The following is a 72,089-nucleotide window of genomic DNA, read 5'->3' as shown; positions in this document are numbered from 1 at the left end:
GGCGATCAGTTCTTCCATTAAAGTGCATAGAAGTTCTGCAAACGACAATTAAAACAATGATCACTGTCATACAAAATCCCATCACTCTAAAAATCTAATATTATAAAAAGAAGAGAATAAAGGAGAGGTGACCTGTTGTCATATTGCCCTAAATAAATGGATCCTATAAACTTGTATTGCAAAGAGCTACAACAGAATCAAACTATTGTATGGCACTAAAGATAAGGAAGCAGAATCTGCATAGATAAGTCATGATCAGCTTCCTTCTGTCTTCTCCTGCAATGGCAATGCAATTGGTAACTCCGACCTGTACTCTTGCAGTGCCGCTCAATACAGCCGAGTTTTCATAAATGTTTTCCAATATTTTATCAACCACAAATACTATCGTATGAAATCTCTATTCATGTGATTAGGCCATTTTGGGCGATTGTGTACATTTATGACCAAGAAAACTCAGCATGGAGCGTTCCAGCACTAAAAAATGAGTAGGCGAAATTCATGTAGTTTTCATACTTTATAAAAAAGGATTAATGCTTTTAGGTAATCATGATGCGATGATGATGGGTCTATGGCAGCATGGGCACAGAGGAAGTGGTTGACTGTTAAATATCTTTATACCTATTATTGTATCATGGTATTGTGCTTTTACCATACTGATAATAATAATTTAATTAACTTGATATCTTTTATGATTTTATTTCAAAAGAAAAACATTGAAAAGATCATAAATTTTCTTTAAGTGACGCTCATATAGCTTTGTAGAAGAAAGCAATGGAAGCTTTGGGCTAATGCCAATCGACCATTTGCAACAGAGTGAGCAAAATACCCTTCAGGGCATCCCACCAATGTAGGGGGGCAGAATTATACCTGCACTGCCTAACCAACCATATTGCTGCACCACTGTATGTCCGCTTTAATTGGCGCTCATGATTTCAAGGTGTCACCATGGCTGATAAAAATTATTATTATGTTTAGTGTCTGTCCTTATGTTACAAAAACTTAATAGCTGATCCCAATGGCGTCTGGGGATCCATCACATTTACGGCACCTCAGCATAAAATGACTTTGTTGATGTATCTGTTTACAAGGACAAAGGCCAGCGATGGATATTTTTTCCCCCGTTCTTCTTCTCCGAACTAAACATCCTGCTTTATTGGGACATTTTTCATTTTAGACGTTGCAGAAATACCAAATCAGAGCCGAGCCTACCTCGGGTGTCCCTGAAAGCGGGAAATAGGATCTCATAAATTAATGGGGAATGGATATCAGCAAAGTGTGCTAAAGCATTGGCTCACACCGCACACAACAGGTAAAAACAAAGCCGCATTTAGATAGATTTTGTCTCTTCTATAGCTTATTTGTTGTTATATTACTGAACAACGAAAGACTGCAAAACAGTTACTTATGGTTATTTTAATAAATGTTTTTTTTTTATTAAAAAAGGAATGTTTATTAATAATAATAATAATAATAATAATAATTTAGGTTTCTAAAATAAAATAAAAAATTGAATTTTTATTATGATTGCTAAACAACACAATCTGTAAATATTATTTTCTGGTATTGTATTGTATTGTACGTAAAAATTGTATGCCCTGCTTTCCGTGTGTATGTTGTACTGGAATTTGCATTGATTATACTCAGGCTACACAGGATGATTTAAAGAAACTTTGACACATTCAGGGCAAAGTGACAGGTTCTCTTGAAAGAACATTCCATACCTATCTTTACCTTCCCTATGCTCCTACTGTGCTTTATTGCTCCGTCAGAGCTGGGAGTCCCAATCCGAGTCACACGTTATGCAATTAATTGATTGATTAAAAGAAAATGTTAAATTCATCAGAATTATTATTTTCCAATTTTGGGAAATTGAGAGGCAAAGCATTATATTTTGTCAATTAGTGCCATTATTAAAATAAAAGCCACATTATGAAGGTTATTTGTAAATGTACCCACAATTAACATTTTGATTCACATGTTTTCTATTTGATTCCAATGTGAAAAGGAGTTCATACTGGGTTGTAAAAGTTGTGTGAATCGTGGGTAAAAACCAATTAAATACATGTGTCACAAATCAATATTTAATTTATGCTGGTGAAAATGATCACAATGCTGATCACATATTGAACAAGTGGATGGTACAATAAAAAAAAATATGTCAAAGTAATTACAATTTTGCCATAAAAAAATAAATAATATCATCACAGTTAAGAGAATTAGCATGTTTTGCAAAGCATTGGCTATGTAATCACATGACAGTGTATGGGTTTGGTGATTGGCTGGTAAGACCCCCGACATTGCATCCTTAGAGCAGGTCACATGTTTCTCAAATCCGTAAGCACTGGGTGCACTGGGCATTTACCGAGGGCACTGACAGCACAATCTTTTAGTGGGGCAGTGCAGCTAAGATAAGTATTTCTGGGAAGGGAGGTATGACCTTGTCATTTTGCCATTTGGAACTTGTGATCTTTTTTCTAGAATGGGGTAAATAACCAGAACTTTGCTCTTTCTGCTGTTTAGAGATCTGGAGGAAGGAAGGGCTGCTTAAAAGCACCCATCACATGACCAGGGACACACACTGGGAGTTGCAAAGTGTGCCACTGCATGGGGGCCCTGGACCCCCATCAGCCAACAGCAGCACCGAGACAGACCCTAAGCCATTTCCGTGAGTGGTCCCAAGTCAAATATGCACTGGGCCCCCTGGCCACTGCATCTGTCTTTTAGCAATGAGTTGTTTTAGTTTACAGCTTTGCATCATGTTAGTGCAGCAGATGGCAGGAATGGGTTCAGGGATAATTGGGTGGTTCATAGCAAAACTTGTCCCAGGTGTTGTTTTCACGTTTCACTTAAGGGTAAAGCGGAAGTAAACTGAACAAAAAAAACTCACATTTACCTTCGCAGACCCATCGATCTATTTGGAGATTTCAAGGACTGGGTCCTGCGTCATCTCGGTATCCTCCTTCATCCCAGCACGGAAGAAACACCAAGTGCCGCCATCTTCTTCAGCCTTCTACCTCCCTCTAATACATCACCCAATCTCGCAATGCACAGGTTTGAGATCGGGTGACGTAGATGGAGGAAAAAGTGTTGTCTACCCTTTTATCTTATGTAAAAATTTTTATTAGGTCCCCTTTAAATTCAGGTGGGCGATTGTCAACTAAGCAGTTACCCTTGGATGCCCATTTTCAACAGCTAGGAGTATTTATGAGGGTTTGCTAAAGAAATTAAAAGTCTATGAAAGTGGTTTAGGTGGTTTCAAAAACTGCACCGCAACCGTACCACTTGTACAAAAGGTTGAGTGCTTTGGACAGTTGAAGACTAATTAATGCATTGCAATCCTGGACTAGCACCATAGACATTTTTAAACTAAATTAAAATAACAAAAGACATGAAAAAATGGATCTGATTTATTAAAGTTCTCTAATTCTGGAGAAGATAGATTATCATAGAAGAAGCTGGGTGACCCATCAAACTTGGAATGGATTTAGTCCAGGATTGAAAACATTTGCAAAGTAATAGAAAATTACTTTTAAGAAAAAATTTCAAAGTTTGTTGGATTACCCAGGTTTACCCATGATAGTCTATCTTATTCAGTCTTGGAGAGCTTTAATAAATCAGGCCCATTGAGTCTTTCGGTTATTTATTAGCACTGGGCTAAAAGCAATAGCGGTCTGTTCCATTACAACACTTTGTTCTGCTTTCAGCAGCCTAATACAGTTGGATCACTGAAAGTTGAGTTCTGATTTGCTAGAGCCGCTCTTCTTCTTTTCATGTTATAATTGTTGTCATTGTTCTCACTGTTTTGATTTACAGAGCCAGCCTGAGAATGAATGCCAAGCCTGGGCACAAGAGGTCAGCCCAGACTGAAGAGCTGCCATGTTTATTGTCATTCAGGCAGAAATTCACATTTTCATGTTATTGTTTCCTTTTCTGCAGAATTTGTGAGCTTTTAGAATGATGAATACATTTCTTGGGGTTTCATTCGCTCGCACTGCCAGTCAACAATACAGACCGTTGAGTTTACAAATTCTGTTTGAAAAGTACAGCATACGTGGTCACTCATCCAGAAGAAACTGCAAGTAACAAGTTCCAACAAACTGATCAAACACCGGAGGGATCTAAATGACTTCAGCAAAATGTAAATGTACCTTGCACTGACATTATTTGTAAAGAAGGCCTGGTTTTAAAGTAAACTTATTATTTAGTCTGTTTAGGGAAAATTACAGGTTCTCTTGACAGCCTACATCTACTACTAAGATCTTCTCATACACCCCGTGTCAAGTCACTGACCAGACGCCAGTTAGACCATGTGACCCTCCGCATATGGTGGGCATGGTTGTTAAAGGGTACTTATGCAGGAACCAGACCACATTTGGTGGGATCTTGTGGTCCAGTGTGCACAACTGGCATCAGGCTGGAAGCGTCCACTTCATTTCCCTTCCAAATGGCAACAAGGAAAAATGGGAGACGCATTCTACATGTCTCATTGCTAGTCATGCATGGTAGAGGAAGGGGGGAGTTACTGTCTTTCAGAAGGACAATATTAAGCATTGCCTCCATTCCTTATACAAAGAATTCACAAAATAGGTAATACCCAGAAATAGAAGATAATGAGGAGCAGACTCAAACTATATCTAAATCTGAAACTTCTGTGCATGGAGTAGTAAAGAATGAAAAACCCTGTTATTTAATTTATTTCATGTTGTCTTTGTCCATTTCTCTTTATTTATTATCCAGGACTCAATATAGGAAGTGAGAAGGAATTCCTTTATTTTGTCAGTTTACATTGCAAGCTTTCCCCTCACCAGCTGTACAGTTTAAGATGTCTCCTAATTTTCTGTTCTATCAACAATAGACAAAATACCAGTGCATCCTCCTTGCGGACACAGACAGAAGTTAAAACTTGGCAAAGGTTCTATGTATTCCTCACATTTTTAAAAACTAGAAAAAGATATACTCTAAGTAGAAGAGAGATCAGGTAGAATCACAGTTGTTACTACTAGGTCTGTACATTGCTGTGGCATGAAGATCCCCACATGTTGGTGGCCAGTAAAAGTGGTGACCCATGGGAGAAGACTGCTAATCCCTAAGCAGCATGGTGCCTCAGAGGTAAGTGCTCTGGCCTTTGCAGCGCTGGGTCCCAGGTTCAAATCTTGGCCAAGGCACTATCTGATTGGAGTTTGATGCTTCTTCCTGTGTTTGCTGTAGGTTTCATCCCAAAAACATGAAGGTAGGTTAACTGCCTACTCCCTTAGACTGTATTAAAGACATATGACATTAGATTGTGAGCCCCTTTGAGGGACAGCTAGTGACATGACTATGTGCAGTGCTGCATAATATGATGCTGCTATATAAATACTGTGTAATAATAATAATGCACTGGTTGTGGGAAAAATATCTCCTTATATTGGTGGTCATTGAAAAAAGGATTTCCTTGCATTAATGGTTAGTGAAGGTGTGTCAGTGAGAGAAGGAAAGCTTTACATTGGTCTTCAGTGGGAAGGATTCCATTACATTGGTGGTTAGTGAGAGATAAAACCCCTTCTATTAATGATCATTGGGAGAAGGACCTCATTGCATTGGATATCAGTGGAAAAAGAGACCTAATACACTGGCAGTCATTAGGAGAAGGACCCTTATGCATTTGTTTTTAGTGGAAGACGAATCCTATTACATTGGTGTTTAATAAGAGAAGGAACCTAATACCTTGGTGGTCAGTGGGAAAAGGATTGCCCTATGGTGTGTTCATTGGGGAAAAGTTCCCCTTATATTGGTGCTTATTGGGACAAGGACCTCATTGCATTGGTCTTTAGTGGAAGAAGAATCCTAATACATTGGTGACCAATGGGAGAAGGAACCTAAAACCTTTGTTGTCAGTGGTAAAAGTATCACCCTATATTGGTGGTCATTGAGAGAAGCATTTCATTGCATTGGTCTTTAGTGGAAGAAGAATCCTATTACATTGGTGGTGAATCGGAGAAGGAATCTAATACCTTGGCTGTCAGTGGGAAAAAAATCCCCCTATATTGGTGGACATTGGCAAAATGCATTGGTCTTCAGTGGAATTCTATCACAATGGTAGTCACTGGGAGAAGGAATCACTTAATGCAAGTTTCATTCTGTTACATACCCTGTTTGCATTTAAAGAAATAAAATTCATGATACATTTAGGTTGAAGGCTAAATGACGAGAATCAAATCAATTAAGATCAATTATCAATAAAACAGCACTAAATGTATGTTTTAATGCAAGTACATGAATGTTACCTGGTATTCATGTACAGCACAGCCCAGGAGGAATGAAGGGGATGAAATGAGCCTTTTATTTCAGGAGTTAGCAAACTGATAGGACCGAGACAAAAAAAATGAACTCATCCGTCTGCTACTTCTTTTTTTACTGTCCAATCACAAGCTGGGGAAGAGAGAAGTCCTGTAAGTGTTACTGAACTGCAGCAGACAAAAACCAGCTCTACAGACCGACCAGACAAGGCTGTGCTGTGACTGAGCTGCGTAAATCATTGTTTGCCTGGAGTTCACCTTGAATTAAAAACAAAGCTGCCGTAATTTGTGTATTCAATAGCTCATAAAAACATAAAACATCCTAATTATACCAAAACCTCAATCTATGCAAATGGCAGAATACATTGTAGTAAATAGGCTGGAAAGATATATGTATATTTTTAGGGCTAATAGGCAAACTGCTGTAAAATAATAAGGCATGCTGAGTCAGGTATTGCCATTGGGAACAAATGCTAATGCAGAATTAAAAAAAGGAAAATTCAGCAGATGAAGGTTTTTTCAAACTGCTTTGTGGGCAACATTATAAATTCACAGATTCTTGAAATAACACATCTAGGGCTCTATTTATAAAGAATGGAATCTGATATTTCCTCAAACTGTTGGAGGAATAATTACTGCCATTGAAACACATAAACCAGGAAGATTCTCCACCAGGGAATGTTTGAGGGAATGTTGGATTTTTATTAGAAGGGCCCTTAATCTCCCTAGCGGTTAATTTCTGTCCGGTTTTATATGTCTAAAGAATAAATAATATAATCATACTATTATGTTATACTTTAAAATAAATGTTCATGCTTTTACACATATAAATCCACTGTGTTGCATTCAATACAGGTATTTTGTATTGAATGCAAAACAAATGGATTTGATTCCCTCCAACCCCCGCCCCGAACGGAACAACCGTATGCACCAACGTCACCAGGAAGTCCCGGTGACTCATCAGGTGCAAAGAACGCCGGCCGGATGAAGAGAAAAGATGCGAAGGACGGTGGAGGACGCTGGCGGTTTAGGTAAGTAGGGATTTACTATCATTTTCCATAGGTTTAGCTACCCCAAGTGTGACTCTGGGTTACAGCTTACAGTTTTTTTTTTCTACCCCGAGTCACACTTGGGGTTACTGCTGGGGGGGGGTTAAAGGATGCTTTCAAGCTGTATGTGGTGTTAATACATTTTAACCAGATCCCTAAATAACAAATCTCATGCACTGTAATATTAGCACAAATTGGATGCAGCTATGCAGGGGATTTGTTACCCACCAATTAGAGTGTGGTTAATATCGTCAGTTGTTGGGTCATCATTCAAAGCATGCATACGGACCTGTGTCATGATTCAGGCAATGGTTCCGATTTATTCAAGCTCTCCAAGACTGAAGAGAGGATCATGGGAGAACCTGGTTGATCCAGCAAACCTGGAATAGATTTTTTAAAATTATTAGTTAATATTTAGCAAATGTTTTTAATCCTGGGCCAGATTCATTTTGAGTTTGCTGGATCACCCAGGTTCTCCCATGACAGTCTACCTTATCCAGTCTTGGATAAATGAATCAGGCTCAATATATCATGATTTGCATTAATGTGTATTGCTGGCATTCCATAAATTGTGCATTGCAATGTCCATTGGCAATATGCAGCAATGCACTTTGCATTGAAATTTAAATGGAAAGTGCATCGGGGGAACAATGAAGGTCTATTTGGATGTCTTTTTGGTGAAATTATACATATGGGTAAACTTCAGCTGGGATTTTTCACTTTCCATCACCAACCCCTAATAGATAGTTAAAGGCAAACTTCTCTCATAGTTTCCTTTAACACAGTGCTGTTCCCAATACTGTGCAGAGACCCCCAGCCAGCCATTGCGTTGATCTACAGCAGTGTTTCTCAACCTTTTTATCATGGGGGAACCCTTAAGATAACTTTCAGGTCCTAGAAAACCCCTCCTATAATTAATTATATTCACAGCTCACAGTATAATAGTGTGGTGGTCAGTGGGAAGAATTCCTCTTAAATTGCTGGCCATTGGGAATAATGCCACCCGTACAGATAGCCAAAAAGATCATTGGCGTCACTTAAACTGACCTGAGAGCTGCAAACTGCTCATTGCTCAAGGAACCCCTAACAACCTCTGGAGGAACCCTGGTTGCGAAACACTGATCTAAATCATTCACCGTCCACCAAGAATATAACATATTCCTCATTGACACCCCAATCACAGGTGTGATATTGCTTTCTGCCAAAAAAACACTGCAAAAGCCTAATTCATCCTAAATGTGTTGTGCACAAAGCCACCCAGCCGGTGCGACTTTTTTTTTTTTAATTCGATTTTGTTTGGCGAATTTACACCGGCCATTCTCGCTTACAATTTTGGTAAGCGAGAACGGACAAATTCACCACAGGATCGAGTTTTAAAAATTCGCTCATCCTTAGTTAGGAATAGAGTTGAGTTAAGACAGTGAAAATGATAAGGAAAGATACTAATTTAAAGCAGAACTTTATCAACATTATGAAATCAATAAAAAAATACAATAAAAAATGAACAGTCTTGCTGCATTTTGCATGTTCTATATATTTTTCCTGCAGTATTTTCATTCTGCCAGTAGATGTCCTCTGTTTTATCAGTATTATTTAACGCCCTTGCTTTAAGGTTATCCTGGACCTTACCAATTCTGGGAATGGACATTAAGCAAAGAAGCGGCACACTGATTACCTTATATCTTTGTCACTATGTTTTTACCTCTTATCAGTGTGTTTCTTTTTTGAACATGAACTGAATGCTTCAACCATCGCACTTCAGCACTGCTTTACAGGGGATAAAAGGTAATATCAGGTAAATTCCTAGTACTTAGACTGCCAGAAAATACATTTATTGATGCCTGTGCTAGAGAATTTGCATGGAGGCTAGAGACTGCCTGGAGATCTGGTTGCCCAGGGCTGTAACACATTTGTGCACAGACCTTTAGAAATGTGTGTCTGTTGTTTGCAGTGAGTGTTGGTTTAGGCTGGCGGTGAGTAAAACCTTTTCTTTGGGCAAGATGTTACATGTACTATCTCACCCACAGCAGCCCAATAGAGAATGAATGGAGGTGGCAGTGAGCGGTTCCGTGATTGCTGCAGTCAAATGTGCAAGCATTGCTTTTTTAAATGGTAATTGAAAAAATGCTAGTTCATGTATATTCCATTAGATGGCAGTGTGTCCTCATGTAACATGTATAACAAACTCTTGTGGTTTGAAACACATTACATGTGGACACAGCGCCACCTACCTGGCCAACAATAATCTACAAAAGGTTGTTTAAGAGCAAGTGTCCTATGAAGAAAAGAGCAGACCGATTGCTTCCTGTGCTTGCCCATGCTTCTGTGCTTATCTGTTAGAAAAGATTTGAGTATGTGCATGCTCATACTCCTAAACACACCTCTGTGCCCAGGTGTCCGTACATGGCTTTGCATTTATCAGCTGATGTAAGAGGGTTTATTTAGATTTATTGTGTTGCCTTCTAAGTTCTTCTTACATCACCCGATTTCGACTGCGCAGGTCTGAGATTGGGTAACGTTCCCTCTTGAAAATGGAAAAAGAGCCACAGCTTTTTTCTTCCACCATCTAGCCTTTGATGGGAATATTTATGACCACAAGTATTGCTGTTTAATACATTGTAACATTTACTGATCAACATTTGTGTCTTTTATATCTGCTTAAAGTTCAGCGTTTGAAGTGACATTAACATGTTGAGATTTTGGATTTAGATCCGCTTTAAGGATTGTTCCCCTTTAACAGCTCAAAGGGTTTTCTTTCTTGCTGGAGGACTTCTTTAATCCTTCTACTTTGCACTTCACTCGACTTAATCCTTCATAACAGCAATTTTCAAGCCATCCCCTCTCGATTTTTCCAGGTAGATGAGAGGGATAGCGTTATAAATAGCGGGGTTTAAAAAAGAATTCCTGCCTTTGTAAATGTTCTCATTAAGAGATGATGAATCGGCAGTGCTAAAAAGTTTTTCTCCCAAGCATAGAATACGTTTCTGAAAATGTCTTGCATGGGAATCGTTCAGTGTCTGCCGTTCAGCTGACAAAATAAAATGCGGCAGTTAATTAACAACATTAAGCATTATTTTATATTTTAGCATTTTCATCGGGGAAGAGATTTTCTTTTTTTATTTCTTGATAAAATATTTTTCATTTTAGGATTTTCAACTTATCACAATGTGGGAAAGGATATCTCTGACGTGGGTTTGGAAGTAAAAAAGTTTACGAATTCCTCTATCATTCTATTTGCAAGGCCACATCCCTAATACAAGCTATACTTGGAACAAAAACACACAATAGTGGGACTTCTAAAGCCAATTAAAATCCAAAAAAAATTAAAAAAAACTTTATTCAAGTACAAAATAGTAACAATGATAGTAGCAGCTGCATAAAAAACGTTGTATACATCCATGTATGCGTCCGATCTCCTGTGTGGACACCAACAAGAGTGATGTTAAATCAGTCAACGCGTTTCGCGGCAAATGTGACCACTTCTTCAGGACATGTCAAGATGATGAAAATGCTCACGATTGTCCATACAGCTTTCCGCACATGATGTAAAAACAAGCAATGGAATGCAGCAAGTAACACAGGCGGCTCCATAATCCTATCAAATTCCCATGTTTTCAACAAATGAAAAGCTAGTAACCCAGATAGGAAAACTATCATCATTGCATGTAAGACGCCTTCTGTTATTAATTACATTATATCAGAGTTATAGTTCCATATCTCGCATACGAAGAAAAGCCACATGTGCGGAATTTACATCATATGCGGAAAGCTGTATGACAATTATGAGCATTTTCATCGTTGTAGATCGATGAAAGAGCAGTCACATTTGCCGTGAAACGCGTCGACTGATTTACCACCGCCCTGTTGGTGGAGATTGAATGCACTATGTATACCAAAATTTTTATGCAGCTGCTACTATCATTTTTGCTATTTTGTACTAGAAAAGGTTTTATTGGTTTATACTGGATTCTAATTGGCCTTAAAGTCCCACTATTGGGTGTTTTGTTTGAAGAATATCTTGGGTTTGGAAGGTCAGAAGATCCAGAGCTCTGATTGGTGCCCTTCATCCAATGCTTGATAAGCCACTTACTGGGGAAGGTCTGTGCCGAACCTACACTGGGTACATGTCTGCTCCAAGTTGGCAACTTGTTGTGTAGTGAAGTAAGAAAATAAAACTGTCAGGAACCTGGACTTTCAAGAATAAGTTATCAATGTTAAAGTGGAACTAAAGTTGCACTTATCACAGAAAGGGACAGGTTCCTTCTACAATATGCATTGTTCCCTGCCTGATCCCGGGGAACTGGCAAACACATTGAGCTGCAGATGCACAGCTCAGTGTTGGTTTCCAGTATAGGTTTTCCCCGGGTTTCATACAAGATATTGACTGAAGAATTGTTCTTAAGTTGAATTTGTATTTAAGTTGGAACAGGTACATTATTTTAAAAAATTCAGTAAGGACAGATGTTTGTCTCAACATATTATTAGGCAGTGTGGTGTCAGTTACTGTTTAAAATCCTCACTGTGAGTTAATCACGAACAAAGCAAAAAAACGACTTTATGGAGCCTAGATGTTCAATAACTTCGGGAGCAAGCTGCGCTTTGATATGCAAGAAGAAACAACTGCAGAGTTTGTCTTAAAATTATCATTAAAGAGTTACAAAAGCTTGCAGAACATCAAAAGACTTCTGCAAGTCATGCAAACTGCCCCTCCCCCCTCAAGCATCTGTCCTGCACAGGGACAAGCAGGGAAGCCTCATTCCTATCTAGGAGTCTTTATGTCTGATATCCTTAACCTGGGGACTACCGGTATACCTGGTAAAACATGGCTTAAGATCGTATTGGGAGAGATGGAGACGCCCTGCAACAGAATAGAGACAGGTGAGCATACCGGGATTTGGTTTAGCTTTATCCTTCTTTTTTTCTAACTTGCGCATTAGTCTTTAGCTTTGCAATCACTAGGGGGATTGAAATGCTAAAGATGAAAAAAATCTCTAAAAGTACCAAAGAATTTTATAATGCTAGTTGCAATTTTTAACGCAAAAAAGATATTAGCCCAACTGTTTATCAAACCCTTATTTTTTTTTTTTACACTTTTAGCTCATCAAAATGATAGGATCACCAATTTTTTATACTACTTTTGAAACTACTTTTTTTTTTCTTAACTGAAATGTCATTTGCAAAATAAATCAATCTTTAAACGTTCTATTAGTATATGTCCCATTAGATGGCACTTTGACCTCATGTGAAGTGTACAACAAACTCTTGTCCTCTAAATACACTTTGTAACACTTTACATGAGGCTACAGCACCACCTACTGGTGGCCAACGATAACTCACAAAAGGTCATTTAGGAGCAAGTATCATGTGAAGGAAAGAGCACACAGATTGGTTCAGGTGCTCACTCATGCTCCTGTGCTTGTCTGTTGGAAAACATTTAAGTAGTTGCATGCTCATAGTGCTATGCATACATTCGTGCTCATCACCATGCACAATTGGTTCCACATTTGTTCATGCATTTATGAGCTGATGCAAAAGGGTCTATTTACATTTATTTTCATGCCTGCTGGTCTTCAGTCCTGAATGCCCCTGACCTTGTGGCTACTCAGGTTGTACCCAGATGTTGTTCAGTGGATCACCCCCTTTATATTTTTGTATGGACTCTCTGTAACTATAGATGGCCTTGACTTGTCTTGGACCTGCATTGCCTATGTCAGGGGTCTGCAACCTGCGGCTCCGGAGCCGCACGGGGCTCTTCAGCCTCCTTGTTGTGGCTCCCTTCGGCTGCCGCGGGGAGATCTCTAATGGGGGATCCCCTTCCTCCCAAGACACTGCGGAGGAGGGGTATTCCCTATCTGGTGTTCTAATGAAAAAAATCTACCAGTGAAATAAATCTACCACGGGGCGTGTTTAAATGGGTGTGTACAATGACATCTCCCTCCTTTGAACCCCAATTCCTCTGGAATGGGGAGATGTACAAAACCAAAAATAGAGGTGCAAGTGGGGGACACCTGTGGCTAACACCTCCTAAAAACTCCACCCATCAAAAAACCCCTACCCTGTTACACATTGTTGGAGGCTTCTAGCACCTAAACCCCAATTTATCTGGAAACGGGGGTACAGGTGAAAAAAAATTGAGGTGCAAGTACGGGACACCTGTGGCTAACACCTCCTAAAAATTCATAAAAACTCTGCCTATCAAAAAAATCCACCCTGTTACACATTGCTGGAAGCTTCTAGCATCTGAACCCCAATTTCTCTGGAACGGGGGGGAGGCGGTACAGGTGACCAAAATAGAGGTGCAAGTGGGGGACACTTATGGCTAACACCACCTACAATTGAATCGCTAAGGCATCGTCAGAAAATAAAGAACTCTGCCCATCAAAATAATCTACCCTGTTACACATTGCTGGAGGCTTCTAGCATCTGAACCCCAATTACTCAAGATTGGGGGCTACAGGTCAACAAAATTAAAGCTGCAAATGAGGGACACCTGTGGCTAACACCCCTTAAAATTTCATCGCTAAGGCATCGTCAGAACATAAAGAACTCTGCCCATCAAAAAAATCTACCGTTATGTTAGAAGCCTCCAGCTAATGTAACAGGATGATACGTTAGAAGCTGGAGGCTTCTAGGGGCATAGTTCAGTGTTTAATTTATTTCAAAGTAGGCCTACACATGCACACTTGTTGTAACAGGTAAAATTAAAAAAATATTAAAACTTTTAAAAGTTTATAAACTGTGTTATATTTTGCGGCTCCAGACTTTTTTTCTTTAGTGGAAGAGGAGGCAAAATGGCTCTTTTGATAGTAAAGGTTGCGATAACATGCGGCAGACCCCAGATTGTTTTTCAGTCTTTCTTTGATCTGAACTTCTGTACTCATTTACCAGCACTCTTGCCCTCCTGGTGCCCAGTGCCCCATGTCACCAACATCAGACTGGCAAGAAAAGCTGCCTTTAATACCTTGTACATCCACCTGGTGGCGACGTGACACATCATAAACAACTAAAAAAAAGATTTATATACTGAACCCATGTGCTTTTAATTTTTTCCTCTTTTAGGTAAATGTTTAAAAATACCACAGCATGAATTTATTTATTCATGTTAATTTTAATGGCATTTCTGCTAATTAGTGTTTTGAATGTAAGCAGCGATGGCTGCATTTTATGCTATAGTTTTATACTCGAGTCAATGTGGTTTCCTGATTTTCCATGTACAAGTGGGTATTAAAGTTTACATTTAGTTGGGTTTATATTCGAGTACATACTTTTTTTTTTTAAGTTTATTACTTTTTGTGTTTTTTTTATTTAAAGGGAATTTAAAAAATAAATAGAAAAACTGAAACAGTATCCTTCAATAGAATTTTCCCTCATTTCCTGTAAATCATTATCTGCAGGACAGGAAACATGGATATATTTTTTCAACAGAGCCTTGGATTGTTGTAAAGGAAGGGTTTTCATTCTTCCCCTAAACCTTGTTATGACATGTACAGATTAAAGGCTGTATAAAAATGCAGGGAATCAGACATTCACCAAACATTCATTGCAGGTGAATCTTACAGTTGCATTTTTTTAAATGACAGTGAAAAATTTACCAGCTTTGGTTTGGTCAAAGTTACATTTACATTCCAAATATGTTCCTAAATACTTTTCTTTGCATATAGTTTATCCTTTTTTTTATATTTTTTATTGTTTTATCTGTTTCCTGCCTTAAAAAAAACATACAAAAAATACTTTTTCTTTAACCGTCTGAATGAGTTTTTGCATCATCAAAACTGATACAGTAATTTAGGATGAAAGAGACTTCAAAGGGTATTTTAGCATGCAAATACAATTTAGATGGCTGTCACCTAAGTGGGAATGTTTCAATGGATGTCAATTTTTACAGAGTTCTGTACAATTATGTGAAATATTGGCTGTTTATAAAGAGTTTCATTCATAAGCATAATTTTATGTTTCGCTGATCAAAGTGGGGGAATAAAATGACGGTATACAGAATGTTCTTTTGCTTTTGTCTTTATGTAAAAAAGTTTGTTCCTCACCAGGCGGCTGTTGAGTGTTTGCAAATCCCAGCATGCACTGGGGGCCCTGTGTCCATCCAGCTAACTGAATGACAATCAGCTTGCTAAAGCAATGAATATAGATAACATTTTGAACAAAAATGTCATTCCATCCTTTTTGTTATCCTTTTTATATTCATATATGTCAATTTAAATGTATATATATATATATATAATATATGCAGCCACTTCCTGTCTACATTCAAGGACTGCATGGCATTTCGTAGGATGGGTTTCCTGGTTCTGACATGCATGTGGAGCATGTCCGTGTAATGTGTGTTATAATAGTGACCTATAGTCTCTGCTAAAAGCCTATGTCATGATATAAACAATTGGTATTCCCTATATAGCAGGAATATGGTGTGAAAAGAGAAAGCAGAGTAAAAGATAGATGAGATCTTCACTGTGCTGCTTTTCTTTTCACTGTCCATTCCCAGTCTGGGAACAGGTTTCAGCTTAGAAAATTTGATTTATTATCTTACAAAGGGATTATTAACTTAGCTTAGTAAATGCAGTGAAAGTTCACTTTGAAAAGAAGTGCAAAGAAATCTGAAAAAACCAAATGCTCTCACTCAATTGGATGGTAGTATTCAGCAGACCTTCATCTCAGTCACTAAACTAAGTGAAATGTTCCTTGCAATGAGATATTTCACTTTGCTATGTGAACGATGTGCTATGCTATCTAGTGGCAGAAAAGGGTACTGCAAGAAAAAAAAATCTCTGAATGGTAGGTGAATATTGCAGCTAGTTTTTCATTTTATATATATTAAAGGGCTATTTATTTTAATTCAATCATTTGTGGATAAAGTCCAGCAGATCTTATTATGTTAAAGTTCATATAAGATTTTGGCGATCTGGGTTTTTTTTTTATTACTGGTTGCTCATTGCATGCTGACTGCACACGCACATAGCGTAATACCGACACATACACAAGTTTAAAGTCAGACAAGAAAGACAAACAAATATGTTCTCATGAATTTCATTATCTCTCTGAAGTCTGGCTGTAATCAGATGACTGATGCAGAAAGGGCAGTATGATTATTTAACTGAAGGCTCAATTATGATAATGAGACTTATCACTGCCTTCCCTTCATTTACCACGGGGAAAAAGCTTATTATTACTTTCTGCATTTTGTAAGAAGGCAGATGAATCTTTATAAGAATACACGGTAACAATTTAACAGAAAAAAAACTCCAGACATGATCTGTAACAAATTAAAAACATGGAGATTGATTTACTATAGGGGACAGTTTTTCATTTAGCTCCTTGGACCTGTGTTAGCTGCAAACATCCAATTAAGTGCGGAGGAAGTCTTTGTTTTTTTCTACCTGTGATTGAGCGTGTGAGCGAAGCTTCATATGACTGACATTATTTTTACATGGACAGACTCCGTGCTTAATCTGCTCAAAAAAGCAAAAAAGTAAAAACAAATGTTCCATATTTCATCATTTTATTTTTATTTAATTAAATGAAATATTGATGCGATTCGTCTTTTTTATATGTGTGTACAATATACAGCTTTTGTAAAAAAAATAGCAAAAACAGAATTTTTATTTGTTGCAATTTTAGTAAAATATATTGAAATTTGTTGTCAAGTCAATATCATAAGGAATGATGGATTGAGTTGGTTTTGAGGGTTTATTGGTTCAATGGGCTTCAATGAAGTTTGGGTTTACCACTACCAAGGTGCAGATTCATTGAGGTTGATAAATTAAATCTCTTCAAGACTGAAGAGTAGTGTTGGTCGAATATCTCACTATTTGATTCGACAGCTATTTGATTGAATAGGGGGATATTGTTCAGGCGATAAAATGCCGAAATCGAACACCATGAAAGTCAATAGTGGGGGAATTCGGGTTATTTTTTGGAACTGTTAAGAACTGCAAGAGCAATCAGGGGAGCAGAGCTGACAGCTCAGCTTCCCTGATTGCTCTTTACAGCCCTTTACTAGTTGTATGTGTTCCTGGATAGAGAAACTCTATCAGGAGTAGGGATAGTGCTCCCTGATTGGCTGAGGAAAGCTTTCTTCAGCCAATCAGAGAGCACTAGAGGTTTTGAGAGGGGAGACTTATCCCCATTTAACCTTTAGTGCCGGGGATCGCACACTGTTCTCAAGAATGCGACCGCAGCCTCATTCATTGAGAAGATCCCTGGGGCACTAGTGGCTAAATGGGGCAAGTCTCCCCATTCATTCACCTCTAGTGCTCTGTGATTGGCTGGGGAAAGGAAAATCCTGATGACGCTTGAGCTGTCATCAGGGTTTATCTTTCCTCAGCCAATCACAGAGCACTAGAGGTGATGAATGGGGAAACTTGTCCTCATTTAACCTCTAGTGCCCGGGGATCCCACACTGACAAAAGGATTCCCACGGCTGCACAGGGCGACACATCATTCAGTCATTGTGGGATAACCTGTAAAAAAATAAGTTAGTTACAAATCACACACTTTCAATAAATTACTTTAACATTATTATTATTTTTCAAAAACAACTTTGCAAAAACCTGCCATGCCTAGTAGGGAATGATTAGAACCCCTATCAGATTTTATTCTGTTTTTTTCATCCTGCTGACTGTCAAAAAACATATGAAGGTAAAGAATCCTAAAATTCCTAAATTGTTAGGAACAAGAATTAGAGGAAATCTTCCAAAGAGGACATTTGTTCCAAAAAATTGTCAGAATAATTCCCTTTTCCTTTGGAGAGATTTTCTCACACTTCCTGGTATTGTTCCAGGTCGGGAAAAGGATGGCCTAAAGTCAAAATAGGGGGACGGGGAGTGTAGGTGGAAGGCCTGCATAACTGTGTGACCAGGGGAGCGAAGGAGGTCAAGGGTTAATGTTTGTGGGGTCACATAAGGGGAGGAAGGGAGTAGATTGGTGGGTTTGAAGGGAATAGGAGGGATGATATTGCATGGTAAAAAGTTGGGAAAAGGAAGAGAGGTCATTGAGCTCTGGGACACTGGAGGAGAAAGCTCCCATCCGCCTTCCCTTGTAGGTGCCAGAAACGAGGGGTGGTATGGGAGTGTGGTAGCATGGACAGGTTGGCGGTTTGAGGTCCTCGAGGGCAGTACATGGTAATAGTTGATGACTTATCTGAGGTGGGGTGTTTCCTTGTTAATGAAGTGAAGGAGGTGTAGACCCTTGGGGGTTTATGGTGTTAGAGGGGGGATTGCAATGGGCCGATATAGTTCATGAGGCAGTGTGCAATTTATATGGTGGGTGGTAGTCTTCCCCACCAGATTGTATAATGGGTAAATTGGGTGCCTTAGAGGACCTGCAACCTGTGACAGAAGGTTGGTGAGGGGCTCCTGTGTTTATTTGTTATCTGTATATTTGATGTACAATAAATGGCTGTCATAGCCATTTGATCGATTGGTGTCTGTCTATTTATTGGGGTTTTAGGTGAGGTGGGTTGGATGGTGTCAGGGTTTAATGTGGGGCGAACATCTGAGCTGCATCAGTCATGGGGAAAATCTCCCCAATGAGATCCTGACAAGAGTTTTAACCAATCCTAGCTCTATCCAAAATAAGGAAAAAGTCTTTAATACCACTTAGTTCTAAAAAAAATGTATTCGTATTATCAGCCCACTATGTGACGATATCTTGAGCTATTCAAAGCAACAAATATCTCTCTTTTTAGTGAACAGTAATTCAAAAGAAAAGAAGTCATTAACCTTGAAAGAATCTTAGTAGGTTCAGTAAATGTGCAATTTCTTGAAATATACAATATGAAAATATAGTCTCAGCTGCTACCAGGGATACTACAATCCTGTGAAATTATGACTCACAGATGCGGGATGAAACAAAGAGAAAAGATGTGAGTTCCAGTGCAGAATTAAAAAATATGTTGAAAACTTTCCCAAAGTGTTGTGAAAAAAAAAAACATTCAAAGTTGTGGAGGAATCGTGGACCTTACAAAGGGAAAATAAAAGGCTTTGGCATAAGGCATGGCACCATTTTTAAACCCCGTCTTCAAACTATTTCTTGTTGTTTTTAATCTCCTCCCTCAATAATATAAAAGAAGCCCTTGCTGCAATACTCACCTTGGAACATTTTCTTTGCCATTTTAATTTGGGTTAACGTAAGACCAGAATATTCAATTCAGCCGGAATATTGGTCACTTTCTTCAGTTCTACAAGACATTGATAATATAATTTATAAATATTCTGCTGAAATAGTTAGAGATGAAATGTTTTAGGTGGTCGATAAATGTTGATTTCTGCAGCTATGGGGTCTAGAGTGTTCTTGTACTTCTGGATTTTTATAACTAACTGGGTCAGTGCCGAGCAGAGTTTGTAGTATTAGGGTATAGATCATGTTTCTCAACCAAGGAACCCTAGGGTACCTCCAGATGGTAATAGGGGTTCCACTACACTAATATACTATCAACTGAAGGATTTGCGCCTTGGTGTCCTGCAAGCCTTGTAAAAGTGCTTCTACCTATGACTGTATACATTTTCCTTGTTAGTTTTCCTTAGCAGAATGTTCTTCATACTTTAGGTCTTCCTATGACATTTTGGTGGATTTGGATTATGTATTTATTTTCCACACGAGAACAATCCATCAAAATTTTTTCCCTCATTGACTTCAGTGGTGTTGATTTGGAACATCCAAAACCCCGAATCCAGTTTTTTGAGCAAGTTTGGTTGAATGGCCCTAGAACTAAACTAAATTTCAGCATGAGATGTCCTTAGTCTTTTGGGTTAGATGACGCCCAGCTTGCTCAAATCAGAAGACCATGAGGAAAGTCTATGAATGTATGCTGCCATGCCCCTCCAAGCACGGTGCTACATTCACCTTGTATTGATGCACATAGCAGCACTGATACTATTACATTTACATTACAATGCTTTCCTTACCCTCATGTGCCCCTAATGGGTGCCAAAAAAGGAAATATTCCATTGGTGACATCCCCGATAAGCCAAACACCTTTCTTCCCTTCTTGACCAAAGCAAACTGCTCACCAAAGCCACCATGCCTTGACTTTGCTTTTAGCCTTGAAATCTAATATAACGGGAACTTTTGGATAATTCTACTAAATAAAGATGTTTTATGACTTCTATAGTAATGAATGAATTGAAGTCCGTTGCATTCCTTTTAAACTTGCTTAGGGAACGTCCATCCATTTAAACACTACATTCTTCTTTTGTGTTATCAATTTACTAACATACATGGAAAGGTTTAATTAGCACAGAACATTCCCAGTTGGTTTACGTTCCATTTTTTTCCATGTGTCCGTTGAACGTATCTCCACTTCAAGAGTATTACCGGACTCTGTAGCAGACTGGTCTGCTGCAATGTTCCATTTTCTAATTAAGATTAATGACTGATTTAGAACAACACAACACAGGTCATTGATTATCTGTCTTTATTGTTGCAGGAGTAAAAGATTTTTTTTTTCAGAAGTCTTTTGTTTGAGGTCTCAGGCCATAGGAAAGTGGTCACAGTAAGTAGGAAAAATAATATCCATATTGTTGGGAGATGGCTGTTCTGTACCTTGACTTAACATAAAAAAAACATGGTCATTGATATTTTACAAGCAATACAAATTCTAGCTTTTTTTTTTTTTTTTTTACGTATTGTACATTGATTGTATATGTTAGTAAGAATATTACACAATTTGCACATAAAATCTGCATTGAAACTGAATGATTTTACTTTCATCATACAAGATTTGTTCTGTATCCGGAATTTACCTGCTTTGATGGCATGGAATCTGCAACGAAACTTTCTCTGGCACGAGACCAGCGATTCCAGGTTTCCCGACACTTCCTACATTTGTAGGGGTTTTGGGTACAAATTGAGGAACAGTAAGCATGGAGCAAAATGGGGGGTAAATATTGAAGCCTAAAGTTCAGAATTGCTGTCTATGTTTTTATCCATCACAAATATTGTTAGTCTTTTGGGTTGAATGACACCCAACAACATTCAACCCACTATTTTAGGCTGTAATGAACCCACCCCAGCCTGTTAGGACAGTAAAAGGAAAAGCTACATAGTAGCTATTCTATTTGTCATTATGGTTTTTTCCTTTTATGAGCATGCATCTTCCCATGACATTTTGGTGGATTTAGCTTACGTATTTATTTTCCACATGAGAACAATCCATCAAAATGTTTTCCTTTTTGACTTCAGTGGTGTTGATTTGGAACATCCAAAACCCAGAATCCAGATTGTTGAGCAAGTTTGATTGAATGGCCTTGGAACCAAACTATATTTCAACACGAGGCTTTTGGGTTAGATGATGCCCAGCTTGCTCAAATCGGAAGACCATGAGGTAAGTCTACGAATGTATGCTGCCATGCCCCTCCAAGCAAGAGTATGTGCTTCTTATTGTTTGTACACTCTGAGCTCTTCTGTGTAAAGGCTGATACCTGGTTATCATTTAATAATTTAATAATCATTATAAAGATACATTAATATTATTATTATTATTATTATTATTATTATTATTAATATTAGTATTCTATGTATGCATAGATCACACTTTTAGGGTTTAATGATTCACTAAGTGTTAGAATAAAGAAAGGTTAAAACAGTCAGATATATGTTGGGTCTAATTTAATATAGCTCTCCACAACTGGAGAAGATAGACTATCATGGGCAAACCCAATCAAACAAACCTGGAATTTATTTTTATTGGCTAACAAATGTTGTCCAGATCTATTCTGGGGTTGTTGGATCACCCATGAAGGTTTATCTTTCCAAGTCTTGAAGATCTTTAATAAATCAGGCCCATTGTTCTAATAACCTTTATTTCCTTGCAAAGCAGTCATGCAGGATGTCAATATGTGGTTCAATAGTTACCAGAGTTAGAGTTAGTGTACTGTAATGTAATACAAAGATATTCCTAGAGATTTTACCTGAATCTCTAGGAAGTCAGATCCAGATCACTTTGGTGGTAACCTGGTAATCTTGTTTTTTCTCATTGCACTCCTTGCTGTTTTATTCATGAACTAACCTAGTTTAATAAGGAGGGCAGTGAGATTTAGCTTGCATGTCCTAAAATGTTGGAAAAAAACTTGTTAATTCTGTTCCACTGTTTTGCTATGACAATTATCACTTGTAGAAAGTGTAAATAGGATTATATTTGTGGCAAACAAAGCTGCAGTTTGTTAATGAGATTTGTCAACTTTAACTGATTTACAATTTCTAAATTAAGCACAGCAAGCAAATAAATATATAGAAAACCTTTAACAAAATTAGAGCTGTCTGAAAAAAAGGTGACCTGGATTACAACCTGGAAACTGGAGCTCCAACTTAACTACATGCTGTCGATGGTTTTGGCTTGTGGAATTAAGTAAAGGCAAATTAGTTGGTGTACACAGTCAACTGGACTTGTTCTGTAATGTTGAAGACATTTCACTGCTCGTTCAAGTGTTTTCCTCGGTTTCAACAAGTGTCTGGAACAGTGTTTTTTTCAACCGGGGGTTTTCCAGAGGTTGCTGGGGGTTTCTTGAGCAATGACCAATTTGTGTCTCTCAGGACAATTACCACCGACACCAATCATCTATTTGACTATCTGTAAGGGTGACATTCTTCCCAATGACCAGCCATGTAAGAATCATTCTTGCTACTGACATTACACTAATTTACTGTGATCTATGGATTTAGTAATTAATTCCATAAGGACATGAAAGGTATTTTAAGGGTTCACCCATGATTAAAAAGCTGAGAAAGGCCAGTCTGGAACATCCACCAACATTCATAGTCAGACAAGAAACTTAATCACATTTACTTGTTTCAATCACCAATGAAATATGGAATGTACCAAGGTAGATGTTGGGTGTCCAAGAACAAGATGAGATGTGTAAAAGTTCATGAAACGGCCTTTTTCTAATTACATAACCCCATCACTGTTGTGGCGTGTGGTCTGGAAAAGGTGCACATTGTCTGATTCCCATGGCTGATGGATTTCCCACTAGCCCATTGACAATTGACATTTGGCTTTCAATATTGCATAATGAGATAAGAAGGTGAGTGAATTACCCATGTGGATACAAACCCTGGGGTGTGTTGCTGATACTCATTAGAAATAAAGAAGTGGCTTAAGCATTGCAGAGCAGGTCCAGTTAATTGTAAGTAACTGCCTGCAGCTGTACCAGTGGTGGATATAGGTGCAAAATGTGCAAAACCGTGCAAAATGGATTCAGATCCTTCTCAGCCAACAGGGGCCCCCACAATCCCTGACAATCCCTTACCTCTCTTGATAGATAGAGCAGACCACAAGCGCTGTGGAAGAAGATGTCAAGAACTGTCAGTGAGTTTGGGATATGGGGGGCTAGGTCAGGTCCGTACAGCGGCCCATTGTTGGCTATATAGCTTAGATCCTTCAAAGGCTCTCAAAAAAAGTCTTTTGTGGTCTTTTGCAAATGTGAATAAATGCATACTTTCATTAGGTTTGTTGAAGCTATCCCCTTAAAATTCATTAAAAAAACTCCCCCATCCCCTAGGTATAGCTTACCTGGTAACCTTCTTCCCCAATCCAGTGATTTTTGTTGTACGCTCCTGCCTGGCACCACATAACATTTGCATCAGCAAATGATTACCAGTCCCACACACTCCCCATTCATGAGAGTTGCATCATACTGTCCATGCCAATCATTATGGCTGCAAATCCAGAACCTGGAAGAGGCCCGGTGAAAATGGGAAAACGCGTGATGGAACAAGGAGAAATAGATGTAATAAAAAATAGTGAACAGGCAAGTACTTTTATTTTAGGATTTTATGTATAGGAGGGACCACTTATCCCTTCTGCAATAACTGACTTTCTTGCATTTAATTCTTCAATGAGTAGGTTTAATTCTGCTTTAAGTAAACTATTTTATGTGAATGTGTTGCAAAGTTTCTTATGTGAAGGTCCTACCAGTCCTGAAGTTCCTAAAGGAGCCAACAGCCAAATAAAGAAGCACATGCAGCAAGTTGACAATACTGCTGATTATTAAAGTCAGTGGCCCTGGTTTATTAAAGCTCTCCAAGACTGAAGAGGATACAGTTTCATCAGTAAAGCTGGGTGATCAATCAAACCTGGAATGGATTTCTTAAATTCCATTTGATATTTGTTAGTAAATTGTTTCAATCCTGGATGAGATCCATTCCAGGTTTGCTCGATCACCCAGCTTCACTGTATTTTCTCCAGCCTTGGAGAGCTTTATTAAATTAGTCCCAATGGCTTAACATCACAAATCTTTCTGTTGCATGGGTGCCTTCATGTCACAGTTGGGTTGCCTTTTTGATAGACAGCTCCACGTAGGAAACTTTGCAACATAATAATAAAAACTGTTTAAAATGTCTAAACCTTTTCCTTGATTTAACTTTAAATATAAGTGGTAAGTTCTACATCAGCTAGATGCAATTACGCTGCTCAATACTCCACAGCTGCTGACAATCAGAAAAAGACAAGGCAAGATCACCTGACCTAATATCATGTAACTATACCGGTTATATTTGTCTTAAGTGACATTTATTGTTGACCCTTAAGGCAACACTTTTAAAACTTCTTTATCACATTTTCAAAAATTGCCATCTGACTTCCAACGATTCTGCTTAGTATGAAACACCAAACAGAAGTGTGAATCCAATGCTCATTCCAGCAAGAGATGACCAGTAATGTGTTATCCCCGGGGCGTAGTATTATGCCAGGAAAAAAAAAAAGAATAAATTTCCTTTAAGGTTTGAGCATGGAATGTAAATCTTGGTTTTTACCATCGTTAAAATCTCTTTTTTTTACTAGGACTGCCATTGTACTCAGTCAGCAGCAGCTGTCGTATTTTAATTCTGCTTGAAAAATCCCTTTAAAAGATGACATCTAGGCTCATTTGTTATGAGTTTCATGATATAAATGATTTCATTATTCCAATAGAGAGGAGCCTCCTACTGTACTCAGATCCGGGCTTTTAGTCAAACCCCCAGGTTAGCATGTTCCTAATGATTAAATCCCCCAACTAAACAGATGCTTTCCAAGGCGAGTACTATTAAACATATTGCATTGAAGAGAAATGCCCGGGAATGGTGTCTTTTGCTACATTTTAAATATATGCCTCCTGTGTTCTGAAAATCTATGTTTCACAGGTCTAATAGCCCTGTCAATACAAAGCATTTGTTCACAGCTGCAGCTCAATCTATACACCAGGCAAGGTGAAGAAATGCCAAGGCATAGTGTTACAATAGGAACTGGCGGAGGAACAATTATACAAAGACTTTATATTTATGTTCTATGCAATTTTTAAGAGGTCAGGACAATTAAAGGTAATAAAGAGAAATGTATAAAGAAATGCCTGCCAGCTGAGAAATTGTACATACCAAATAAAAGGAGGGAAAGTATTTAACTTTTCTCCAAGATGTCCATATATGGAAAAGTCATGTGGTCTCCAGCACTGTGAATAGGCATATGTAGCATGCATTTTGTTTGGAACTCCTATAATTCATAGCAGGTGCAGTTGACCTTCCTCTGACCCCCACTATGTCAACATGTAAAGTTTGTTACAAACAGCTTAGCTCCTATCTGCCAAAACAGGGAAAAATGCCGTCCCAGGACATGCCACTAGGTGCCACCTGAGTATAAACCAACATTGTTTTTCCAATGGCATTTTCCTGTCCAAAAACATTTTTTATTTATACTTTTTTATATATAATTTTATATTCAGGATTTCTCATTACTGGGACTATTTTATGTCAGTTTATTTTTTATTCTTGACCATATTAAGAAAAGAAAACATTAACAATTCCTTTTAAACCCATTAGATATAGTTATTTATATGAAATAATAATGTGCACTAGTATTATGGACAGTATTATGCATCTACTTAAATGACTGCTAACAGCAGTGAATCTGATATTCAGGTCATTGTATTTCAATGGCAGCAGTTAATGTTCCACCAGGGAATGTTGCAGTGAATGTTTCCCTTTGTTAAAAGCTGAAATGCATTGGCAGTATTCTTTCCAATAAACCAATGTCTTTCTTATGGAAGAGAGACTGGTACGCAAATTTGCAAACAGACAGGGACAGCCAGCTGTTGAAACTTCATTAAAGTCCTTTCTCTCACACATTAAGACCTCTCAGTGGCTTCTATTTTCAGATATTTACACCGAAGATTCACACAACTTTTGCATGTTTTTTGGATTCAATTAATAAAAGTTTACATTGTAGGCAAAATTTTAATATTAATATCATATTATAATTAATAGCAACATACTGTATGTACTTACCAGCATTAACAGACTCACTATCTAGCTTTAAACAAAAAAGACCCCTCCTCACTGTGTGAATACAATACAATTGGAGAAAGGGTCCTACAACTAGTCTAATTTGTACATTTTCAACATAATAATTGCACTTTACAATTTTTGTATTCATTTTTACTTTTTACAATTTAATTTGAGATAAAGCCCCTTTCTTTCTTTTGGTGTATCCTTCATACACAAACAATTTATTCTAAAATTTTATTAACACATATTGCAATTGATTTCTACAAAATATTTACATATTGGGAACATGTTGGATGCGAGGGGAAAACGTTTAAAAATAGACCCCAATGACTTTGCTTACTTATCTATGCCCTGTTCATTTTAGCATTTTCCAGCCCTTTTTGTCTATTGTGTGTAAACACCCCAGTGCTGGGAAAATCATATTCATAGATTACATACATAATTCAGAGAAATAATTTATTGATTTGCCACAAGGAATCAATTTTGCTTTACATTTGCTATTATACTATTTTATTCTTTCCATCCGCTACATGTGGGAAAAAATGGGAATATCAATTTTTAACATCTTGGGAAATTATTAAAACATTAATCAAACATACTTTATAATTGGACTGACTAATGGAAGCCGTAAGTGCATTAAAAATTAAATATTAATTTATTAAAATAAACATGTAAAATAATAAAAAAGGGGAATGTTTAAATTGTGACACTATATAAAGCTGACTTTGTAATAAGTAAAGACTTGTGATGTTGAATGAATGTATTAGATCTTCAAGGCTTGTTTTTAGAAGTCTTTGGATTGAGAAGTGCATTTTATGTGATCTTCTACTTTCATAGGGAGTTCATTTTACATGCATGTACAGATCTGTGACTGGTCAATCCAGAAAATGTAGATAATATCAGTGGAGCTGTACTGTAGATGTTGGTAATAATAGTAATATTAATAATAATACTGTCATGCATAAAAAGAGTGTGAACATGTTCGACAGCTAAACATGCAGATATTCCAGGAATTATATGCAAACACTGAAGCCTTTTGGTTTATTTATTCATTCTTTCTTCACTCCTTTCCTTCCTTACCAAATTTAATTAATTTCTTTATTTTTCTAACTTCCTATTGCTTTTCTTATTCCCCTTTCTTTCCTTTTATAGGAAATATATATTTCCATTTATTTTTTTACCTTCCTTTTCCTTTTTCCCTTCCTACAGTCCACCTTTCTGACAAACTACATTAGGAAATATGCACGCATAGAAATGTATTATATTCATTGCATCATATTTCCTTCCTTATTTTGCAGACAATTCTTATAGCTGCATCAAACTGCTCACACAACATTCCTCCTCATTTCCATAAAATATGCAAAGAAAGAATGTTCACTGTTTCATACGTATCTGCTGAAATATGTCTCTGACCAAAACAGTTTTCTTTGCAATTCATGCAATTAATTTTTAACACACAGAGACTTTGCTAAAATGATAAATGTTCTTTAATCCAGCTTAATTGTTGCATAACCAGCTGTTGCACGTTACACTGGAGAGTCTTCATCATAATGGGAATGGGTATATTTTGCATAAAAAATATGCATTTAAAAAACGTATTTGTCAATTTGCACTGAATTAGGGAAGCACAATATGCACTGTAACTCATTAAAGTTTCTTACTAGTCAGGCTTACGGAATCCTTTTATGCAAATCTGTCCTGCTTTATGTTCAGTCGTGGTGATATGTTCGGCTTTATTTCAAACATATATTTTTGTAATTTTTTTTTGTTGCAAATATAAAATTTATCTAGAAATAATTTTTGATGGTTTCATATTTCAAAAAGTGTATAGTATAGTTTTGTGGTGCAGAATTTCAAAAAGTTTAGATGGGTGATCGGGAAGAGGGGCCACTTGGCCACCCCAACTTCTGGTCTGGTTCCTAATAAACCAACATTTTGTTACTTTGCTGAACTGCTCACTACTGCAACAATGCATTTCTTATGGATGGCTAGACATTACATGTCGCATCTCAATGGGGGTGTTTGAAGAAGCACCGCAACCCCACCACCCAAGTGCGTTTAGTGATGTACAATGTTTTTTTCTCATCTTCCTTTTTACCTTATATGTCAATAATAGCTGCTAAAAGGACAAATAAACTACAGGATCAGCACCCACATTCTTCTTCTTGGTAGGCAGTGTCCAGCCCAAAGCAGTGCTTCCTTTTGTGATTGGCCGATGGGTAGAATAAGAAGTAGTGAGTTTTGGCTAGATGTAAATTTGCTGAAATTTGCATGGCCTTCTGCCTGTAGGGAAATAAAAATGTATTGCCTTTATATATGCAAGCTAGGGCAGATTAGGGTAAAGCCAAAGTTTTTTTTTTCTGGTAGATAAGAGCATAACAAGGCAATAACAAAGAATAAAAAATGTCCTACATGACTTACTTTGTAGTGTTTATTCAGAAATCTAACTCTTGCAAGGAATGATCCTGCATGCTGATGCCAACTGTATTAAAGTCTACGGGGGCAAATCTTGTTGTTACATTGGGCCTGATTTGTTCAGGTTCTCCAAGACAAGATAGACTATCATGGGAGAACCTGGTTGATACAGCAAACCTGAAATGGCTTTCCTAAAATCATGTTTTTAATCATTGACCATCTTTTAAGTTTAAGATATGAAAGTAAGGAAAGTTAATCCCTATCAGGTTTTTACTCTTCTACCGATGAAGATGGCTGTTAGGATGGTGGCTTTAGGAAGATATACTTTGAAGTCCTGTTTAAGATGAAATCTCTCAAAATGAGCAAAGCCTGTTAAAAGAACCAAGCCAGGATTTCAACCTCCCCTGGGAAGTGTCACCAATAATGTGGGAAGAGGTGGCCATAACACCAACCTCCTAGATAAAGACAGTATTTGCACATACCTTGATTTTGGAAGTTAGTAGCACTAAGGTGAAGCTACCTGTGGTGACAACAGTGTACTGTACTGGAGCTACAGAGGAGCAGTGTTGTCACCCTAGGAAGCTCGCTTTTAAATAAGACCCCAGAGCACCATCTTTTCCCTCCCTTCCCTGACAAAAAAAATGGTGGGGATTCACCCTGTAGTTATAAAATGATGAACAATGCAAGGGTGATGATTCTACTTTAGAGCTGGCAGCAGAGGTGCCGTGTTGTCAGCTCACTACAGGAACTTTCAAGCCCATCGATTGCAGGATCATGGATCAACAGGCATCTGATACACTTATTGAACAATTATATATTGATTTTACAGAAGACTTCCAATGGTAAACTTAATGGACCAAAAGGAAACAAATAAGAGTTTCTGGTTAGGTTTTAAGAGTTCCTTTAAGCCCTTTTATATGTTTTTTGACAATTCTTAGGTGAATAGTCACAATGTAGTGAATGTACAGCTAATATAATTTAATAGCATGCACAGAGCAGCTTATTTCCTGCTAGATTGAGCAAGTCGTCTCGTTTCCAAGCTTCTAAAGTAATTATGGTGGCTGTGCCCTAAGATACAATGCAAAGATTTGACAAGGTGTGAAATGATCTTTATTTTTATATGAAACTATAAAAACTCTTTTTTTTTACCCCAATATCCTCATTCTTTCTCCAGGTTTCAGTTTTATATGTGTTCCTTTTATTATATTTACATTCAAATTGTTCAGCCAGTAAACAGCATTACCGGCTGCTCACACCGAGGTAACTGCCGCAGTAATTGCTGACATTAGTCGGAGATGGAAAGTATTTTTCAGGGTTCCACAGCAAGTTATATAAATCTGGGTGAGTGATTATGGCAATGTAAAGGGGAGCTGTGATTTATTTATGGTGATTGTTTTATGTTTGAGTTTTATCAACTTAAGGAAAACTCTTGCAAAAGATTTACTTAAAGTTGAACCTCAGCCTTTCCTTTCGTCTTGCTCAGACTTTACTGAAACTCTAAGCTCACAGTGTGCGATAAGCTGCATCCAACTCATATTCTTGGTGGAAGCCATCCATCATCATCTAGCCAAGGGGTCCCCAATCCTAAGGTTAGGATTCCCTCACTTTTGTAGTATTTCTCCAAGGCTATGTTCTGACTGGTGGTGAGGTTGTAGTGCAGTTACCACTTACTCATGCCACGGAACTGCGGCCTTACAGAAAGAGGTAGCAGCCACATAGAGAATGAATGGGGGTGGCAGTGAGCAATTCAAATCTGCAGATTTTGGTTCTGTAAGAAGAGTATCAGTTTATAAAGTAGCAAAGGAGTCAGAAATTGTCCCAAATTTTGGCCTATATGTGGCCTTTTAGGGCTAAAGTTAAGTACCCCTGATCTACCCTTAGACTATGTTCAGAATAGTTACTGCATCCTCATGCCAGGGAACTGTTGCCTCTGCAGATGCTGTTTTTTAGGAACCAGTGCCACGGTGCAAGTGATCGACTTGCGACTGGTAAGGTGCCATATATTCAGACCTGATCAGGGTTGCCGAAACTTGATGTAGGTCTGAACCTGCAAACTTCCAATACCATAACAGGGTATAAATACAAATAATTTAGTATATATCTTCCAATCAGCAGCATTACCATGCTCTGGCTTGGCAACTCACTGCTCAGGTGCCAACATCTGTATTCTCGGAAAAAGGTAGGGTTACATACTGCCAAGTAGTGAAGTGGCAGCTGAGGTGGTGGGGGCCAGTGGCAGACATAGCCAACAGTAGGCCCCCGTGCAGGACTGACTTAGGGTGCCCCACCAAAACAACCTGGGGTTCCCATGGGGTCCCTGTTGAAGAGGTTTTGGGGCTCTTGTGCACCTCCCTAAGTCTACCCCTGTGTGTGCAGCTATCATCCAGAGTCAGAATGGTCATCTAAATATGGACTTTGAGAAGAAACAATTATGTATATCCTGGTGGCAGTTCTTGGTGTTCATAAATATTTAGGTCAGTCCCTGCTGCAGCCTCCTGCTTTATGAGTTAAAATGCTATAGTCTGATCACTGGAGGATAGACAAGTGAGAAATTTTAACACCTGCCTGGAGCAAACTCATGCCAAACTAGGCAAAGTCACTCCAGAACGGCTCTTGAACTTTTTTAAAAAATGAATATGCTACTATATATCGGCAAACTTTTCACTTTTACTAGACTTTTTTAGTTACTTTCATTACCACCTTCATGACCCCTGATAAGTTACACACTGACCTTTGTTTACTTTAGCAAATCTTCACATTTGTTTACTCAGCTTGGCTCAGCAGTCTCAGAAGTTCATACTCTGCCAGGACAGCTCTGCTGTGCTCTCATATAGACTGTGTTGGTTAACCAGTTATTTGACCCAGCTCCATTTTTCAAAGGGATGAAAAAAATCCTGATGGGGATTTGATGCCAAAACTGGGCAGCTGCAGTCTTGAGCTAATATCATAAGTTAAATTGATCAATCCTTGGGCTTGCCAACTTTCTTCAGAGCACTCAGCAGGATCAGTTCATAACAATACCGTGTGGACACATTATTTTGGAAGTTAACACACTGAAATACTAAAAAAAAAATACAGATCTTTATTATATGTTAAAAATTTGCGAATAGAACCTATTACTGCATAAATAAAATACTAAGGCATTGGGATCGGGTCTTACCAGGGGTTTCCTGGGGATTTCCTGTGACATCACTGGCCCTAATACCATTTTTGGCATATAACTCTTCCTACACAATCGCTGCATGACATCTCACCACACATTTTTTGGACTATCAATCATATGAAGATATGAAGAGCAGTTTTTATTCTTTACTGACTTTAACTGAACAGCAAGGATGGGTAGCTTGTGCTGCAGGATTTGGAAGTCTACAAGCTCTTGGAAATGCCACGTTATTAAACTGGCAGGTTGAACCGCTTTGCTGTTGTGGATTGAGAAACATCTGCAAATCTGAGTTTGGCTGAACCTATTTACTCAACTCTACATGTGATAGGTGGTTAGGTAAATAAAATTCACTGAATGTGAATCACTGCATTTAACTAATATGCAGCAGGTAGGAGAAAAGAAAACTCCATTACAGCATTTGCTACCTTTGTTTTTATTGATGCATTTCATGATTCATAGGGGAAACCTTAGGAGTATGATGTATATCTCAATGAAACATTGCAATAAGACCATAACAAGATTTCCAGCCTCCCTTTGTAAGAAGTGAAAACTCATTCGCCTACCTCTCTCATGTAAATCCAATATCGAAAATGCAATTTTGTTTTTTTTTTGTGTTCCCATCTGCATTCCCAGGGAAAAATACTATAAATTTTGAACAGAATCAAGACAAGGTCGATATGATTTAATTTATTTTGCCAATATTTTGTAAAAGATTAATTTGGCCCAGTAATTGTACTGCATCTTATGACCCTGGTATAAGCATAGATTTTCTTATTTTTATTCATTTCCAGTGGCATTGGAAAAATAGGAAATCACTGTCTAATTTGGTGAAATTATACCATCTGTGTTCTTAGATTGACAACTGACAGTGACAGTTTTAGAGGTTTTATAGAAATGTCTTGGGTCATGTGATGTCTTATCAAATGCCAGCGACAACTGTCACAGCAAGCTCACCCAAAGTGGACCGGACTTTTGCATCAACATTTTAAAAATACAGATCCACAAGTTGCCTGCTGACTGTGTAAGGTTAGAGTTTATCCCCGGCTCTCAGCACAGGACCACTGTCCCCTCCAATCCTCATTTCCACACCCAATAATAGCACACTAATAATAATAAGCAGCTATGGTGAAAATGGCCTATACGGCCATTTATTATACAGTTCCTTATTAACTTTATTATAAATAACATAATAACATGACATTGAAAATATTCCTAATAAATAACCAATACAATAGCAACATTCAATATTGTAACCTCCCTCAGGTTGCAAATCCTCAAGGACACCCACACCTTAGACTCCATTACCCTAGGGACCTGCGTTTCCTTAATTTATATCCTGCTCCCAGGCGCTATTCCACTGCCTCGGGATCTATCAACCATGCCCCAATCCCTCCACTACTGTACTCCACATGCCACCAAATCACCATTTTGGTGCCCATACCTTAGATGGCTCTCCACACCATTCCATCACTTTATAATACACCCTGCCCCCAAGGACCTTAAACCCCCACCTCTCACACAAGCCACGCTCCCAAAACCCCTTCACCAAAAAAATGGAAGTGGGTGGGAATCTTTTCCTTAGCTATCCTTCTCTTAATCTCACCTCGGACCCCCCTTCAGCATTCCTATATCTCTTGTCATTCCCCACCCATTGTTGTCTTATTGTCACCAATCCTTGACCTTTACCCCTCACTCCATACCTTTTAACCTACCAAAGCTTGGCTTGACCTCCCCCCGAGTCCTGTTGGCCTTTCATCTATCCTCCTTCTTCTCAGGCTCCAGGCCTCACTATCTAGTGCTCCGCTATATCATGAAAATATTTCAGTGCCCAATAGAGAAGCTTTAATGCATTGTTTCTCAACCATGGTTCCTCCAGATTTTGTTAAGGGTTCCTTGAGCAATTTGTGACTCTCAGGTCAGTTTAATGGACACCAATGACCTTTTTGGCTGTAAATGTGGCAGCCTACCTAATGACCAGCAATAAAAAAGACACTCTTCCCCATGATCACCACACTAATTTACTGTGAGCTGTAGATATACCGTGTTTCCCCGATGATAAGGCAGGGCCATCAAATAAGACAGCCCCCCTTTTTAGAGAAAAATGAAAAATAAGCCCCCCCCCGCAAATAAGCCACCCACCGATACCTGCACTTACCCGAATCGGGTGGTACGGTGGGTGACTCCGTGTGGTTCCTCCGTGTGTGCCGCGCCTCGTCATGAAGAGGAAGTGACAGGACTGCAGTGCGCGCACGTGACTCCGCCCAAGCAAACACAGGCAGCTTCCCTCATCCCTCCCTAACGGAGACTGCAGGAGTTTGTTCACGGGTTCAGACAGGTTTTTTTTGCTGTGAGCAATACCACTTTATATACGGTAAGCTTTAGAATGGGACATTAAATGGTACAGTATATGATGAATTACAATGGGACATTTAATGGTACGGTATATTATTGATTACAGTAGAAGGGGACAATGAATGGATCAGATTAATCAGAAGGGGACAATGATTGGCACAGATTGATCAGAAGTGGACATGAATGGCACATGATTGATCTGAAGGGGACAGGAATGGCACATGATTGATCAGAAGGGGACAATGATTGGCACAGATTGATCAGAAGTGGACATGAATGGCACATGATTGACAACAATAACTGTGTACTGTAGTCTTCTTCATGGGTAAATAAGGCATCCCCCTGAAAATAAGCCCTAGAGCATATTTTGGCCTTCAAAAAAAAATAAGACAGTGTCTTATCATCGGGGAAACAGGGTACTAATTATAGAAAGTGTTCCCTGGAACACTTTTTCCTATAGAAAGTGTTCGACTTGAAAGTTGTTTCAATGGGCTCTCCAACTACAAATCTTGACAAACACCACTCTACTGTAGACATTTGAACAAACCCCTGTTAAGTTTTAGTCATGGACTTCAGTAGTGGCATAAAGTGGCAAGTTGCAGTCCAGAATTTTTAGACCATTACACATAATATACTTTGTGTGCTTTGTAAAATATTCACACTATAAATTTAGCAAAAAATGATTAACAATGAACTTGTTTTCAATGAATTTTTTTTTCGTAAATGTAACTCGGTGAATAACTACGTCGCCTGTTGCAGACAAGGAAGGGCTAAAATCTACAGCGTATGATATGTGTTTTTTCAGTGGGCATAAAATAACCGCAAATCTGCCTATACTTACAGTGTAGTGCCAAGCCGTTGATGTATGTTGTTCATTAGTTGTCACTAAGGGTACACACATGCCCATAGAGATGTTACTAATGGGGCCTTAACACAACGGCAATCTTAGACTTACCATTTTCTGGCCAATAAACAATCTCGTTAATGACATTGCCGCTATTATGTTGCTAGTCCATGGTTTATTCATGGTTATATTAGTGCAGATGCTCTGCGAGGGAACACAACGGAATTTTCTACTGGGACACAATGTTTACATTTGGAATTTTAAAAAGGGAAGAGACAAAATTAAGCAGCCTGCAAAGTCAACAAGCAGTAAGGTGAGTCAAGTTTTTGTAGGAATGAATTGTGTGAACTTATGTATTATTTTGACGCATAATTGTCCTGAAGAATATTTGATATTTGGTACTTTCTGATGTCTTAGAAGCTCCCCCTGGTGCTATTTTAATATTTGGGATGAAGAACTATTTCTACTTATGTTGTTAAATTATTTAATTTTAATTATTTTTATTATTTTGGGACACACAATGCCCTGGCAATACTGCATTTCCCATTGTAAATGTATATTTTCCATGTATATTACCTTAAATTAGTTGATTTCAGTATTTTTTGATCTGCAAATTCCTATTATAGGGTGAAAACTTTCTGTTCCTATCTCCCATTTGTGCTCTGACAATATACGAGCCTCCAATGGAGACGACAAATGACCATTTAATTCCATGCCATACAAATGTGGTCTATTGATGTTACCATCAGAAAAACCACCCTGCAAAATCCCTTGCAGCCAGTGCTGGAGTGCCTGTAGACCGGTATGCTCTGATGTCAGATGAAGAGCGATAGTGGATGTAAGGTTCCTGTTTTTAAAGTTCACCAAAGCCTGCAGGTGGACATGGCAGTTTGAAGAACAAAAAATGGATGTAAAAGGGTCTGCAGGAGTTCCAGAACTTTGAGATTGAACAATGGATTAAAAAGATTGAAGTTTAAAAAAACTTCTTTTAAACAAGTGATTAAGCAGGGAATAAAGTACATTTTTTAAATATGTGATGATTTTGTGTATGTGAGTTCTGTAGACTTATCCAAGCCTCTTACTGCCACTTTCAAAATGCATTTGCTCCATCATCAACTGTACATTGTTGTTGTGGACCATTTCCCTGATACTGATAACTATAGGCTGTGCCTGCTCAGGGTGAGCAAGAAAGATCCCTTGTATTCTCTGCCAGGGGCTTGTGTGATTTTATGGCCACCAAGGAGCACAACTGGGAGAGAATTGTTCCTTTATAAATGGAAATGCCTGAATAGGACCCTTCACAGCAAGGTGGCTGATAAAAATATTGAAAGCAACATTTTTAACTACATTAAATTGGTAAAGCAATTTAAAAAATAAAATAAAAATATTAAATAAATGCAACAAGGCAGGTCCTTTATTGCATCCCCTTGTGAAATAAATAAACGTACCTGTCTGATTGCATTTCTTTAATTATACTCACCTGTCCTTTAATTGTAGGCAACACCATTTTCTCCCAGTCATTTTTTGGAACATTATCTTGATAAACCAGGCTGAAATAACTCATGTCACTGCATATGCATGTGAGAGTTAATTTATTCCTGTCAGCCCCAGGAGATGCTGGGCTACCTGGCTTACCTGGACATCCCACACTGATCTGAGCATGCAAACACGCAACTAAGTATTTTTTTTTTTATTGCAAAAGGGAGTTCTGCAATAAAAATCCTGCCTGCTTGCAATTTTTAATTACAAAAAAATTATTCCATTTTAAAGCTCATATAAAATGTAGGCAATTGCATTTAGATTTTATTATTGTGGATGGGAAATATTGGGGTGGGGGCAGCAACAGGCTTGGGACCCTGGAGCAAAGGCCTTCTTATAGCTGCCACTGCTTTGATAATGGCTGCTGCGTAACTGGCAGTTACATTATAACCTCATTTATTATCAAAATTGAATAATTTATTGCAAGATCCTGCTAGACCTACTCCTTATAACGCCCATGGTGGGAAATGACCTCAGGACCCAATAGCCATGAGACAAGAACACTATCCATTTAGACAATATACTGCCCCTGCTTTCCTCAGCAGCTTGTTTTATTTTGCTGTCCTTTGTTGAGTCTACATGCAAAAAAGGTGTCTTCAGCTGGATAAATGTATATCCTGCAGCACCTAAACAGCTATATCCTTCATCAGTTAGATAAGAAGGGAACAGCTACATTATGGGTTCATGGATTGATTTATGTATGCGTCTGATGGAGCAGAACTGTTTCCAGGTACTTGGCTGATGGGAGGAACTCTATAGATAGAAGTGCTTTCATACCAGCAAGTCAAAATACAGAAGATAAATGTTCTCACTTTTAAGGTCGTTCCCATAGACTTGAGTGTTAAACCTGTATGGAGGAAGAAAAAAATCTGTAAAATGTTATGTACAGAATTATTCGACAGACTTTTATCACTTTCAAAGCAGTCATGTCCTTATCTAACAAGACCATCCAAGGTCCGTCCTTTTGGTGTTTCTATTCATTCAGTAAGCAAAGTCACTATCTGCATACCAATTGTTCTTGATTCCCAGTCTCTGCTTATTTATAAGAGGGACATGTGAGCCTGAGTAGTCTGGTGTTGGCATGGGCCCCGGCATGTTTGCTGGTATATGGTTCTTTAAGTAGAACCATGGCTGACTATTCATCATTGTGCATAGGTGTGATTACAGATGCACAATCTTTATTAAAAATGCAACTGAATGGACTATATAAAAGTTGGGTTCTCCCAAGGCTCAATGCAATGTCCACTACAGCTTACCTGCAACCCAAATCTTTTTCAACCCAATTGTTGACTCTGTCCCCTCCTTGGCCTGTTTCTTACTCCTCTGCTTCTGTTTATACTTTGGAACCTTTGCTTAAAATCTTTCTCCAACCATTATCCCCTACCCAGCACTTCACCTAATTATTGCTGACCATTGCCTATTCCTTGCCTGTGTTTGCATTTATGATCTGTGTCTTAGTGGCTGGTTTTCCACCATTATTTTTCTCAAATTTCAGCAAACCAGATAATGGTGCTTTCAACTTCCAGTGAAACAGAAAATAGGGTTGATTTATAAAGAAAAAAAGGGCTATTTACTTAGGAAAAGGGGAATAAGGGATAATTCACCTAGCTCAATAAAGTGAAGCCCTACTAGCTTTACCCATCCAATCCAATGCCAGCAGAAATCATGTGTTTTTGAATTTCCTTGAAAAGGTAAATTTTCACCTCATTCACTAAGCTTAAATGAATTATCCTTTGCAGTATAATACTTTGCACAGCCTATATACGTCCTTCTTAAATAAATCCCAATTTATAAAAGACAGTACGAAGTTCCCGCACTCTCTGTCCTACCTGCTTAGTCATGAGTTTTATAATCTTGATCTGACCTGTTACTCTTGTTTTATGATTATGTATAATTCATTACAATAGTTATAATTATTCTTGTTTCTACCTTACTGTACAGACGCTCTGACTTTCCTTGCACATCCCCTGATGAAGCCATCCTGCGAAACACGTCGGGATGGAGATTTGTGAGCTTTACGTAGCTTTGTTGCAACACTTAGTCAGATGATTCTATACTTAGAAAGCAAGGCATATCCCTATCAAGGGACGCCTTCACAATCCAAGTGTGATTTTACCATGTTTGCTTTTCTTACACTGAAGTAATGAACTATGTGTCACTCACATGTACTTTTTTGAAAAATACACCTTAATTTGCTGCCAAAAATCCCTCCTGTCTCTTTTCTACTTGATACATACCTTGACTAATTACAGGGTTGGCCAAAATATTTCTTATTATCATATCATCTTTTGTTTCTTGCATATGTTTTCTCTGTGTCCTACTACCAAAGCATTCATTGACTAGACCAGAGAGGCCATGCTTGTAATTGTGGGCTCGCTATATAGGAACATAACCCTAACTGTGCCAAAAAACTACTAAGAACCGAATGCAAATTACTATGATTAGTTAATGCAGAACATAGAAAAATGAATAATCGCTATGGGTTGATGGGAGATTGGTGTTTTATTTAGAAGTGTCTATTGTTTTACTAACTGGGCTAAAATGCGTGCTAATATTGCAGTATCAAAATTTTGATCACATTCTAGAATATTTTAATTTAGGATTTCCTGTGTCTGTTGTAAAATCAACAGAGAATGAGAAAAACAATCATAATGAATGCTTAGTAAAACAGAATGTTTTGAAACCTTTCAAGTGCCCCATTGGGGGTTTTGTCAGGTCAGAATTTATACGGCTCAGGCTCATTCAGTCAGCATTCCCGAGAGGTGGACATCTGGATGAAGATTTAGTAACAGAATGTTCTGTTCTGCCTAGCCTGTGGCTAACTATCTTTAACTGATACATCTGGAAGATATGTTAAATGCTAACATAGGACACAATCCCTATGCATGTATTACTGCACATGTGTATGTCCTAAAGCCCGACTTAAAGCAAAACCAAATTTTATATTAAAAGAAAATTGTGACCAGGCAGGTCCATTACTACAAAAGGGACAGATGATGTCCATTCTGCAATACAATTATTTTACCTGTCTGGTTGCAAATACTCTAACCTTTCCTCACTTCAGCACAGGTTCTCACAACGTCAGCCGGTTCACTTCAAGGCCAGAATGATGCAAGTCTCATGCATGAGCATGGGTATTCAATCATTCCTGGCATGATAACCGGCTTCATATGATGAGCTGTCCATGTTCATTGAAAAAAAGATTGCAATCAAGCAGGTTGGTTTATCTTACTGCAGAAGGGATATCACCTGCAAAATATCCTACTGTTCACAATTTTTTTCCACTTTAACTTCATCATATCTCACAATTATATTTCAGGTGCATCAAAACAAAAGGTGTGCCTTACATTTCAAATTCATAAAAAGGCAGACTAAACTTTGTAAAAAGTATGTTTTCTACCAGCATGCTGCAGAGAAGGACCCATGTTACTTGTGTGGAAGTTCCAGTTTCTGTAACACACCCCCTGTCAGGCTTAAAGATGTCAATCAGCAATCAACTGGAAATCAGTCAGCCTTTCAAAACTTTGGATGTCCCATTTTCCCAACCACAGTCTATGGCACGCCAATTCCCCCTTCCATAGGTATTGCAGGTGCTGCTATAACCTGCTGGACTTCCTCTCAACTGGTAAGATCAAGAAATTGATTGTTACTCCCTTGGTGCAAAGGACGGAAGAACTTAAAATATGCTGGCAAAAATATTCACCAAACAAATATTCCATCCAAGAATACAATTTCCCCCAAAAAGCAACCTCCATGATTTTAATCTTTCTCCCCTACAGACCCCGGTACTGTTCGTTCACCACTGACGTCTTCACATTCACCATTCACCCAGGGCAGAAGTTAGGAGATCTAGGGAAAAAACAATGGTGCTAGCCATGGCATGGGTGCTGCTGCGGCCCCCTCCAGTCAAGGACTCCTGAGAATAAATGTCAGATGACTCTGACTAAATGACAAGATACCACCAATTACCAGCATCACATTTACTATATATAAAGATTCTGTATCCGAACATAGACTTTTTAGGAAATTAAGTCTTCCACTGTAAAATGCAGAACTACAGCGAAGATGCTTTTTTTGTTTCAGGAAAGAAGGGTTACAGTTTTTTTTTGCCATCTGTGTCCTTGTGTTAGAGATTCTGCAAAAGGAAAACTGCTTGTAAATTTGATTGCGTGCATTTTACCTTTGTTTCCATTGTGTTTTAAAGCATGCCATTAAGAGTCTTCACATCCTTCTTCACTTTAAAAAGTTTGTCCAAAAATTCCACAAGCACTTTCACACAGAGTCTGTATTCACCAGTAAAAACATTGCCTATTATGGATGAACTTTAGGCAAAAAGCTGCACTTCTGCTTGCTTTAATGGAGTATTTTTCCAAAGTAAATTTTTCAGAGTAAAGCTACGTACACACTTCCAATTATTATCGTTGGTAAACGAACGACGAACGATCCTGCACGATATCTGCGAACGATCGTATAGCACCGATCCTGTACATACAGATAACGACACGATCGTTCGTAGATATTGTACACACAATAGATGCGATCGTTTGAGCGATACAGGAAGTGACGTGCACGACAGGAAGTGAACGAACGTTCGTTCATCACACATGCTCAGACCATGGACGATCAATGAACGATCGTACACACGAACGATGGTCAACGATCGTCGTCCAATCCGATCCGCCGGTCCGATCGTTCATTTCCAACGACTTTCCTCGTTCGTCGGCGTCGTTGGTTACTTTTTTTACGAACGATTTTTGCCCAATCGATCGTTCGTCGTTCGTTCGTCGTTCATTTTGAACGATAAAAATTGGAAGTGTGTACGCAGCTTAAGTCAGTATTTCTCGACCTTTATACCATGGGTTAACCCTTTGTAAATAACTTTCAGGTCTTCTGGAACTCCATGCTATAATTCTTATATCTACACATCACAGTACATTAGTGTGGTGGTCAGTAGGAAGTATTCCTCTTACATTACTGGCCATTGGGAAGAATGTCACCCTTACAGATAGCCAGTAAACCAGTAAATGAACACCCTACAATACTCTCCCATGGATGACAACCTAGGTGTATTATTTGCATTTATGGAATGCCAGGAAGTGTGTAGTTGAGCGATGAACCCATTTGGTTCATACTCCTTGCAGTTTCCCTTTATACTACTGATTCTTTTTTAGAAAGGGGGTAAAATTTAAAAAAAAGTAGTCGCCAAGGACAACCTCAATGCTTTCACTGTTCAATTGTACATTTTTTTCACTTAGGAGCTCAACACACAGTAATGCCTATATTATTATGCAGGCAGAAGAAATAGTTCTTTGCAGTAGTTCTTTCATCTCAATGAACACCCTTTTACTTGTTTACATGTTTGGTAATATCTATCTCCTCCCCCCATTGGGGTATCAGGGAGGGGTAATAGTAAATGTGGTCCTGCAGGGCAAGCTGCCTCCTACAGGGAGCGCACTTTTAGATCATTCCTCCCAGCTCTGGTGGCTAAAAAGGTGTAGCCCCTCTGATGTCCTGCATCAAATAATAAAGTGTGGGTACATTAAGAAAAATATATAAGTAGATTTTAGAAAATATATATACATTAATGTCTATAACTTGGCCACTGGTCAATTTTTGGCATTTTTTACTTAATGCCTTGGTCTAACCAAACATTCCAAAAAGGCACCAATAATGTGGAGAACTTTGGGTTGAGTAGTAACAATATAACAATCAGGCTTCTTCCAAAACCTGGGTTTCCCTTCACCCAATGAAAGGTAAAATCAATACGATGGATAGATAAAATGGTTAGGGGCAAATTATTGTCTTTTGCCAGCGACACATTTTAGAAACTACAGAATTTCCCTTCTTTAGAGTTTGGACATACAGGATTGTGTTTGATTTGGAACTACCACTGCTATGAGAAACCATGCTCTAAGGATGGGAATCCCCTCAAAATGTAATGGTAATAAAAGGCAATTAATGGCACTTAGACGCCTAATTTATTCATCTCTTTGGTGATCCTTTTCCTCTTATCCACAAATTTAAGTCTTTGTGCAGCGTTTTTTATTGGCCCAGAGCCACAAGCATCCCTCCATGCTGCAAAGTAACAGTAATGGTATCTCAGTGTTGAACGTTTGATCCCCCCCAAAGTGACTAATCAGATTTTGTCTTTATTGCCCTTTGCTATTTTTGTACTAAAATCTTCTCCTTCTATATAATAATAATTGTCCTGTTTACCTTTCCTTACCCAAGCACTGCTGGTTTGTATAATAGGCCAAAAAAATCTTCCGCGTTGTGCCAATATGCCATTTAGAATTTTAAAAGCAGTAAAGAAGCCATTTTGGAGATTTATGGTGGCTGGCTTTGACATTTTCTCAGATATACACACTTTTAAGTGAGTTTTAGTTTAGATATCAAATGGATTTCAGGGAAAAAATAGTTCAGAGGCTACATTTTTCCTACAGGAGACGTACACAGGCTGATCGTCAACCAGCATTTTAAAAATATGTCCTTTTAATGACAGAAGAAAAGGAGTTCTAAAATCAATAAATCTGCCTAATGTGAGTTTAAAGCCTATGTAAGAAAGTTTAAAAAGTGACCGTGCCTGTGGAGTATCTTGTGATTTAAATTCAAATGTCTGGGGCATACAGAAAGCCTGAAGGAAAAACAAAGTAGGGCAAGATGGAGAAGAGGCTTGTGGGGCCGATGATATCAAATTTAGGGCCAAGGTAGTGTTTCTGGACCTTTATAACATAGGAGACCCTTGAAATAACTTTCAGGACTTCAGGGAGCCCCTGTTACAATTATTAATATCCAAAGCTCACAGTGTATTAGTGTGGTGGGCAATTAGATTGCTGGCCATTGGGAAGAATGTCACCCTTACAGCCTAAAAGATCATTCGTATCACTTATACTGACCTGAGAAGCAAAAATTGTTCATTGCTCAAGGAACCCCCAGCAACCTCCGATAGAACCCTGGTTGAGAAACACTGAGTTACAACATGCAATGGCATGTAGCAAAAAAATGGATATAGATGACAATCATGGAACCCAACATTAATAGGTATTAGCATTTTAAAACATCGTTTCGACCAAAAAAGGTTTGGGTAAATTAGACAAGGCTGGTTGAAGTTCCTATTGCTGTCCTCCTTGGAAGATATACCAGCATTAATATTTGCAAAGACACAAGAATAGGAATATGAAAATCTCTACAAAATAAGAGAAAATTCCACCACGGTTGTAAATGGGGAAAAGTCCACATTAAAAGATTTCTAAGTCAGTGATGACCATGACATTAAGGATTTCCTCATTGGAGTTGGATCACTCCAGTAGGGACACGTATAGAAACCTGACTCTTGTTCGTAAAACATACTCAAACTAAGGGATGATGTAAGCTGCCAATACTGACCAGGTTTTGTAATATACAACCTGCCTAGTTGGTGTTTGAACCCTTGGCCTTTAATATCCTTATGTGAACCTTTATAACATGGGGGAACCACTGAAATAAGCTTAAGGTCCCTAGGGAACCCCTGCTATAGTTCCTATATCCACAGCTCACAGTACATTAGCATAGTCGTCAGTGGGAAGAATGCCGGCCAGTGGGGAGAATGTCCCCCTTACAGATAGCCCAAAAGATCATTGGTGTTGTTAATCTGACGTGAAAATTACAAACTGCTCATTGCTCAAGGAATCCCTAGCAACCTCTGGAAGAACCCTGGTTGAGAAATATTGTTCTAAATAATTTACTAAAATGAATATGCAGCTCAGGTGTTCAGGTAATAGTCTCACAATTATCTGCATGCTTGTTCCCTATGTGTGACTTTGACTATTGCAACAAAAAGATCAGTTTTGCATCTGGCCAAATCATTTTTAGAATGAGGTCAGCAATGGTAGCTTACATCCTCTGTCTGTCATGTTGGACATGGAAGTTTGTTGTTTTCTGAGTCTGGATTTTATTACCTGTTGATTCTGACAATAGATCTATTATTTTTCCACATCCACGGGGTGAAGATACAGTTTGTTCTCCAGCCGCATCATCCAGGGATTAGACAGGATAGGTCCAAAACAATTAGCAACTTTGGCCCACCACCTTTTCAAATGACTTTGCTGAGGATGGCAGACATGGTATATTTGTTGTTGGAGACTGGGGAGAGACACATGAGCCTGCTACAGATCACTGCTAATATAAACTATTTCTTCCACACTTACAGCAGCCTTAAACATTGCTTGTGTCACATTTAATATTTTTCTCAGTATGACTGAAGAGCAAAAAAAAAAAAAACATGAAAAGAGATGGACAGTGAAGGAGTTTGCAGGTTCTCCCTGTGTTTGTGTGGATTTCCTCCGGGCACTCCAGTTTCCTCCCACATCCCCAAAAAACATGCAGTTTGGTTCATTGGTTTCCATGCAAATTTGTCCTTAATGGCATATGACTATGGTAGGGACATTGGATTATGAGCCCCTTGAGCAGGGGTGTAGTGGGGCGGGCATGGGTTGGAACGCCATCACTTTTTTTCGCCTTGCCCACTCTTATTTTACAAAGATTCCTTTGGTGGTCCACAGTTCTGGCTGGTGGGGGCGCTCTGGCTAGAACCGCAGATTATGTCTCCCATATAAATTTGCAGGCTGAGGGCGGTGGGCAGGTTTACCCTCCGAACACCACCCACCCACTCTCTCATCGTAGGCTCAGACCTACAATGGAAGAGTGTGCAGGTTCTGGTATCATGACCCCACTGGGGGGGAACTTTCTTCCCCTTTGAGTGACACATGGGATGGGTTGTAGTTGGCCGGGCATGTTAACATAACAATGATGCACATGCGCGCGTGACATGGATAGTACCGGGCCCCCTCTTCTACAGCCCTGCCCTTGAGGGACAGTTAGTGATATGACAATGGACTTTGTACATCTCTGTGTAATATGTTAGTGCTATATCAATACAATTAAATAATAATATATTGTAACATGCAGGGTGATATAGAGCCGACCTTTACCCTTCCGCCTTTTCAGGACACAGGTGTTGGTTTCATAGCCAGCTTGTCATGTGAAAAAAAGAACTGCCGTACATTACAGAACTTTAGCTGCCTTCAACACATCAACTGTTTTACACATCAGTAGAGTCTTTTTTTAATGCAAAATATAATTACAACCTGTTAGAACGATCAGGCTGAGTAATGTATTCATTTATTCAACAAAGCTAAGCATATTTTTTTTTCCAGACCTCACATCCCAATCACACAGTGAAGTTTAATTTCTAGTGTCACTCAAAGTGATAAAAGCATAATAAATGTGACAGCTTGACACAAGTGAATGACGAGTGTTCAGGAGAGGACATCTGACAGCGTGACCAGGAATCCTCTCCATTCCAGAAGCTCCTTTCATTTTTGGTTTATTCCTTTTTTCTTTTAGATTGACAATTGTACTGATTGCACCTGTGAATTACATTTATTTAATTAGCGGAGGATTTAAAGAATACGCTGCTTCAAGTAAAGCAGATGCAAACTCTAACTGTATGACATTTACCTTGACATTATCATAAATGATTGTCATTTTTTAAAAAATTCTTGTTTTCTTCTTTTTTTCTACTTTGTTGCATGTTAGTGCTGCGGGTCTCTTTTCAGCCATTTATTGGGGGAAATGCATTAGAGGAATTTAGGATTTGAACTTACTAAAATGAACCTTGTAAAGATAATTCACTTGGATTAATGGATGTGATGATAATTCCTTTTGCAAAGAATATCCAATCATGTGCAAGGAAATATAACAAAACCTAATTCGTCCTTGTACATTATTGGGTGGTTGAAGTCAGCAGAGCTTCAATTTATTTCTAAGAAAATTGAAAAAAATCCCTGCAAAAGTATATTTCACTTTGATGTGTGAACAGTATATATTCCTTTGGTAAATTAACCACTTTGTCCACATATACTCCAGCAAAGTAACTTTCTAATGATGACAATAGTATAGGTAGTTCCCGAGTTAAGGACATCTGACATACAGGCGACTCCTAGATATGAACGGGGCTTCCCTGCTCATTCCTGTGCAGGATGGAAGCTTGATTGGAGGGGGTTATGACTTGCAGAAGAAATCTTTTGCTATACACAGCTGAGACTGAGCTTCTAACTCTTTACAAGCATATCAAAGCACAGCTTGCTCCAGAAGTTTATGAATGTCTAGGTGCCATAAAGGTTTTTTTTTTCTTGCTGTGTTTGTGATTAACTCACAGTGAGGATTTTTTACAGTAACTGACACTGCGCTGCCTAATATTATGTTGAGACAAACATCTGTCCTAATTGCATTTATAAAAATAGCGTACCTGTTCCAACTTACATACAAGTTCAACTTAAGAACAAACCTACAGTCCCTATCTAGTATGTAACGCGCGGACTACCTGTATATCATACCTGTGTATTGTAACTGACATAGATGGCCTCCATTGATAAATCAGGTGACATTATTACCGCACAATAGGCACAAGAGTTATTACCTTCCATCGGGAGGTACCTAAGCAAAGGCCTTCATGGAAGGATTGTCAGGAATTTTGTAAAGTGAACCTGTGCCAAGTCTATGTTCAGAAAAGTATTTACACAAACAAATTGAAAACAAACCCTCAATCACCTCTGTAGTTATATTCATATTGGTAAAATTATTTTTTAATCTCACATGGAATGGAAATCTCAGCTCTTCTTTTATGTGAGCATTATTTTGGCAGCTTGTCAACCTTCAGATGTAAACACAGAAAGTGTCTTTGAGGAATTTACAATAGTTTTCACATTTGGCTTGGGATAATGTACATGTGTTGTTTTACACAATTAACCATTGGGGTTTATCCTACAGAATGATGCCCATTTGGCAGTAGGGAATTCAAACCGAACTTGCCCCACCCTGTGGCGGGGCAGGCGGCTGCCTCGCCCCCGGGTGGTTCAAGAGGCGCGCGCCTCTTGCAGGAGGACCCTTGGACCGTGCTGTACTCTGCAGGAATGCTAGGGATGCCGTTTGGCTGAACAGTAGTTTGGCTGGAACGGTTTCCTATGCTGTGAGCAGAGCGGCTGCAGCTTCGGCTGCGCTGCCTGCCACAAAGCTTCCCTTCAGGCTGCCCACAATTCCACGGGTCGGGGTGGGTGCAAACAACGCGGGATCAGTGGCAGAGTAAGTCCTTTACAATAATGCAGTCTAAGGTCAATTTCAGGGGGAAGCCAATTAACCTAACTGCATGTTTTTTGGGATGTTGGAGTAACCTGGGGTACCCAGGAGACCTGGCACTGCAAAGCCCAGAGCACTAACCTCTGAGCCACCGTGCACAGACACCCATGATGGGGAATTTTCCTCCCAGGTAAACCAATGATGGGGCAATATTCCCCCTATAGGTACAGAAAATAGAGCACTAATATTCCTATTTATGGTAACAATGTAGCACTAATTATCCTACTTATACTAGCAATGGAGTATTATTCCTCCCACTGATACCAATAATGAGGATCTATTTCTCCCACAAATACCAATAATAGGGCAATTTACCCTAATAATACAAACATGGAGCTTCATTCTTCCTACTTTTACTAGAAATGGGCTATTATTTCTCCCAATGGCATCATTCCTTCCACTGAAACTAAAAACAAGGTTTTTTTTCCATTGTTTGCCATTAATTTCAATTGATTGCCATTTTCAAGTATAAAAAAATCAGTTTATACTCGAGTATATCTGGTAATTTTTTTTTACTTCAGTGACTCCAGAACAGCTCTAATAAGAGCAAAGGAAGTCATTGATGACAACCTACACAATTGTCTTGTAACATTTATTATATTTTTATCATTTAAATCTCTATACAGTTGCTTTGTTTTCTGTCCTTCCACACAAGTCATAACCTTAATATTTCTTGTTCATGACAAAAAGAAAGTGACTCGGGCCCCCATCACGTATTTTGAAGAACCGCGGCACAACCATTGATGTCTTATAATTAAAAGCCTTGCCGTGGTGTCATGTAAGCTTCTACTCCACAAAATCAAGGATTAGAAAAACAAATTATGCAACATCTTTTTTTTTTTTTCCTCCTGAATATGTTTTGTGCTGCATCAAACTTCATTGTCTCTGTGTATTACAGCTAATCTTGCATTCACAAATAGCTACAAGAAGGTGAAGCAGACCAAGTAATTATTCATTGGCTACTGTATAATTATAAATACATGTTGTGCTGCATGTTATTGTTATAATAAAATGTATTAAAGTTGTCTCCTTCTCTTCGCAGCTGTTATTATCTTGTGAACAGATTCTTAATGTTCCAGAATACAGGTATTGCTACGTTCTGTTAACCTTTTCACCTGGTTACTTTTTGCGGTTTCTAGATTGCGGATTGAATTGTACAAGTATTTTGGGTATGTGAGGTTTTATCTACATTGGGGCGTATTTATTAAACCTGTGACAGTGGAACTCTCAGGAACCTTACAAGCTTGCATGATTACATTCCTGACATATCAATACAAAAAATATAAATAATAAGATATTAAAAATACAACAACAGCAACAAAAAAAGAGATCATTAAAAGCTGTACTTGGGCTCCAGTCCTGTGCCTAGGCTGAGACAATGGACCTCATTTATTAACCCCCCTAGCGTTCTAATTCCGTCTAAATTTCCATGCAAAAAGCGTTACATTTTTTTGCATGGAAATTTATTTTACGTTGTAGGCTATAATTCTTAGACATAACTCACCAAAATATGTCCAATATTTAATACATTTATTATTAATAAACTTTAAATAAAAAAACACAAAAACCCCCCCAAAAACTAAATTAAAAAAATAGCTAAACATGTAATGTAAGTAAACAGTAGCATATATAATTTAGTATATAAATCAAATAAATATATATATATTATATGAAGATTTTCTTTGTATTGGACTCAATACAGCTATTTTGTATTCAGTCCAATACAGAATTATTTGATTTTCCCGCCGCTCCTCCAACACCGACGCATGCACTGACGTCACCAGGAAACCCCGGAGATGGCTTCTGCATTGCATGGCTTAAGATCGAAGAAGACGTGTCCCCAGGACCTGCGGGGACCAGTTTTTTTAGGGTAATGTGACCCTGATTGTGACTTGGGATTACCGCTATTTGCAGGTAAAATCCACCCCGAGTCACACTCGGGAATTCCGCTTGGGGGGTTAAAGCTCTCCAAGGCTGTAGAGGATAAACTTTTATTAGTGAAGCTGGGTGATTTTTTAAAAGTCAATTGCTATTTGTTAGCAAATGTTTTCAATCCTGTACCATATCCATTTCAGGTTTGCTGGATCACCCAGCTGCACTGATGGAAATGTATCCTATTCAACCTTGGAGAGTTTTATTTATTCAGTTTCAATGTCATTAATCCAGTAAATCTTGACTTGTTTACAATGGGGGAACCCTAAAATAACTTTCAGGTCTTTAGGGGTCTTCAGGGAACCCCTAATATAATCTCTATATGTACAGCTCACAGTATATTAGTTTGGTAGTCAGTCGGAATGATACCTTTTACATTGCTGGTCATTGGGAAGAATGCCGCCTCTTACAAATCGTCAAAAAGATCATTGGTGTCACTTAAACTGACCTAAGAGTCACAAATTGTTCATTGCTCAAGGAACCCCCAGCAACCTCTGGTTGAAAATCACTGGGTTAAGCTATGCAATGACATGTGACAAACATGGAACCCCTTGCAGATAGTCAAAAGATCACTGGTGTTACTGACAGTTAGAAATTGCTCATTCCTCAAGGATCCCCTAGCAATATCTGAAGGAAACCTAGGGGTTCACGAAACCCTGTTTGGGAAACACTGTATCTATTGCAGATAGGAGATTGAAGATCCTGGATAAAGCTTGAATAGAAGATGGCAAAGTCCTTTCAGAGAGAAAAGCAAGAAGAAACAGTAAAATCATTCAATGGATGTGAATGTTTTGGTGACAACTGCTTTTGATTGAAACTCTGCGGAAGTTGGGAAGTGGAGGGGGGGGGGGGGGGGTTTCTTTTGTTTCCAATGCAACATGGAATGTATAACTTTAGATTTCCAAACATTTAACCTTATTTGGCACTTGATTCAATAAACAATTCTCTTACTATTTTTGGAAATTTGAAACATCTTGTAAGGACCACAATCTACTAAATACCTTGGTGTCAACTGCAAAGACAGATTCGTAAATTTAACCCCAAACTCTATTTTATTTTAAATCCATTGCTACCCTGTGCCATCCTCGCAATTACAGCAGCAGTGGAAGGAGAAGCAGTAAGAGCATGGGTCCTTTGCAAAGTGAGATGGTCACTGTAAAAATCTCCCTCCCTCCTGCTACCCCCTTGCCCACCATGTCTCCAAAACTCTTTTTTATAGAACAGTCACCACAAAAGTTGATTATGTCTCCTTTTTATTATGAGACAGTGTTAGGACTTGGCACGGTGCTCAGTTGTAAACACTGGCTTCTGGAAGACACATGCTTTATGGATAAGGATATATGGATTTATGGATATGGTGAGTATGGATATGTTGGTATGGAGGGTAATTAATAAATAAAGAGCTATGCAGATCTGAAGCCACCTGATCTACTCTCATCTCTGTGCCATGTTTTTATGGTTCAGCTCCAATGAAAAAATAACTTTGATGATGTTCCAAAGTCAAATTAGATGTAACTTTGATGATCAAAGTATAAAGTTTTTTGATGTTTTCTAAAATAACATTACCTTAATTTTATTATGAACCCAAATCTTTAAATTCACATAATAATATATATTATTCAGCTCCCCTTAGGCACAAACGCCTAAACCCAACAATGATCTATCTATTACCACCTGTGACTTCCCAACTCATTTTATGGTTATTTTTTAAAGTGAACCCTGTTTAGAGGACCCTGAACAAAAGGTATATTTTTCATTTGTGATCGGTTTGAAAGCTTTTTAAGATCATTCAGAATTCATTGTCAGATTCCTGTGATCTACATTTGATCACCCTAATCAGTCTAGACCGGAACTTCCAATAATACCTTCAAATATATGTAACATTCACCATTTTATGGATTTTACGTCCTATTTTTTTGCTGCAATTTTTTGCTGCAATGCTGCAATTTTAGCTATACAATGGGTTGCTGTGCACTAAGCAGCACTTTCAGCCCATCCATAAACTTGGGAACACTTTCCAAATCCAAATCAAATGAGGCCCAAGAGCCTGCAAGAAGTGAGCTAGGCGGGGGCATGCATGACTGGGGGGGAGGGGAAGTTGATAGGTGAGAGAATTAAAACAATGGGTGGGAGATAAAATGTTTTTAAAAGATAGGGAATCAGAGGGAGAGTCACATAGGATTTCCCACCCGCCCCTCCCTTTAGAGGTTTGGCGGTGTGAGGTCCTAGAGTGGCATGGTGTTGTGTAGGTGTTGGTAGAAGTAATGGAATTGGGAGAGCCATCTAAGGTAATGGGTCTCCAAAATGTGGTTAATGGAATTGGTTAATGTGGGGATATTATGAGGGATTGATATAGATCCTGAGGCTGTGGAGTAGCACCTGGGAGCAGTATATATATATCAATTGGAGCGCAGATCCCTGGTTGATGGAAAAAGTTTTGATGGGAAATGTTTTGAGTTATGGGGAGGACCTGCCACCTGGGGGGAGTATTACATGTTATTGTTATGTTGAGCAGTTGTAACTGAATGTTGAAAATGGTATATAATAAATAAGTGTAAAATTATTAAACGGCTATAAGACCAATTTCATCACACCCGCAGATGTCTTCATTTTTGGGGAAAGAAAAGGTTGGGGAAAAAGGGGAGGGGGGGGGAGTATGGTAAAGAAAAGCTCTTTCCCACCACAGTCAAGCAGTTTTTAAGCGTTTGACGAGTTTTTAAATCTGAAACTATGAGAAAAAGAACAAACATATTATGTGTTTCTGGTTCCTTTACCCCTTCCTGTGCAAGACAAATGCAAGATTATAAAACTGCTCTTTTAGTGTCTCTCAAGTCTTTGATAATCTCATAGCACATCGGTAAAAACCTCCTGGGCTCCTAGCAATTCACATTAGGCATCCGGGGCAGCAGTACGGCAACTCAATCATCCTTAAGTCTAAAATGCAACAAGCCCTACATCATCCAAAGTACCAAACACTGGTCCTATTCAGAGTCTCCACTCAAACTCCACCAGGTGAGGAAAGAAAGGAGGGAACACATAGCTGATTTAAAAATATATTAGGCAAGGGGGTTGGTAATGGTTGGTTTGAGTCTGATGGATCTGCTGTGTGCACATGGCATATCTGCTAAACAGTACAGTTAGGTCTCTTGACTACTCCTATGTGTCATTAGGTAACAAAACCTGTCCACCAACCCATCCCCAGCTCCGGATTGAACAATGTCCATACCATTGTTCTCAATTACCATTATAACAGCAAGCTATGGAAGATCCTACATCAGTGGTTCTGAACCAGGGTTCCTCCAGGGGTTGCTGGGGGGTTCCTTTAGCAATGAGAACTTTGTATATCTTAGATCATTTTTTTTTAGAAACCAATAAAGTTTTTGACTATCTGTTAAGGTGGCAGCCTTCTCAATGGCCAGCAATGTATGTGACATTCTTCCTAATGAACACTACCCTTATGTTCTGTTAGTTGTGGATATAGTAATTGTAGCAGGGGTTCCCTGAAGACCTAAAAGTTATTTCAAAGGGTCCCCCCATTTTAAAAAAGTTGAAAAAAAACTAGCCTACATACCGTGTTTCCCCGATGATAAGGCAGGGCCATCAAATAAGACAGCCCCCCCTTTTTAGGTAAAAATGAAAAATAAGCCCCCCCCCCATGAACAATAACTGTGTACTGTAGTCTTCTTCATGGGTAAATAAGGCATCCCCCTGAAAATAAGCCCTAGAGCATATTTTGGCCTTCAAAAAAAATAAGACAGTGTCTTATCATCGGGGAAACAGGGTAGTGCACTGAAGGTTAATAAACTCACAATGCCACCGGTACCTCTAACACTTTCAGCCCTGCTGTGCCCCAGATTATGGAAGCCTAAAATGGGGAAATATTTGGTAGTCATATAATTAGTATTTACAATATAGTTCATATTTTTAATGAGGGCTTTACTGGAACTAAATGACAGTAATTTTTAGCAGATATCTGATATTCAGTGAACATGGAATGCTACTGTCTGACTGTGCATATTGGCTACTAATTAATGTTCAACTAGAGTGCCAATTTAAGCTCCTAGGTCACAAAAAGTCCATTTATATTTGTTTTTTAATTTTGATACAAGAATGAACTTCCTGAAGAATGCAACTTTTCTAGTTCAAAGCGACACGGCATTATTTGCTGCGATTATACAGCTTAGTCAATCTCAGCTTCTGTAGCTTATAAACCCGTGTGTTGGTTTTATTTTCCTTTTTTTCTGAAACTTGTTCTGTTTAGAAAGATAAAATTCCAGTTAAAGCAATCATTGTAAGCTCGGCATTGTCTCGCTAAAGTCTCAGAACACTGCAGCGTAGGCACAACCAGCCTGATTGCAGCATTTGTGAATTAAAGATAACTTTAATCTTCTGCATTGCAGATTTTAGAAATATTACTGGTAATGTATGTTTCGGGCTGAAGAACAAATCGAGTTTGGGGAAACAAAGGGAGCAGAAAGAAACCTAAAGATTACTGAGGCCCTTGGCGTGAAGTAAATTGGGTCTAATGCCTTCGAGTTGGCAAGGGAGGTTGAAATGTTTAAGTAAAATATGCTTTATTTTGCCATATTAGAGTATAATGCCTCCTTTTCCAACAAAGAGCCTTAAAAGATTCTGCACTTTGTGTGGCCTATATTTTATATACCAAAGAAAATTACTTGTCATAGGCTTTTTGCAAAATCATTACTTAAAGGATATACCAGCTCCAAAGTAAAAGTTTCTTGTTTCAGGGTCAGTCTGTTTCATCAAATCCAAAGACAAGAGTGCCAACGAGTCTGGAGGGCTTTTCTATCTGTGCAAACAAAGGATACTTAAAGCAATATAATATGGATTTGTTCGTATTTTGTTGATTAGGGCTATTCAAATGGAGCCATTATTCCAAAGCACTATCTCTGATATGCCAACCCCCCCCCCGACTTTTAACTTCTTCCATCCTGTTAATTAATCCTAACTCACTTACTGGAATTTTATGGACATTGCAACCCTTTTTTTTTTAAGAAAAACAGACCCATAACAAGGAGCAAAATATACGATTATGATCTTTTGAAGGCATCTAATTTTTACCCAAGTACTTTTTGTGGTTTACCCTTTTGTTACCCTGATATGGATTCATTACATTTGGCAACCTTGGCTTGTTCCTGAACCTGCCTTGTACCTTGACTTGTACCACATCTGCCCATACATTGCCAACTCCTACCTGTGACCTGATCTGCCTCTGATCTCCATTCATGTACCTCCCCTACAGGCATTTGTGCCCTCCTGATGCCCAGCACTTCCTTTAACCCTCATCAGAACCACTGAGGCCATATTGCCAAGAAAGGCCATAGCCGTTGCCTCTGGCATCTGCCACAGAACCTATTGACTTTCTGTGCTTTCATTTATTTGATCTTTATTTATTGCGGAATTTTTTTTGCAATGTGTACAGTCTGTGTTCCTAATATGAGAAATTGTCCAACATTTGGTACCTAGAAATGGCAAATCAAGAACCTTTTTTTCAACACTACACTAAAGCAGCCTTTCTTAACATTTTTAAAATAGGGAACATTTGAAATACCTTTAGGCTCTTCAGTAAACTCCTTCTATATTCACTATATTCACTTCTCACAGTTTATTGGTGTTGTGCTCCAGGAGAGGAATGCATTTTACACTGTTGGCCATTGGGAAGAATTTTACCCTTACAAATAGCCAAAAAGATCATTGGTGTCACTTAAACTGACTTGAGAAGCACAAATTGCTCATAGCTCAGGGAACCCTTAGTAAGCTCTGGAGGAGCCCCGGTTGAGTAATTCTGCACTAAAGGTTGGTGGATCTCATAAAACATATAAAACATATAAAACATATGAGATATAGCCCCTTAGTATCCCCTTATACACATCAGGTGCCACCAGGAGTTAACGCACCCCAGTTTAAACCCCCTGGCCTAAATAAATCCATATTATGCATCCTTAAACAGCAGTAAAATGATAGCTGTTCCCATTCCTCCATGTAAATGTGCATCTCCTGTTTTCTAATTATTTATTTTGAAATCATTGGCGGCCCTCCAGATTTTTCGAGCCATTTTTTAAAAGGCAGTGTTTTGACAACATGCCAAAATATTTTATGTAATTCTCTTGTTAAACCATCTGGTCCAGGAGCTCTGATCAATGTAAAGCATCTCACTAAAATAAATGAAATTTCAGCAAACAGATTTCTGCACTTAATCTGAGTATACTTGTCAACGTGTATGAATATTTGTGCAGTGAAAATTTGAAAGGCTAGCATCTTCAAACATTACAACAAGGAAAATTGTCTGCAAATGTGAGCTTGTTCTGTTTTATAATATAACTGTAAAGAAGAGCAATGTCTTACTAAAACAGAGGGTACTGACATATATCACTTCCACATACATCCAAAAATCCTTGAGTTTATTCGCACAGTGGATGCGCAGGGAGCTATCATGCGGATCGGCTACATTTGGCACAGCTATTTCTCAGCAGCGTATTTTGCACTTATTTCTTAGCATATTTCGTTTTGGCAGCAGTTATTTTCTTGTTGGTATAATACGACTGATTCTCAGAAACTAGAGAAAAGAAACCGAGCAAGAATTAGGGACGAAACATTGCTAATAGTAATAGTATTTTTATTTCTTTCTTTTAAACAGTACTCCAGGATTACTGTTATGGTTTAGTTTTGTAAATGTATTCTTTGTTAATTTAGTTTTTATAATTTTTAGATGAATAGAGATAAATAGGATTTGTTGAAAAAAATTTAGTATTTTTTTTCCATGTTCCACCAGCAGGTGGAGCTGTATTCTTCTTCCACATTAGGTTGTTCTTAGTTGTATTACTAATAGCTGGTGCTTACAGAGCTCATAAACTCAAGCTGGATCTTACATATGGATGTTCTAGTTACAGAACTAAATGAGTAAGAGGAGTTTATTCAATCTCTTCTGGCCTATTTTCTACAGACTTTTAGTTAGCGAGAGATTTTCTTAAAGATGAAGTTTAAATTGCTTGGATTTTGCCTACCTGTTTTCTTTCCCTCCTGAATCCATAGAATAAAAGAGGAATGACAGCGACAATCAGACTGAAGAAAACTAGGCTATGGGATGTCCATGGCTAGCACAGAAACAGAGCCATGCTTATATGGTAAGTTTACCTGCCTGGCCCGCAGCTTTGAGATATAGGACAACGTATTGCTACATATTTCTTGGGCACCTCTAATGGGCCATGCTACCTAATATAAATAGTTATAATTGTAATCATCATATATATTTGAGTATAACAATTATTTTAGTGTCTTCAAAATGCCATTAAAAAAATATTCTTAGTTTATGCTCAGATCACACCTGTAGATGGCGCTATGTCCTCATGCAAATTGTGCAACAAACTTGCTGTCTGAGACAATACCCTGTTTCCCCGATGATAAGACACTGTCTTATTTTTTTTTGAAGGCCAAAATATGCTCTAGGGCTTATTTTCAGGGGGATGCCTTATTTACCCATGAAGAAGACTACTCACCCACCGCACCACGCGATTCTGGTAAGTAATCGGTGGGTGGCTTATTTGCGGGGGGGGGCTTATTTTTCATTTTTACCTAAAAAGGGGGGGCTGTCTTATTTGATGGCCCTGCCTTATCATCGGGGAAACACGGTATTAAAGCTTGTAAAACTTTACATGAGGACACAGCACCCTCTACTGGTGACCAGCAATCGTGCACAAAAGATCATTTCAGAGCAAGCGACCCATAAAGCCAAATCATAAGTACAATATACTTTACCCAATGGTTAAAAAATATACACATGGTGATTAAATAATAATTTTTTTTCTTTAAAATAATTGTTTTAAAAATTAAACAACATGTCTTTATTTATTCACATTCATATTATTGGTATTTATATTGATTACTGTTTTGAATGTTAGCGGTGATGGTCACATTTAAACCCTTTAATTTATATTTTATAGATTTAAATATATATTTATAGGCATTGTTCTATGTTTTCAGATAAAAACAAATACTATGGTTTACATTTGAGTATATACAATATGTACCATAAAAAATCTTTATTTTTTAACTTTTCTTTTTCTTTTTTTACATTTTTACTTTTATTTTTTTTTATATTTCTGGTAATATAAAACAACACCAATATTTTTATTTTTTATTTTTGGGTCTACCATAACAAGTGGATTCAAAAGTACCTTATGGATCCAAATACTTTTACCAAACTTTTACCTATTTTTACATTGAATTCAATTTGAAAAATATATGAATTGTGATTTAAAGTTTATTTACACATTTTCTAAATAAATAAAATATAAATAATGTATACATTTTAAATAAAAAATTTAAAGGGGACCTAAATCAAAAACCAAAAAGTCACCTAATTGAGTACTAATTGACCAAAAAGAATGTGCGGCACACAGAGCCAGCTACCGGAGAAAGGCGCCGGAGTGACATCATCGGAGGCCACCCAATGACCAAAGACGATCAACCTCTTCACAAAGGTCCTCCATGGAGCCGACAATAAAGATGGCACCTTCGAAGGATGCAGCAATGACGGATCCAAGACAGTCTACACACAAGTAGGTTTGTTCCATAATGCTGTACATACTTGCTGATGATAGTAGAAACTCACCACCCACTTTGAGTGAATCTTGAGTGAACACATTTATAAATAGAAGCCTCTCCTTACGTATGCATATCCTTTAAGCGGCGAGGCATTACTTATTCTCTTGTCCATTTTTTTTGAGTTTGCTGCCACAACTTACAAATGTTATGCCATTTATCCCTCTACATTTGAAGAAGCGCTGATACACGAACAAAATTATTTTACAAGTTTTGCAAATGACACAATTATTAATCTACACCTGTAGCTCAGAGCTCCTTCTCCAAAAGAGAAACATGACTTTGTTTATAAAATATGATCCTGAAAGTGAAATGCTCCTTTATTTTTCCAGCATACCAATCAGGGGATCGCCATGATTTATGCACATTTAAATGTCAGATTTGCATTGCTGCTTTTGCGGCTCTCTCGTAACATACAGAGCTCTCCTTTCTCTCTTCTGACTAATGCTGTATGATAAAGTCATTTTCATTGACTAATGCTACATTAAGATTAATACCTTCACCCGCAAACAGCTTTTTAAACAAGGTCTATGGAGTTAAATGCAAATGCGGAATAGAAAAAAAAGTGATACAAGCGTTCGCCGTTATTTGATATATATCACTTGACTAATCTGTTCCCTGCTCTGTCTCATGTAAAAATATGAATTATGCAAACTTGTTACAAGCATTCTTGAATTCAAATTGCTTTGCTTGCTGTTTTTTTTCCTAATTTTTATGATTTTTATGTAATGGAGGACAGGCAATCTTCCGGATCTATATTAGAGAAATACATTCAGAACAAATATTCAAAACAGAACTTATTTAAAAAAAATCTGTGCTATTAAAAATGGTTTATTATTGTGGGGTATTAAAAAGAAAGGATGTTTTGAGCATTGGATAAGATCAAGCAAAAAGAGGCGGCACGCAATCGCTAGTTTTCGGATGCAAACTTTATTCCACAATAAGAAACATATTACAGAATACAGACAGGAGCACTGACGTATTTCAGCCTATAAAGAGGCCTTAGTCATAGCTGTAACTAATGCTTTCTTTGTAGGCTCAAATGTGTCAGTAGGAATAAAGTTAGCTTTGGAGTGCTAAATACTCTGTTTTTGCTTTTTTTCTTATTGTATAGGAAACCTATGGCCATAAACACACCCAAGGTATTTGTAAATTGAGATTAACATGATCATTTTCATTATAAATCTGGTGATTGTATGGTGGTCCCCTATTTAATGCATGGTTTCTCAACCTTTATAAAATAGGAGAACCCATGAAAAAAACTATAAGTTCGTGGTGAACCCCTTCTATAATTACTATATGCACAGCTCACAGTATATTAGTGTGGTGGTCATTAGGAAGAATCCTACATTGCTAGCCAGTGGGAAGAATGTCAACCTTACAGATAGCCAAAAAGATAATTGGTGTCATTTGAGTTGAACTGACAGCCACAAATTGCTTGTTGCTCAAGGAATCCCCAATAACCAGTGGAGGAACCCTGGTTGGGAAACACTGGTTTAGTCTTCCTCCAAGTGGATCAATAAATGACCAATCGGTAATGACTGCTGTTATTTCGTATGGGGAGGACACAGCAGGGTGCCTCCCTCTTATCCTCTCCACAAAACAGAACAACGCTGTGTATACAGAACTGTCACTAGAAATATTCACGAAAGATCATTTCCAGCAACAGAAATCTAGCATGTGCACGGAGCCTAGTTGGAGCCGTGCCATGCACAAGGATTTTCTATTACCTTTAACAGCTGCTGTTCAGAATCAGAATAGAACAGAGAATACATACTGTGTATGATTTTGGAAGCTCAGCAAGGTTTGCATGAAGGCTTTCTGTATTTAATGTTTATTTGTGAATTGAGGATTCTATATTAATAACTAAAATAATATAAACATTGTTTTAGACTCTCAAAAAAAAAAAAGTAATCTAAAATCAAATGTTTGATCGAAAAATTGAAAATATAGGTATGAAATATTTTTCTGTAATGGTAGCTCCTCCCAGATTGATGTCCTATTCTCTGCTTCCTCTCTTACCAATTTACCTCCCCAAGAAGTGTTGGGAGTTATTCCTGATGAGCCATCCACTGTTAACCATTAACAATAAATAAAAATACTAAAACTTCGAGCGTTTGTCAGTCCTGGTGAAATTTTGGCAGATGTGATTGGGACCAAACTCTGTAATCATGGATGACCCAATGACATTATTCAGGATTTCTGACTGTGTTATTTCATCGGGTCCTGCCATTCAGTTTGGTTTGTAAACATTTTCAGGTCATTATGAATAATGATAGATTTACATCACTGGGGTGATACTGAATCTATTTCTGAGGGTATACAAAACCTTTAAAGTCAGTATGTGTTTGTATTCCAAAAAAGTATTTTTATGGTGTACTGTGGTATTTTGCATTTATTTTTTTTTATGTAAATAAATGAGGTGTACTAAAGTACCCTTTTACTCATATCCCATAGAGAGAGCAAATATCTGGTCACCCCTTTTTAAAATGGAGTCTCTAGATCCCACCATAAGCCCCCAACAAATACCTAGACAGCTTGCCTAAAAAAAGCGCCTGATTTGATTATTGGCTTCTTTCATTTGAAAGAATCCCCCCTCCCATAAACCCCACTGTGAACTCCTATATACAATTTAGGGACAAGAAGATCATTGAGAAACATTGTTCTTTGTTTTTTTTGAGAGTTAAGGTTTTTCCACCCGATCTTGCAAGGACCTCCCGATAAAAGGTCGGGTTAAGGTGCAGGTAAGGGTGGACCACACACTTGCTGCACTCCCTTACCTGGCCATCAGTGCTGCATGCCTGGATAATGATCCCTTAGTAGTTTTGAAGGGAATCCCCTGAATTTTATCCTGTGCTGAATTCTCATTATGTGGGGTTCCCATTATTCTTCTTCTTCTAAATGTTGAAAGATGCAACAGGAGGAGTAAAAACACTCAAAATGTAGAGAGAAATAGACTTAATAACCTTAATAACCAATAAAAGTCTATCTTTTATTTAAAATCAGCATAACAAACTTTGAAAAGTCAGCAGAGAGTTAGGAGAACTTTTATGTTTTCTGGCCTCGGAAGCATTTACCTCTCTTTGTTAATGGCAAGTAAAGCTGCTTTAAAAACTGGCCACTGACACATTTCTCATGCAACAAACATGCTTCCTCAAGGCTTTGGCTTGTTGAAAGTTGAGGAATGTGTTGCCTTTGTATTTATCCCTCTGCTTGCAGCAAAAGAAAACGTTAAAAGGAGTTAAATACAAATGAAGAGCTTTTAGGTTTTATCTTTACTGAATATTCCTGTTGCAAGTGAGACTCATACCTGTAGATTTATACAGAAGGTGAAATAATGGGATCTCCTGAGGCAATATCGTTTGATCCTTTGATCTGATGCTGGTTGTCTGTCAGTGCCACAGACTTTCTGCACCCTATAAGAAGTTAGGTCCTTCTTAAGCCCAGCCACTGCCACCTACAATTAATAAAAAATCACTACTGGTAACCTCAATTTTGTAACAGAGTTCCATATAATAAGTAACTGGAGTTATATGTAATTCTCGTTTCATACAAAGGTATACCACCTTATCTGCACATGCACTTCTCAGTGTACGATGCCGGGATGTGCCGGGTATCCTGGCAGCCCTAGGGAAAGAAGGAACTTCCACATGCATGTGCAAGAGTTATGTCCTGTTTTGGCCTAAGACTCCCAAAAAGAAGATTGAGTGAAGATGGTGGCTTGTGTGCCAAAGAGAAGGTTTGAAGTAAGGTTGGGTGGTCCCTTGTATGGCAGGAACACCTAAGCCCACTATCTCTTTTCTCATTGAGGCCATTTGCACTAAACTAAGCTGTTCACTCAGCTGTTTATTAAGTATAGTAAAACTTTGCTTTGGCAAAAAAATACCCAATCCAATGCAAGAAATTGTAAAAACACATGATTTTTCCTTGCACGTAATTGGATAGTTGAAGTCAGCAGAACATTAGCTCATATAGGCACCCCCCAGCAAAAACCAACACACCACTGAAGACCAATGTAGACCAGGTTACGATACCAACCCTACACCAATCTCCTCACTGTTCAACAGTTGCCACAAAAACCTGCCTTCACCAAGGACACCATCCCCCTGATGAGTTGTTTTACCAACATTCCATCATCATCCAGACCCCGCCTTTCCTGGACCCCAACATCCCCATCCAAACATACTGTACTAACAGATAAACTACGCAAAGGTTCAGGGCTGGCAGACCGGAAGCTCACTCTAGCTAAGCCAACTACCAATGCTCCTCTATCTGCCCGGCCCTTTTTAACTCTTCCACCATCTCTCCACCCCTAAAGATCACCCCACTATAACCCACACTGTTCTCTACCTGCCTAAACCCTTACATGACTGGTTCCCATTAGCACCTAATCATGATGTCCCTGAACCTATGCTGCCTTTTTTTATTGACGGCTCTGTGCCTACCTGGAACGAGGTATGAGTTTGATATTGCTGTAGGTTGACTTGAACTTCTGCCATTTGCCCTTTGCATTTTCAGGTTTGCAGAATTTCAAAGCGCTTGGCATCAGTTGGGAGTCGTATGGTGCACAGTGGGCATTGTTTCTATATACTGTTAGTAAATCTGCCCCCTTTGTCTTCAGTTACTCCTACTTCACGCTTTTTCATCCTCCAGGCACTAGCAATGGGCAATGATGGTACAGTATGTAGAAAGCGGACATCGTTCAGGCATGGTGCGAAGTAGGCAAAAAAGGAGTTTTGAGCTTGATCTTGCTGTATGTTGACTTTAACTTTTGCCATTTGCCCTTTGTAATTTCAGCAATGTAGAATTTGAAAGTGGTTGGCATTAGTTGGGAGTCATATGGTGCACAGTGGGCATCATTTCTATATACTGTTAGTAAATCCAGCCGCTTTGTCCTCAGTTACTCCTTATTCCAGCTCTGTCATCCTCTAGCTACTAGCAATAGGCAATAATGGTATGAAGAAATCGGACATTGTTCGGGCATGGTGCAAACAATTCAAAACCAGGGATGAGGATGAAGTTTGATCTTGCTGTAGGTTGAATTAAACTTCTGCCATTTGGCCTTTGCAGTTTCAGTTATGCAGAATTACAAAGTGGTTGGCATCAGCTGGGAGTCAGTCCTACAATGCACAGCGGCCATCATGTCTACTGGCTGGTGGTTTTCAGGGATGGAATGAACCCAACACGGGCACATTTACCTATTTCTAGGCAATGATTGCATCCTCATTGTTCGTTCTACAAATACCACTTTCTGTAGCAGGAAAGCACAGTTAGCTTTTAACAAGCAGCAACAATTTAATTTACCAGATGAGTGTTGGGAGTAATCCTCAACAAGTACCTATTGATTCTGCTAACATCTCAGCAGGAGGACCAGCATTAACATGAAATGATAGATATTTGTAACTTTAGCCGGTAGTTTTAATAATCGTGTCTTGTTTCGGGCTGTCATGCTTGTATCTCATGCCAGTGCATTAAATGTGGAATTTGTGGAAAGGTCAGCGAGTCTCCAGAGTTGTGATTACTTTTTCGTGTTGACATTTATTGATTTCATTACATTCATGCTCATATTTCAAGGATTTTTTTTTTCATTTTGTTACCATTTCAAATATGACAGAAAAAAAAACCTTCAACCGTTCTCTGCCTTAGATGGAGATGTAATTAAAATTTGTGCCATGGTTCACGTTCCGTCAAAAGCTCCCTGTCAGGCACATTGGCATGTGGTCGGTACGTGGTGGGAGATTTCTGGAAGTAAGGACAAATATAGAATTGAATATTTGAAAGTCTAGAAGGAAGGCGGAAATGTCCAGGGTCCGGCCTGGATTGGAAATGTGGCAACAAAGGCATTGCCTTCCCTGTTGAATTCTGAGGCCACCCATATTGTGATAAAGATTTATAGCCAAACACACAGATAAATTACATGTACACTATCCATTTACCTGAAAAAGTATTGGTATATCTGTCCACCTAAGATTTACCCAACTTTGTCTGGCAGGGCAGAACACCTGATTTTGCACCCCTACAGATAAATAGGACACGTCCAGTAGCACCCCTAGCCTATGAATGGACAGTGAAAGCAAAAGCAGCAGACAGATGAGCCAACTTCTCTCGCTGCTTTCGCTTCCTCATGAGCATGTGCCTATGTGTGGCCACGTGATTAGCTCCTTGTGCTGTTGCTTTTTCTCTTAACCTAAACTCAGATAAATACAGAGTATCAAAAACAGGTAATATCAAGTCAAATTCCAGCAACAAATATCAGCATCTTTAGGGAACATAATTACGAATTTCTTTTCAAACCCAAACTCATTTTTGAAAAGCATCTTGTGGATGTCATTGGATTTGGCTCGTATTAGCCGCCTGTACGTTCCTGTAAAGCAGCACTGGGAATAGAAGGGGCAGTATGTGGACCCAATCAGGTATGCTGTACATATGTGGGCAGGGAATATGCTCACAGAAGGAGAGAACAGAGTTAGGGTGCCATGAATCTGTTGCTGCTCCTTGATTGTGCAATCATAATCTAGGGGTGGGGAGGTGACTGGTTTGTATTGTCTAACTTTACTGGAGAAAAGTCAGGTCAGCATCTTGGATGCTTAGTCTAGCTGGGCTCTCAATAATATACCTGCCATATACTGTATATATTTCAACTTTGTAGCAATTTCCATTAGCCCAGTGGTTAAAGCCCATTCGTTTAAATCAGCTGTACATTTAAGGGGCATAAATACAAAGCCAAGCAAAACCCTACAGTTTCTTTTCTTTCTAAAATAGTCAAGTCAGCCCAAGTAGTAAAAGTGTGTGCTCTGCCAGCATGCTGAAGAATAGGACCATTGAGCTCTGTAATGAAGCAGATATCTCTCTTCAGAGCTCCAACAACCTTTTTTACTGTCAGACTTATATATTTGCAATCAGATTCAGCAGGAGTGTATTGGATCTCTGCAGAGAGATCAGTGCTTACCTGCAATGTGCAAGGATCCCATTCTCAAGCATGTTGACCATGGATAGGCTTAGGGATCCCACCCTGCAACATGCTTGCAATGAATGGGATTAAGGGTAGCAATCTGCAGCATAATGGCAGTGAATAGGCATCGGGATCCCATTGTGCTTTATGTTTGCAATGGATAGGCTTAGGGATCCCATCCTGCAGTATGTCGGCAATTGATAGGCTTCCCTACTCAGGCTGTGGCTGGTACTTTAAAGAAAACAAACTGTAAGGCTTTGCACACCTTTTTTCTCCAATTTACTGGGCTGATTTAATATTGAGGGGATGGAATATTGATGCCATAAGCATGCTTTGCTTTCAGGTTTGCTTTAAATACACTCCCGAAATAGGTGCCATGAAATGTTAATGTCACGCCATCATTGAGGTCTTCTGCAATACGGATGCAATGCCAGCTGAGACATTCCACTTTTGCAAACATTTTGCAAAGACAAATTACTCAAGGACTACCCCTGTCTTCTCTGATTTACCATCTACTGAAAAAGTAATTACGCAGCTTTTGGGCCACCGGTTTAATGGAACTTGTCCACGCGTAAGCTGCGCCCAGCGTGGCGGTGTCATTAAATCAGACACTTTCTTCTATCCTTATTCAGGATGAAGCGTTTTATTTCCAGGTTTTCACACTTGTCAGTATCCATTTGTTATTTATGGGCTCAGATGACATTCTCACTAAATAGATTGGCGAGGCCACTAAGATATGAAGGATGGGCTCTCACAAGAAACATTAGGGATAATGGCACGGTCCTCCGCTATCCAAAAATATTCAGTATAATGAAACGTTACTTACTTTATAATCAACATCTAAAGAGCTTCAGAAAGAGACATATTTATCATACAGGGCAAACTAGCCATGTGTCTAGGGCACACTATCCAGACAGGAAAGGGAAAAGAGTTTATTACATTTACAAAGTTACTTCTTTTTTATGTATGTTTTTAAACTCCCTAATATTATTATTAATATTATTCAGTATTTACATAGCACCAACATATTACTCATCGCTGTACAAAGTCCATTGTCGTGTCACTAGCTGTCCGTCAAAGGCGCTCACAATCTAATGTCCCTACCATAGTTATATGTCTTCAGTACACTCTATGGTCAATTTTGGGGGGAAGTCAATCACCTAACAGTATGATTTTGGAACATGGGAGGAAATTGAATTGTTATTTTTTTCTCTGCATGAGCTGTCAAACAAAAGAAAAAAATATTAATCCCAGCCAATTAGGAATCAAGAAAAAAGGGATGATGATGTCATTGTATCTGGGCAGAGTAAATGGGTCACTGATGATTTTTACACGGAGTTTCACAGCTGCTATCTAGAAATAGTTAGAGCTCTGTTGCATGACAGAAGATGTAATAAGAATCCAATATGATCCAATCCACAGATAAGGAACAGAATTTGGTAAAGAAAGGTCACTTTAAGTCAGACGTTTCAATCTTTTTAACACGGGAAAACCCTTGAAATAACTTTCAGGTCTTTTCCTTTCATTTTCCTTTCCTTTTTCTTCTTTTTTTCCTTTCCTTTGCTTTCTTTCTTCTTTTTTCTCCTTTCATTCTGCTTGTTTTCCCTTCCTTCTTCTTCTTTTCCTTTCTTCTGCCTCTGATCCTTCCTTTTCTACTGCTTTCTCCTATCCTTCCTTTCCCTTTCAGTCTATTACCGTTCCCACTTTTCATTCTTTCCTGTTCCTTTTCCTGCCCTTTCTTCATTCCTCTGTTAATGTTCTTTTTCATTTCTGTTTTCCTGCCCCTTCCCTATCTTCTATTCACTTCTTTTTTTCACCTTTCCTGTCTTTTCCCTTCAATCTATTCCATTCTCTTCTTTTGCCTCTCTTCTAGACTCTTCTCTTTCCTCTCTTCTGTTTACATTCCTTCTATCTTTTCATTCTCATTTCCATCCATCTCTTCTGTTCACTTTTTTTCTTATCCTCGAGTCTCTTTCCTCCATTTACTTCTATTCACATTCTTTTTCTCCTTTCCTGTCCCTTTCTTTTCATCTTTTCTGTCCTCTTCTTTTGCCTTCCTTCCAGTCCCTTCCTTTTGATTTTCTTCTGTTTACATTCCTTCTCTCTTTTCTCATCCCTTTCCCATCTACTTGTTCTGTTCACTTCTTTTTTCACCCTTCTTGTCCCTTCTGTTCTGTTCATTTCCTTACTCCGTTTTCCTGTTCCTTTCCTTCCATCTTTTCTGATCTCTTCTTTTCCCTTTCCTCCCCTTTCTTTTATTCACTTCTCACCTTTTCTGTCCTTTCCTCTGTATCTCTTCTGTTTTCTTCTTTGTTTCCCTCCCAGTCCTTTTCTCTTTCATTTCTTCTGTTTTCATTCCAGCCCCTTACCATCCACTTTTTGTGTTCGGTTCTTTTTCTCCTTTCCTGTCCCCTTTCTTTCATTCAAATCACTTCTCTTTGAAATCACTTCTCCCTTTCCTATCCCTTCAATCTCTTCTGTTTTTTTATTGTCTTCCTTCCAGTCCTTTTCCTGCATTTTATTTTTTTACTTCCATTCTTTACTTTCATGTCTATTCCATTCCATATATTTTGTTCTCTTCTTTTGCCTCTTTTTCAGTCCCTTCTCTTTTGTTTACATTCCTTATATCTTTTTCTGCCCCTTTTCAGTTCACATCTTTTTTTCTCCCTTCTTGTCTTCTCTTAGTTCAGTTTTTTTCTTTCCTTCCCTGTCGATTCCTTTCCATCTTTTTCCTTCTCTTCTTTTTTCTTTCATTCAGTCTTTTTCTTCCATTTCCATTTACTCCTTTGCTATCTCTTCCTCTCCATCCTTCCATTCTCTTAACTTTCCTTTTCTTCTTCTTGCTACCTTTAGCTCCATTCCTTTCGCCCATCTTTCCAATATTATCTTTCTGCATCCTTCCCCTCCTTTCTTTCTCCACCTCACTGTTTTTCTATTTCAGCGCTTCAGTGTGTTTCTGTATTTAAATTAACACTGGGAATTAATTCAGAATGATTTTATGAAACACATAATGAGAGTGAAATTACACTTGCCATTTTTTTTCCATCTGCTTATCTGTTTAAAATCTATGAATTTAAAATCTATTTATTTGTCTATATTTAGCACATTATTTGCTGCTAGCATTAAATCCATGAAGGAAATAGCAAATACTCTAATTATCCACCAGACGTAGTTCTTCCAAGGCCCAAATTAAATTATATATACTGTGTTATTAAACCTAATCTGCTTAAAATGTGAAAGGACCAACTTCAACATGATAGCGTGAAGGAAAGGCTTATTAAAAAAAGGCGCACAAATTCACATACTTACACAAGACCTTCAACTAAAAAAGAATTCAAACAATTCCAACCCAGAGTCTGTTTACCAGATTAGCAATTCCTACTGCAAGCATGAAAGATGAAATTACAATTGTTTTGACTCTGAAGGACGCCCAATCTGCAGTGGCCATTTAGTGAAAACGGTCGAGAAAATCAATGGCCTTGTTTTGTATATTCATACGGGGGCGCACAATGTGACCGGTAACTTCAATGTCTATGGCATAGGTTTGTAAAACAAACTTTTCACTTTGTGTCTTTTCTTCTTCTGGTTTTGTATTATTCAAACCATTTGAAGAAAAGAAAAAATAAACATATAATGTAATAATAAGCAATTAGTGTGGCCTACAATTTCATACATTTAGACAAAAACGTAGTAGGAAATTTATGGGCCCCATACTAGATAAAGTTACTTGGCCTCCATGTCTCCAAGTTCCAGCATTGCAAAAGTCAAATTTATTGAACTGGCGCCCATTACAGAAGAACCCATTGTCACCCCATGATGAAAACCTTGTATTCTGTGGCATCTCTGTGGCTTATAGTCTGGGTGTGAAAAAAAGTTTGGAATAGTGGATGAGCTGAACTTAAAGTAAATTCAAACCCTAACTCGATGACACTTTATCTTTCCAACCCAACATATCAAAAACAGTAATATTTTTTTTTTACACACAATATCCATAAATCAATATCAAATTTTTTTGAGTATGCTTACACCTAAATGGATGACTAACATGGCACAAGACTGCTATATATAAAAGAGACTTAAAGATGTTGAAATGCTGTTTCAGGGTTGGTCAATGCTTACTGGAGCATACACCTAAAACATTAGTCCTATGATCCTATGATGAGCTGTAGTGAGTCAATAAAAACTTATTCCTAAGGACTTATCCTTGGCTCTGTTCCAAGTTCCATTACACAACCCAGAATATTAAGGCAGATGGTTACTGTTGTGCTCTTAAATAACTTATAGCACTCTGGGAATCCTTTGTCATATATGTTATGCTTAGTTGTAAAATGTATGCACTTAAAACCCAAGTGTAGGGAATTTTAATGTACCCTTGTTGCTGCAATACCAATTTTTTAAATTTGAGACTGTCCCTGGCAGTTCTTCTTCTCCAGCACAGGATGTCTTTAGTCTTTCTCAATGAATGACTCTTAGGGGTCTATTTATAAAGCAGGGAATACAATATTAAACAACAATCCAACAGTGAATGTCATTTTTCCTGCTTTATAAATAGACCCCCTAGTGTTACTTCAAAAGATTGAAGACCGGCTGAGTGTGGTATCACAAAGGTGCTCTACATGCATAGGGCCTGATTTAGTAACACTCTACAAGACTGGAGAAAATAGACTGTCATGGGAAAACCTGGGTGACCCAGCAAAGGATGTCTTCACATCAGCGCCATTCTCTGCATCATAATTGACCCCCCCCACTGGACTAAGGGAAAAATACCAGATAGAAAAATAATCCAGCATTATCAGCTAGTAAACAATGGAAAAAGATAAGAATTAAGTATAAAAAATTTTACAATCTTGCTGGGTGGGAGCCGAGGTGGTTGGGGGAGCCATACTAATATATCACTATATATCTATAGGCTGTATATGTATAAACATGTATATATATATCTATATCTATATATATATATATATATATATATATATATATATATATATATTATTACTGTGTTTATTGAAACATGAGTGATATACAATAAAAATGTACATAAAAAAATTGTACAATAAAACCAAAGACAAAATTTATGGAGTAATACGAAGCATCACCCTGACTTTCAATTTTCCTTCTCAAAATCTCATCTCATAGAGACAGTTCTACCATAACTAATTCTTTAGACGAAACAAAAACTATATTAGCCACAATTGAATTTACAGCTGTGGGTTGTCTTCTGCCTGAAACTCAATCTAATTTATGGAGTGTTGTGAATACTGCTACTTGCACTATAAAGTATGAATTGTAAGGACTCAGTGTGGTCTGAAAGTAATTTATTATGAGATGTAGATTGACTCGGAATGTTAGAGTCCTGCACAAACTAAAACAAATTGATACTATCTCCCTTATAAGGTTACATTCAACTGTGTGAGTGTAGAGCTAAAATTACCAACATCATTAAGGTTATCACTAATTGCTGTGATGAAACTCCATTTACACCTATAAATATTCCTACAAATGTAATTATTTGCAATTAATCACAATGTGCAGTGCTAAAGATATGGAGGAGCAGGTGGCATATGCTCTGCCTCTTTCGAGGAAGCATTGCTCAGGTCTGAAAAGCCAATCTCTAGATATAAACATTGTCACAGAATAAGTTAAGAAATTAAAATGTAACCTTGTGAAAATTCTGGCACCATCCAACATGAAAGTTACATACATACATACCCTGATAAGATCGGCTACAGCCATAGGTATGACAGCTCTGAACATATTAGAATTGAAGAACTGCACACCTCTGTTTTTAATGCAGATGGTTGGGGTGGGCAGGTGCTCAGGGGTGGCCGGCTTCCCTAACTTCAATTTCATTTAACTGCCAGGTACTTGGCTATTGGTGATCTCTACCCCTTGTGTCCTTTTGTTGGTGCTTCAGTTTTTTGTTGGCAGTCCTCCTGCTTTTTTTAGGGCATGAGGGCCACCTGTTGCTTCTGTCTTCCCTGGGTCCTGGTTAGAGGTGTATGCAGAAAGAGAATTTTTAACTATCCACATCTGTTTCTGTTTGCTTCGGATACATCATTGGCAATGGGGTGGAATGATCTAAAATAAACATTGGTGGGTTGGAAATGGTGGAGATACTGTCCCCATCTCTTTGGTACAGGTGCCCAACCTTTACTTTTGTTGATTTTTTTCCTGTCCTCTTTGGGTCTTGGTGTCCACCTGTTGCTCCTCTTTTTGTTACTCCTGCCCATGGGTTCTGGTACCTACGTGTTGCTCTTACTGAGTACTTCTTGAATCCTGGTGCCCACCTATTGCTCCTTCCATTATTTTTTCTGTCCTTCTTGGGTTCTGGTGTCCATCTGTTGCTCCTCCTGTCCACCATGGGTTCTGGTACCTACTTATTATTATTATACATTATTTTTTATAGCACCAACATATTACACAGCCCTGTACAATGTCCACAGTCTAGTCACTAACTGTCCCTCATAGGGGCTCAGAATATAATGTCCCTACCATGGTCATATGT

Source organism: Pyxicephalus adspersus, chromosome 5 (genome assembly GCF_032062135.1).
Source record: "Pyxicephalus adspersus chromosome 5, UCB_Pads_2.0, whole genome shotgun sequence".
In the NCBI taxonomy this organism is placed as follows: Eukaryota; Metazoa; Chordata; class Amphibia; order Anura; family Pyxicephalidae; genus Pyxicephalus; species Pyxicephalus adspersus.
The sequence above is the reverse complement of the archived record's forward strand: the minus strand, read 5'-3'. Positions refer to the sequence as shown.